Source organism: Colletes latitarsis, unplaced genomic scaffold, assembly GCF_051014445.1.
Source record: "Colletes latitarsis isolate SP2378_abdomen unplaced genomic scaffold, iyColLati1 scaffold0030, whole genome shotgun sequence".
Taxonomy (NCBI): Eukaryota; Metazoa; Arthropoda; class Insecta; order Hymenoptera; family Colletidae; genus Colletes; species Colletes latitarsis.
Window position 1 is genome coordinate 953,151 of NW_027488380.1, and position 71,863 is coordinate 1,025,013.

Here is a 71,863-nt window from a genome sequence, read left to right on the forward strand (position 1 = left end):
CAAACAGTGATAGAAAAACGCGTGTATTACTAGTTTTTCTGCCATCGGTAACGGCTCATTACCTTCGATTCAAGTGTGCCAACGGTGTTGATGACGTCAGTACCGTGCGAGAGTAGCGCGTAGAGAATTAGACAAAGATCGACTGCCGAAATTTGGACAGCGCCGCGGAACGGCTAATTAGAGTACCACGGCGACGTCTTCGGCTGTCAATCCGCACAGTCTCACAACGACTTCTGAAGAAGGCACATCGGCTCCCGATCGTGTCCGAACAGATTTCGAGCGAATCTCGAGAGTGAAATTCTCGAGATAAAGCTAGCAGACAACTACTGAATAAAGGGTGCAACGAGTCGATGTTCAGTCTGGTGCGGGTCCTCTGATTGACCTCGCACAGCTGAGAATTCATTAAAACTCAAACTAGCACTCATTAATTTTAGTCTTTGCTTATCAAACGAGTCGACTCTCGATTCGAATAAAAGCATTCAGGAGTTTCGTTCGGGAAAGTCCCAAACAAGCTCAATTTCTATTTTCTGTCTAGTTTGGAGGGCTCGAGAATACACCAATAAGGTGCTCGACCCCCCTCGTGCAGTATTATTTTGTCGTTTCAAGCGTATAAACGTTTGAAGCACAGAGAAGTGGGCGAATACCGTTCAAACTTCTCTGTGATTGTCGTTCGGCTTAGGAGACACCGAAGGGAGGCACCTACGTGGTGAACCTCCAGGTGGGCTCACTGGAGTCAGGTCAGCGTCCACTTCGGACGCTTGACTTTCGGTCTTCGATTCCTTCCCTCTACAGACCCCGCCGGTGTAACGCTTAGAGGAGCACCTGTGCGGAGAGGTCAGGAAGTCGCGGGTCAGGCCCCCACGTCGTTCAAATACTGTCACGAATCACATCGAGTGGTGCATTCGTGCAGTGAACCACGTGCTGTCGGGCTTCGCAGTACAATTCTCGACCAACAAGTCATCTGTTGGAACGTTAAAGAGAAGCCGCAGATCGACGGTCGTGCCGTTGTACTGCAGTGCGACTCGACGCACAGACTCCGTGGGCATACTCACGGGATCAGTGCATTTGGAGCCTTACAACCTCCACTTGCATCCCCGTCCACTAGACAATCGACTCAGTTCGGCGTCGAAAGGAAATTTAATTCTTTTCACGCCAGATATTAAATACAGTCCACTTGCGAGCTCGTATATTACGAGCGAGCGAAATTCTCCGCTCCTATACATTCGAATATCGAAGCCAGGAGCGTGAGGACACACACGCGGCGAATATACGTGTAACGTGTTTACGTGTCTAACACATTGCCGTGTTTTTCTGTTCACAGAATCTTGGCCTACCTCAACGTGTCGGTTCCGACCAGAATTGGAAAACTATCTAAGAATTTCTTCATTTCTTATTGTTTATTTTATTTATTTTTATAATAAACAGTTTTTTTGAAAAAGAAAATCTTACATTCCCAACTCACTTCCCACAATAAAAATCCGATCCCTCTATCCGGACTTCGTCGTTAAAAGCATCAGCTTTTTAACAAGGTCTTTAAACAAAGGTCCTTCGAGCCGGATTAAAACGAGTTTAATCGGGCCAGGAAAAAAGGGTGCACATTTTTTCACGTGTGAAGTTAACCACGTAAGAGGTTTTTTCGAGTTGATTGCTCCTCGAAAACGCACACTATGGCCGTAGCACAGTTATCCATAGAAATCGACCTCGACGACGAAATCGAAGACTTGGTCGATCTATGTGGTCAACTAAAACGGCTGGGCGTAAACCTTAAAAAACTAGGACGAGCGAAGTACTCAGAGCGAATGCTTGAGGAAAAACTCGAGCACGCTAAAGAAACTTGGCGCGATATACGCACCAAGTATGCTAACGTGCGGAAACAAATTCCTCCAGCGGAAAGACCGTCTCACGACATCTTTAAGCTGAATTATATGAGGGATGCCGAGGACGATTTCCAGGATTTCCAGGATCTTGTCCTTACTGAACTTGGCCGGCTGAGCGCTGAAACCAAACCAGCAACACCGGAAGTTCAAAGTAACATACCGATCGAGCTCCCGAAGCAACGATTACCCAAGTTCGGAGGGGATCCTCAGGAATGGGAACATTTCGAGGACCTGTTCACCTCCGGGGTCGTACGAAATGCAGGACTGTCAGATGTGCAAAAATTGCATTACCTGAATGCCTGCCTAGAGGGACCAGCTCTAGCGTCCATTGCTTTGATCGAGATCGTCGGCCGTAATTTTCCAGTGGCATGGTCGAAGCTGAAGAACACCTTCGGCCTCCCACGCATGGTCACGGGAAAATTGCTGGATAAGCTCCTGTTTCTAAAACCAATTGATACCGGTGATCTGGCTAGCATGCAGCAGATCACCGTGGGTTGTACACAGGTGCTCGCTGCCCTCGATAAGAAGGGCACGCCCGAACAACAACGGGATTGGTTACTCGCGCATTGGGCGAAGCAAAAATTCTCGCCTGCGCTTGAGTTAGAGTGGCAGAAAACGCTCAACCTCTCGACAGAATATCCTACGTTTGAGGACGTACGGAGGTTTATCGAGATGCACTCCCGCGCACTGCTCTCCATAGACGAGAAGCGTCGGGAGGCTGCGCTGGAGCCTGCCACGAAACTGAGCGCACGTAGTCATAGCAGGACTCGGGAAACGAGATCTGCTTCGAGACACGTGCGCAGCCATAACGCCGTTCTGGAAACCGACTCGGCTGCACAGCCACGAGGGTCGAGAACCGATGCCGAAGGGCAGGTTGGCCCTGTGCAAAAGCAGATGTGCGGATTCTGTACCGGACCGCACAGCTTATTGCATTGCAGCTCCTTTTTGGTTTTGCCGGAAAAGACACGTAGCCAATTTGTGCAGGGTCGCCATTGGTGTGTACAATGCCTGGCCTCCACCCACACAGTGCTACGGTGCCAAAGCCCCGAAGTATACGCGAAGTGCAGTGGCAAGCACCATTCCCTGCTGCATTACGCGCAAAACCAGGAAAAAAATAATCCAAGACCGTTTGCGAATAACTCGTACGGTCATCGTGAGGAGAGGCGTACGGACGCCCCACCACGTAGACCAGCACGGTCGAAGCCGAAAACGAAAAGTTCGGCTTCAAATATCAATACAAACACCGCCTCGACGTCGCACTGTACAGGCGCATCGAGTTCGGTGATATGTAACAAATCGGTGTGAAATCGGTGAAACAACATCTGAGACGCATACTCGGAGACTGCACTCACACAAGCGAGGAAATGCAGAAATTGCTCTGCAAGAGCACTCCGCTTGAAGTGTTTGTCCAGAGAATTATGCGTATCACACCGGGCCACTTTTCATCGGAAGTTCAATAAATGCACTTCCGGTAAAAAATCAGTGAAGACTGAAAAGCTCACGCGACTTACGCGTTGGAGAGCGACTCAAAATTCCACGAACAGTTCTGGAGAGGTTGGACATGCAGTTAAAACCAAACGATTTGGTTTTAGTGCAAAAATCCTCTTCTCCCCCTTAACCGATGGGAAGAATAGAGGAAGTTTTCCCGGGCAAGGATACACATGTACGCGTGGTTAAAGTACGTACAATTACGTCTACGTACACACACCTAATTGTACGCTTGTGTAAACTGCCTGTCGATGAGTAAACATCGACGCCGGCCGTCGAAGACGCCGATGGGATAGAAAAACTGTCGAGCTCCGCTGTCTAGACAAAGAGGAAGTGTGAACCACCGTTGAAGATAAAGACGGCGGTGATCCACAACTACCTTTGTCTTTGGTGACAATTACGAGGATAGGGGAATATACTTCCTACCATCCCGTAATAATTTAAGGGAAGGAGAATCCGCGAAACGCGAGTGTTCCTTAGCATAAAAGCAGGACCCGCTGGCGGATTCCCTCAGTTGCTAGTTACATACAGCAATATGTCACAGTCACCAAACAGCGAGAAATCAGTAAACGAGCCAGCTCGCGGTCTGGACCCGGAAATGGAGGCCCAGTTCCAACGCCACCTGCAGCTGGGGGAGGGCCTCCGATCCTCAGCATCAGCAGCACCGACCGCAGCTGCAACACAGGCAGCAACGGCGAGCGAGCCAGCAGCCATGGAGGTTGGCGAGGCCTCGGTGGCCCTTCCGGCAGCCACCACCGACGCCGACCTTCCGGATCGACCTGGGGCAGGATGTCCTTCAAATTCCGGTCCATGTCCCCTGGACATCAAGACGCCGAAAAATGGCGGTCCCAGGAGACCACTACGTTATAAAGTGGAACCAGACCGGACGCCTCGTGGCATGCGACTTCCACGAGGCGGAGGCGGCGGTCACGGCGAGCAACCCCGTGCAGCCGCAGCTCACGAAGGTCCCGCAAGTTGCGACACCAGGCCCGTCACCACAATCGGCAGGAGGGAGGCCACGCCGACGCCCTCGGGCTTCGGAGGAGCGGGGAGTGAGTCGCCCCATCGAGCGACCGGCTCCTCCAGCGCGGCCACGAAACCGATCCCGCAGAGACCAGGCGGCGATCAATGAGGCCGTGCTCACGACCCTGCAGTTCTTGCAGGGTCGAACGGACGTTTTCCGCCGCTAAAAAGTAAGTAACTTAATTTTTATTAAGTGAAACTGACCCACCCTCTCTGTAACTGGACATTAAGATTTTCTCCGCGAATTACCGCTCCTTCCGTTTGTTGCACGGACCGTGCAAGGGGGGCGGTATGTTTAAATATCGCGTTAATTGACGGATTTGAGAACCGTTTAGAGAAATATTCAAGTTGACGTGAATTATAACTGAGAACAATAAATTTCTCGTACGGTATTGTTTTTCGTGTACGCGACATTCCAGAGACTCTCTGATGCATAGTTCGGTACACGGAACGATACAGGTTAGAAAAACCATACGCGAGTGTTGGCTGCTCTCAGTCACGTGATCGACCCAATATATTTATTTGGGATCGATCGTCGAAGATCCATAAACAGAGAGGGTAGAGGAATATTGAAATTAAGAAGAGATAGACATTGAAGAGCAGGGATAGCGCTGCGAGGTGGTGATTACCCCACTCGTGGCCGCGACTGCGGATGTCTGTTCGCTTCTTAGCTTCGAGACTCGATAGCGAGTCCGCGCAGCGAGCAGATCGACAAACGATTCCGCTCCGCGACGAAACCAAATCTCCGAATATAGGTTCTGAAAACACTCGAACCTTTCGTTGAGAATTTTAAATTGTTGCTCAAAATTAACTAAATCGGTGAGGCATTTTATCAGCCCCGATTATTGACTGTACAATCTCGCCGAATAGCACGTGACGCTCGAGTTACGTGGTCGTGTGAGGGAATTGAAAAACTTCGGTTCCCGCTTGGCAAGATTATTAACAAAATTTAAAAGACTGTGGGTTTTCGTCCAACTTTCATGTGACGTTTGTGCTACGCGGTCATGAAAGGGGAATCGCGATAAGAATCGTTTCCCGTGTGTCGAAACTCCAGTCTCAGCAAGGGCTACGGCCCGATCAGTACTGACGACTCCACGGACTGCTGCATTTGACGCGGTCGTGTGAGACTGGCATTATCACGGACTGCTGCATTTGACGCGGTCGTGAGGCTGACTTTCCAACGTCTCGGTGCAACCAGCGGTCGTCGGAAGTCCAGTTTCGGCCAGTGGCTACGGCCAACTCAATACTGATTTCTCCACGGACTGCTGCATTTGACGCGGTCGAGTGAGGCTGATTATCTTCACGTGACGTTTGAGTTTCGCGGTCGTGTAAGAATTTGTCGTACGGACTGCTGCATTTGACGCGGTCGTGCGACAAGTTGAATTGTCCGCACGGTTTTGTATATCACCCCTAGGGTGGTCTCTGACCGATACCCTACGTGGGCTCACCGTTTCTCAGGTCGGGGCTAAGAAATTCCGGACTTCTTAGCTCAACCTGCTCGAGCAACGCTCCTTGACCGCCAGTGAGTACGTACCCTGTGCGTAGAGCAACGCATAATGAGCACCGTGGTGTATGCTCCTTTAAACGTAAGACGCTACGTGCGCCGTTAAGGGCTACACCACACCGCGTCTTGTACGCAGGGAACGGTGAGAAACTGCGGTTTGGACAACATTTGGAGCTTTACGACTTCCACCTGTTGTCCTTTCCTGCGGCATTCAACGATCGCTAATAAGCGGAGAATTGAGAAATTAGATCTCTTCTTCCGCACAGCGATCGAACGGTTCTCGATTTGTGAGAACGTTCATATATACAGTCCACATACATATCTCAGTTCGTCGAGACGTGTTTGTAATCTCCGCTCTCGAGTGCGAACGGCACAGACAGGAGCGTGCGAGATAGAGCGAGACAGGCGACGCGACAAGCGTTAATGGGTATTTAAATCCAGCCTTGTCTTTCCTTGTTACAGAACAACACATCCCGAACTTGGCCAGGAGCAGCCGGCCCAGGTTTTTTTTCTCGAGACGTCGGACCGACTTCTAGGCGGTTTTTTTCCTTTTTTTCTTTTTTTGATTAAAAATAAAAGTTTAATTTCTTGAGCAAATTCTGGTGCATCAATTTATTCAATACTTTTTCCCAGTGTCCTTTCCCTCGTAATCCGGACCACGTCAGACTAAAATAACCCCCCTTAGGGCGGTTAAGGTCTTTAAACAACCATCGATTGAAATAAATCATTGCCAATAAACATTTCGACGATTTCTTTTATGCTCTGCTTATTAGCAGGAACAATCTTTGGACCAGATTCCGCAATAAAATCTGGTACGTTAGGAGCTTTATCAACATCTGACCATGATTCAGTGCCACTATGTGATTCTGTGAACATTTCACTATCAATTAGATCATCGGAATCACTGGAATACTGCAATGGAACAGTTCTTGTTCTTCTTTTTGGAATCACATCACTATCACTGTCCTCGACGTGTATATCAGAATCTTCTGATTGTATAGAATAATCTGATAGAGGATCAGCGACATATACTCAGTAAATTCACTCATATTATAGGAGTAAAAATGCACAGAATAAGAAGGCCTATTATGCTGTTCAACTAAAAGCGTAAAGCCATGAAAGATGTACTGGTTACAGTATACGATGCTCAAGAATGACTCTTGCATCAGCGTAGTCATGAAAACAGCCAACAAATCGCCAAAGAAAAGAATGCTGTATTATCGCAGACCCAGCGCTGAAGCGGCAGACTTTGAAATCCGCTTTTTCACGGGGCCGGCGTTCAAGCGATAGACTTCGAAACCCGCGTTTTCCCGGGCCCGGCGCTCAAGCGATAGACTTCGAATCCCGCGTTTTCGCGGGGCCGGCGTACAATGTGTTAAGAAGTAAGCAAGAATGCAGTAAGAGTGCAGTTAGGTAGTAAGCAAGCAGTAAGCAAGTAAGCATGCAGTACGCCAGTAAGCAAGCGGCAAGCTAGAAAGCATGTAGCAATACAGTAACCAAGCAGTAAGCTTCTAAGCAAGCAGTAAGCTAGTAAGCAAGCAGTAGGCTTGTAAGCAAGCAGTAAGCTGGTAAGATAGTAGGTAGTTAGTAAGGACGTAGTACGCTAGTAAGCAAGTAGTAAGATAGTAAGCAAGCAGTGAGCTAGTAAGCGAGGAAGAAGCTAGTAAGGAAGCAGTATGCTAGTAAGCAAGCAGTAAGTTAGTAACAAAGCAGTATGCTAGTGAGCAAGCAGAAAGCCAGTAAGCAAGCAGTAAGTTAGTATCAAAGCAGTATGCTAGCAAGCAAGCAGCAGGCTAGTAAAAATGCAGTGAGTTAGTAAGGGAGCTGCAAGTTTGTAGCAGAGCAGTTAGCTGGTAAGTAAGCAGTAAGCTAGTAAGAAAGCTGTGTGCTAGAAAGCAAGCAGTAAGGTACAAAACAAGCAGCACGCTGTGAGGCAAGCAGTTAGCTAGAAAGCAAGCAGAAGGCTAGTAAGCAAGCAGTTAGTTAGCAAGGAAGCAGTAAGCTAGTAACAAAGCAGTATGTTAGTAACAAACCAGCAAGCTATTAAGCAAGCAGTAAGGCAAGTAAGCAAGCAGTAATCTCGAAAGCAAGCAACAACATAGTAAGCAAGCAAGGATGCGAATAAGTTAGCCGTAAGCTAGTAAGCAAGCAGCAGGCCAGTAAGAAAGCTGGTAGCTACTAAGAAAGCAGGAAGGTAGGAAGCAAGCAGTGAGCTAGTAAGCGTGCAGGAAGCTAGTAAGAAAGTAGTATGCCAGTAAGCAAGCAGTAAGCTAGTATGCAACCGTTAAGCTAGTAAGGAAGCAGCAGGCTAGGAAACAAGCAGCAGGCTAGTAAGAAAGCTAGTAGCTACTAAGAAAGCAGGAAGGTAGGAAGCAAGCAGTAATCTTGTAAGGAAGCAGTGAGCCAGTAAGCGAGCATGGAGGCAGTAAGGAAGCGGTATGCTGGTAAGAACGTAGTAATCTAGTAACCAAGCAGCAGGCAAGTAAGCATGCAGTGAGTTAGAAAGCATGCAGTGAGCTAGTAAGCGAGGAGGAAGCTAGTAATGAAACAATATGACAGTGAGCATGCTGTAAGCTAGTAAGCATCAGGTAAGCTTGTAAGCAAGCAGTAATCTTGTAAGCACGCAGTAAGATAGAAGGAAAGCAGTTAGCTAGTAAGAGAGCGGTATGCCAGGAAGCAAGCAGTATGCTGGAAAGCAAGCAGCAAGCTAGTAAGCAAGCAATAAGCTAGAAAGCAAGGAGCAGACTAGTAAGGAAGCAGTTAGCTATCGAGCAAGCAGCAATCTAGTAAGCAAGCAGTAATCTTGTAAACAAGCAGTGGGCTAGTAAGTGAGCAGAGAGCTAGATTGGAAGCAGTATGCTAGAAAGCAATCAGCAGGCTAGTAAGAAATCAGTTAGCTATTGAGCAAGCTGCAAACTAGTAAGCAGGCAGTAGTCTTGTAAGCAAACAGTGGGCTAGTAAGCTTGCTGGGGCTAGTAAGGAAGCAGTATGCTAGTAAGCGAGAAGTAAGATAGTAAGAAAGCATTATGCTATTAAGCAAAGAGTAAGCTAGTGAGGAAGCAGTATGCCAGTATACCACCAGTAAGCTCGAAAGCAAGCTGCAAGCTGCAAGCAAGCCGGAAGCGAGTAAGCTATCCGTAAGCAAGTAAGCAAGCAGTAAGCTAGTAAGCAAGCAGTAAGGTAGTAGGCAAGCAGCATGCTAGTAAGAAAGCAGTATGCCAGTAAGCAAGCTGTAAGCTAATAACCAAGCAGTAAGCTAGTAAGCAAGCAGTAAGCTAGTAAGCGAGCATGGACCCAGTAAGAGAGCAGGATGCTAGTAAGCTAGCAGTAAGCTATTAAGGAACCAGTAATCTAGTAAGCATGCAGGAAACTAGTAAGGAAGCAGTATGCAAGAAAGCAAGCAGGTGGTTAGTAAGAATGCAGCGAGCTAGTAAGCAAGCAGTTAGCTAGTAAGCTAGCAGTATGCTAGTAAGCAAGCAGTAGGCGAGAAAGCAAGTAGGAAGCTAGTATGCAAGCAGTATGCCAGTAAGCAGGCAGCAATCTAATAAGCAAGCTGTAAGCTAGTAAGCTTGCAGTAAACATGTAAGCATGCTGCAAGCTGGTAGGCAAGTAGTGAGCTAGTAAGAAAGTAGGATGCCAGTAAGCAAGCTGTATGCTAGAAAGGAAGCAGCAAGCTAGTAAGCAGGCAGTAAGCTAGAAAGCAAGCTGCAGGCTAGTAAGCAAGCAGTAAGCGAGTAAGCTAGCGGTAAGCTAGTAAGCTAGCTGTCAGCTAGTAAGCGAGGAGTAACCTGGTAAGCATGCAGTGAGCTAGTAACCGAGCAGGGAGCTAGTAAGGAAGCATTATGCTAGTAAGCAGCCAGTAAGATATTAAGCAAGCAGGAAGCTAGTAAGGAAGCAGTATGTTAGAAAGCAAGCAGCAAGCCAGTAAGCAAGCAGTGAGCTTGTAAGAAAGCAATTAGCTAGTAGGCAGGTAGTAATCTAGTATACAAGCAGTGAACTAGTAAGCGGAGCAGGAAGCTAGTAGGAAAGCAGTATATTAGTAACAAATCTGTAAGCTAGTATGCAAGCAGTAGGATGGGATGAATGCTGTTAGGTTGTGAGTAAGCAGAAAGCTAGTTAGCGAGCAGGGATCTAGTAAGCATGCAGCTGGCTAGTAAGATAGCAATTAGCTAGTAAGGAAGCAGTATGCTAAAGAGCAAGCAGTAAGCTCGAAAGCAGGCATCAGGCTAGCAAGCAAGCAGCAAGCGCGTAAGCTAGCAGCAACCTGGTAAGCAAGCAGTGCGCGAGTAAGCTAGCAGTAAGCTAGTACGCAAGCAGTAAGCTATTATGCGAGCAGGTAGCTAGTAAGGGAGCACAATGCTAGTACGCAAGCAGCATGATAGTATGCAAGCATTAATCGATTATGCTAGCAGTAGGCTATTTTGCAGCCAGTCGGCTAGTTATCAAGCAGTGAGCTTGTAAGAAAGCTGTAAGCTGGTAAGGAAGGTGTGAGCTAGTAAGCGAGCAGGGAGCTAGTAACGATGCATAATGGTAGTAAGCAAGCGGTAAGCTGGTAAGCAAGCAGTATACTGGCATGAAAGGAGTTAGCTTGTAAGAACGCAGTAAGCTAGTATGCAAGCACTGCGCTAGTAAGCGAGGAAGAAGTTAATAAGCACGTAGTAAGCAAGTAAGCTAGCCGCAGGGTCATAAGAAAGCATTTAGCCATTCAGCCAGCAGCAAACTAGTAAGCAAGCAGTAAGCTGGTAGGCAAGAAGGATGCTGGTAAGCGAGCAGAGAGCTAGTAAGGGAGCAGAATACTTGTAAGGAGGACTTAAGTAAATAAGCAAGCAGTGAGCTAGTAATCAAGCAGTAAGCTAGTAAGCAAGCATTTAACTAGTATGGAAGTAGTAAGCTCGTATGCAAGCAGTATGCTGGTAAGCCGGCAGTTAGCTAATAAGAAAGTATTTAGACATCCCCTCAGGGGCTGCCAGCCTTTCAGCTGCAGTACGGGCTTAACGAACCCGGGGTACCCGAGTCATACACACACCGTAAGCCTCCTGTTGGTCGTCACAACGACCCATTCACAATTCCCTATTGGTTTTGTGAATGGTACGTGACGGCAGGAGGAATGGGGGTCTTGGCCTAACCGCCTGGGCCACGAGTATGGCGACTCTATAAAATCGCCCTCCAATCCTAAGCTATGGTGCGCGGCGATAGGATGCATGGTTGGGGGAGAAGGCCCAATCCCAAGCGACCACCTCCGGGGAACCTGCCGAACCGCCGGAGTATTAGGCTTACCCGGGTAAGGCGGCTCTGCCCGGGTGGACCTTTATTTCCGACCATCTCGTGGGATTATTATGGACACAGAAAATAAAATGGGGATGGGGCGGGTTTTGTCGGTTGGGGAGGACGGAGACGGGGTTGGGGTTAGGGTGGCGGCGCTCGCGCCCCACTCAGCGCCAGGTCCGGCTTCGTGGAGGGTGGAGGAGGACGACGAGACGGCGTCGGTCTCGTCCTTCTCCTCCAGCACGAGCCACATAGGCTCTAAGAGGAAGAGGACGGGGCAGGCCGTCGTCGAGGTGGGCGGGGCGATGAGCCCGTCGGTGAGGCTGAGTTGCCTCAGGGACGAGGTGACCGAGGAGATATTGGAGAGGATCTCCTCGTCCCTGAGGCGGGTGGAGAAAGTCGCCGCTGCCTGCGCCTTTAAGGGGCAGAAAAGCGGTGGCGCGGAGGCCCTGAAGGCCGCGGCGGAGGAAATGAGGGAGGCGGCGCGGGAGCTCAGAGGGCGGAACGCCCGTCTGCAGCTCCTGTTGGAGGAGGAGCGACAGGGGAGGAGGAGGGCAGAGGCGCTGTGGAACAGCGCGGCCCTCCCTCCCATCCTCCCTCCTCCTCCACCGCCGCGTCCCTCGGCGGAGGTGAATAAGCGGAGTGCGGCGGCAGTGGTGCGGGGCACCGCGGGCCCCTCCACCCGCACTCCGCCCGTGAAGAAGTCCCCGTCCTCCTCAGAAGATCGTCTTCTGAGGAGGATTGGGGACATGATTGATGGCAAGCTGGCCGCCTTCCGGGAGGAGCTCCTCGCCGGAAGAGCGGTCAGCAGGAAGGCGGTGCCTCCCCGACCTGTTCCGGTACAGTCGGGGAAGGCAAAGAAGGGCGGAGTGAAGGCTCCGCCCAGCGTTGCGGCACCAGGGCCCCGGGTCGCGACCCCCAAGGGGGGTGGTGTACCCGTGGTCGCGGTGGTCGCGTCCTCCACAGCACCCTCCCAAGGGGGGGTGGCGTGGAGTGAGGTGGTGGGGCGGAAGGCGAAGCGGGCGGCGAGGAAGGCCTCGCAACCGCAGCCTCCACCTCCGCCGCCGGCGGCCAAGGTAAAGGCCGCGAAGGTCGGGAAGGCACGACCAGGTCGTCCCACAAAAACGGCAGCGGTGACGCTGACCGTTGCGCAGGGGGGCGACCTGACCCTCGAGGAGGCGATGCGGCTCGCCAGGGAGAATATCTCCCTGGAAGAGCTGGGCATCGCCTCCGTGAGGGCGAAGAGGGCCGTGACCGGGGGTCTCTTGCTGGAGATCCCCGGTGCAGAAGGCGGCGCGAAGGCGGATCGTCTCGCCCAGAGGCTCCGGGAGCAGCTGGGCGAGCGAGGTGTCCGGGTCGCCCGGCCCACGAAGCGCACAGAGATGCGCGTTTGTGGGCTGGACGACTCGGTCAGCGCACAGGATGTGTCTCGTGCCCTTGCGAGGGCGGGGGACTGTCCTGTGGAGGACCTGCGGATCGGAGAGATCCGCAGGTCGCCCTCCGGCCTCGGGTCGGTGTGGGCCCGGTGCCCCCTCTCCGCCGCCCGTAAGGTGGCGGAATCCGGGAGGGCGTTGGTGGGGTGGGTTTCGGCGCGAGTGGAAATCCTCGCGCCGCGCCCGCTCCAGTGTCAACGCTGCCTCGAATTGGGGCACGTGAGGCAGTGGTGCACCACGCCGGTGGACCGCAGCGGTCAGTGTTACCACTGCGGTGCCAAAGAGCACCGTGCGAGCCAGTGCTCGGCGGCCCCCCACTGCCCGCTGTGTGCGGACATGGGGAGGCCAGCCGATCACAGGGTGGGGAGCAAGAAGTGCTCCCCCCCCCCTCCCGGAAGGAGAGGAAGAGGCGGGCTGCACCGGCTCCGGTGCCGAGGGCGGTGGCATCGTCCTACATGGAGGTGGACGGTGCTACGGGGACGGACGGCCGGGAGGAGGCTGGCGCGGCCATTAATTAATGCCGCCCCGCGTCCTCCTCCAGGCCAACCTCAACCACTGCCGCGCGGCACAGGACTTGATGTCCCAAGTCCTCGCGGAGTGGGGGGTTGGCCTGGCGGTCGCCGCCGAGCCGTACCGCGTCCCTGATCACCCTCATTGGGTGGGCGACGCGTACGGCTTGGTGGCGACGGTATGGGGAGGGGGCGACGGTTCCCCACCGTTCTCCTTGTTGGAGCGCGGTCGGGGATTCGTCGCCGTGGACTGGGGGGGAGTCGCTGTGGTGGGGTGCTACATTTCGCCCCGTAGCGGTCACGCTGCGTTCGAGCTGTACTTGGCCGAGGTCGCGGCATGCGTGCAGCGCTACGCGGCCCGGCCGGTGCTGGTCCTGGGGGATTTTAATGCCAAGTCGGTGGCTTGGGGATCCCCCAGGACCTCCGTTCGCGGCGGGATCATGGGCGATTGGGCGGCGGGGCTCGACCTCCGGGTATTGAACCGGGGGTCGGAGCACACATGCCTGCGGCGATATGGGGGGTCCATCGTGGATGTTGGATTCGCGACCCCCAACGCCGTGCGCATGGTGTCGGGTTGGCACGTGGTCGCGGGGGCAGAGACACTCTCCGATCACCGGTACATCCGGATGGAGGTCTCTGCCGCCGCGAGTGCATCCCGACACGGCCGCCTGCGTGACACCCCACCACGCCGCTGGGCGCTTCGGCGCCTGGACAAGGACGCCCTGATGGCAGCTGCCCTCGCTGCAACTTGGCCGCAGGGAGCGGCCGAGTTGCCGAGCATAGAGGAGGAGGTCGCCCGGCTCGGAGCATTGGTCGCGGGTATTTGCGACGCGGCGATGCCTCGGGTCGGGCGGGCTTCTCCTCGCCGGGCGGTGTACTGGTGGTCGGACGCGATCGCGGAGTTGCGAGTCGCGACTGTCCGCGCCCGACGCCAGTACACCCGCGCGCGCCGTCGTCAACGTACAGGCGACGGCGTGGCGCGAGTGAGGGCAGCTGATGACCTGTATGGAGCATACCGCGTGGCGCGGGTTGCTCTGCAGGTCGCCATCAAACGGGCCAAGACCCGGGCATGGAAGGAGCTCCTCCAGACCCTTGATGACGATCCATGGGGGCGCCCATATAAGGTGGTGCTGAATAAGCTCCGCCCGTGGGCGCCCCCCGTCACCGAGGGTCTTGACCCCCGGCTGCTGGAGGACGTGGTCAATACACTCTTCCCAATTGGGGAGAGGGGACCGCGTCCTCCGGCGGCGGCGGCTGTCCCAGTGGAGTGGACGGCCGAGCTGGGGGTCACGCAGGAGGAGCTGGCAGCGGCCATCAGACGGCTCGCGGTTCGTAACACGGCCCCGGGTCCGGATGGTGTGCCCGGCCGGGTTTGTTCGACCGCTGCCTGAGGGACGGGCGATTCCCCCCCAGTTGGAAGGTGGCGAGGATGGTCCTCCTCCGGAAGGAGGGTCGGCCCGCGGAGTCTCCCTCCGCATACCGGCCCATTTGTCTCCTCGACGAGGTGGGCAAGCTCTTCGAGCGTGTGATTGCTGCCCGCCTCGTCGAGCACCTGTCGCGGGGTGATCCCGGTCTGGCCGACTGCCAGTTCGGTTTCCGGGGGGGCCGATCGACTATCGACGCGATAGGTCGTGTGAGGGCCCTCTCGGAGGCGGCCGTCTCCCGGGGAGGGGTGGCATTGGCAATATCCTTGGATATTGCCAATGCCTTTAACACCCTCCCCTGGGAAGAGATAAGGAGGGGACTCGAATATCATCGAGTCCCCCCTTGTCTCAGGGCGGTCGTCGGGGATTATCTCCGCGGCAGGTGGATCGAGTATCCGGGCCGGGATGGTGATATGCGGAGGGAGGTGTACTGCGGTGTTCCGCAGGGGTCGGTCCTCGGGCCACTCCTGTGGAACATCGCGTACGACTCGGTGTTGCGGGCCGGCCTCCCCGACGGCGTCAGCACGGTGTGTTATGCGGATGACACACTGGTGCTGGCCGTAGGGGCGCACTGGGGGAGGGCCATGCGTCGCGCGGAGGAGGGGTCGCAACGCGTCGTCGACCGGATCAGGGGGATGGGGATGACGGTGGCGGTCCATAAGACCGAGGCGATTGCGTTTCATTCACCTCGGCAGGATCCGCCACCCCCTCTGATCCGGGTGGGTGGGGCTGACATCGAGGTGAAGCCCCAGATCAGGTATCTAGGGCTGATCCTCGATAGCCACTGGCGTTTCGAGGAGCATTTCCGCTGCCTGGTCCCCCGGTTGGAAAGGATGGTTGCGGCTCTGGGCCGGATCCTGCCCAACCTGGGAGGCCCGGCGGGCCGAGTTCGTCGCCTCTATGTGGCAATGGTCCAGTCGTTGGCCTTATACGGGGCCCCCGTCTGGGCGGACGACCTGGCTGCCTCCCGGCGCGGCATGACTATGCTGCGTCGGGTGCAGAAGCGCATGGCGCTCAGGGTCGTCCGCGGGTATCGGACCATGTCACATGGGGCGGCGACGGTTCTAGCGGGGATGCCGCCCATGGACCTGCTCGCGCGGTCGCACGCGGTGATGTACCGGCACCGCGTCGACCGTCGCGCGGGGGTGGGGGCGGTCCCGGGCGGGCAGGAACCTGCTTGGGGCGATTTGAAGCGCCAGGCCCGGCAGTCCGTGTTGCTCGCGTGGCAGGAGCGGCTGGCTCTGCCAACCGCGGGGCACCGGACTGTCGGGGCTGTTCGGCCACTCCTGAAGGAGTGGCTGGGCAGAGGCCATGGCAGCCTCACCTACCGGCTGGCACAGGTATTTTCCGGGCATGGCAGCTTCGGAAGATACCTGTGCCGGATAGGGAAGGAGCCGACGGCGCGTTGCTGCCACTGCGACGCTGAGCAGGACACGGCGGATCATACCCTGGAGGTATGCCCCGCGTGGGAGGGGGAGCGCCGTGTCCTGGTCGGCGTCGTCGGGCGGGATGTCTCGCTGCCGGGCGTGGTGCGCGCCATGCTCGGCAGCGAGGAGAAGTGGAGGGCAGTGGCCTCCTTCTGCGAGAACGTAATGTTGCAGAAGGAGGCCGCGGGGAGGGAGCGCTCGTGCGGTGGCCCGAAGTCGTCGCCCGGTCGCGAGGCGTCGCGGGCGGCCGCCTCGGCTTGGCGGATGACCTAGGCTGGGAGGGGGGTCCTGAGGGGACCCTTCTCCCGCCAGGCGGCGCCGGGTCGGACCGGTTGGGGGTAGGAGTGCCTCCCCCTACCGGTCCGACGCAAGGGGAGGCACCCTCGGCGGTCTGGTGCGGCCATGAACGCCCGGCCGCCGAGGGGTGGAAACGGGGTCGCGGGCGGTTGCGAGTTGGGGCTCGCAGCCGCCACTAAACGCGGCCCCGGGACGGATAGCGGCGGGATGGAGTGGCCCCGTCCCGCCGCTATGAGGCAGTGTGTCTACTGGGGGGACCGATTGTCCCCCCGGGGGATGGGCGCGAAAGCGCGGGCACGGGGAGGATACCGGAAGAATGCTTCGAGCGATTCCCGGTATCCTCCCAAAGCGTGCCGAAGGGTCACCGTGGTGTTTTTAGTGGGTAGGTCCCGCGCCTGTCGTTGTACGGGCGCGGGGAATCCCACACACCCCTCCCACCTCTCCCCAAGGAGGTGGGAGGGAGTCTTTCGAAGATTTTCCCCACGACAAAAAAAAAAAAAAAAAAAAAAAAAAAAAAAAAAAAGTATTTAGACATTGAGCAAGCAGCTACCTAGTAAGCAAGCAGTAAGCTGGTAGACAAGCAGTAAGCTTGTAAGCGAGGGGGAAGCTTGGAAGGAAGCTGTATGTTAGTAAGCATGCAGTAAGCTAGTAAGCAACAAGTACGCTAGTAAGAAATCAGCTGGCTAGTAAGGAAGAAATTAGCTAGTAGGAAGGCAGTATGCCAGTATGCCTGCGGTAAGCTCGAAAGCAAGCAGCAATCTAGCAAGCAAGCAGGATGCAAGTAAGCAAGCTGCAAGCTAGCAAGCAAGCATTAAGCGATTAAGCTAGTAGTAAGCTATTGAGCAGCCAGTAAGCAAGTAAGCAAGCTGTGAGCTGGTAAGCATGGAGAAAGCTAGTAAGGAAGCAGTAGACAAGGAGGCAAGCAGTAAGCTGGAAAGTATGCAGCAAGCTAATAAGCAAGAAGCAAGCTAACGAGCAAGCACTAAACTGAAAAGCAAGCAGAAGGCTAATAAGAAAGCAGTTAGCTATTAGGCAAGCAGTATGGTAGCAAGCAAGCAGAAAGCTAGGAAGCGAGGAGGAGGCTCGTTAGCAAGCAGTAAGCTAGTAAGCAAGCAGTAAGCTGGTATGAAACCAGTGAGCTAGTAAGCAAGCAGTAAGCTAGTAAGAAAGAAGTAATCTAGTAAGCAAGCATTAAGTTTCTAAGCAAACAGTAAGCTTGTAAGCAAGCAGTAAGCTGGTAAGAAAGCAGGACGCTAGTAAGCAAGCAATAAGCTGGTAACAAAGCAGCCGGCTAGGAAGCAAGCAGCTGGCTAGGAAGCAAGCAGCAAGGTTAGTAAGAAAGCTAGTAGCTACTAAGAAAGCAGGAAGGTATTAAGCAAGCAGTGAGCTAGTAAGCGAGCGGGAAGCTAGTAAAAAAGTAGTATGCTAGTAATCAAGCTGTAAGCTAGTAAGCAACCGGTAAGCATGTAAGCAATCAGTGAGCTTGTAACAAAGCTGTAAGTTAGTAACAAAGCGGTAAGCTAGAAAGCAAGCCACGAGCTAGTAAGCAAGCACTAAGCTGGTATGCAAGCAGTAAGCTAGTAAGCAAACAGTGAGCTACTAAGAACGCAGCATGCTAGTATTCAGGCGGAAAGCTACAAAGCAAGCAGCATGCTAGGAAGCAAGCCGTAAGCTAGTAAGTAAGCAGTTAGCAATTAAGCAAGCAGTCAGCTAGAAAGCAAGCAACACGCGCGTAAACAAGCAGTAGGCTAGCAAGCAAGCAGTAAGCTAGTAAGCAAGCTGTGAGCTAGTAAGCGAGCTGGGAGCTAGTAACGAAGCAGTAATCTAGTAAGCAAGGAGTAAGCTAGTAAGCAACCAGCAGGCTATTCAGAACGCAGTTAGCTACTAAGAACGCAGTATGCTTGTAAGCAAGCGGCACGCTACGAAGCAAGCAGTAAGCTTGTAAGCAAGCAGTATGCTAGTAAGCAAGCAGTGAGGTAGTAAGCGAGCATGGAGCTAGTAACAAAGCAGTAATCAAGTAATCAAGCAGTAAGCTTTTAAGCATGCTTTAAGCTAGTAGGCAAGCAGTTGACTAGTAGCGTGTAGTGAGCTAGTAACAAAGCAGTGAACTAGTAAGCGAGGAGGAAGCTTGTGAGAAAGCAGTAAGTTAGTAACAATGCAGTAAGCTAGTAAGCAAGCAGTAAGCTTGTCAGGTAGCATTCGGCTAGTAAGAACGCAGTAGATTAGTAAGAAAGCAGTATGCTACTAAGCAAGCAGTAAGCTAGTAAGCAGGCAGTAAGCTAGTAAGCAACCAGTAAGCTTGTAAGCAAGTTGAAAGCTAGTAAGCAGGCAGTAAGCTTGTAAGCAAGCAGTAAGCTAGTAGCTCGTCTCTGAGGCGGGTGGAGAAGGTGGCCACATCCTGCTCCTTTAAGGGGCAGAAGAGCGGCGGCGCAGAGGCCCTGAGAGAGGCTGCGCAAAAGATGAGGAAGGCGGCGCAGGAGCTGAGCGGACGGAACACCCGTCTGCAGCTCGTGTTGGAGGAGGGAAGTCGGGGGGAGGAGGGCAGAGGCGCGCTGGAATGGCGCGGCCCTCCCTCCAATCCTCCCGCCTCCTCCGCCGCGTGCCCCGGCGGTGGCAAATAAGCGGAGTGTGGCGGCGGTGGTGCGAGGCTCTACAGGCCCTTCCGCCCGCTCTCCGTCCGCGCAGAGTTCCCCGTTTTCCTGTGAGGACGAACTTCTGAGGAGGATTGGGGAAATGATTGACTGGATGCTGGCCGCCTTCCGGGATCAGCTCCTCACCGGTACAGCGGGCAACAAGAACGCGGTGCCCTCCCGACTAATACCGGTGCAATCTGGGAAGGCGAAGGTGGGGGGAGCGAAGGCTCCGCCCACCGTAGTCATTCCGGGGCCACGGGTCGCGGCATCCAAGGGGGCCAGACTACCCGCGGTTCCCGATCGGACGCCATCCATGGCTACCGCCCCAAGGGGGGGTGTCCTGGAGCGGGGTGGTTGGGCGGAAGGCGTGGAGGGCGGCGAGGAAGGCCTCGCAGCCGCAACCTCCGCCATCGCCGCACGCGGCCAAAGTAAAGGTCGCGTAGACGCGACATGGGCGTCCCCCCAAAACGGCAGCGGTGGCGCTGACCGTCGCGCAGAGTGGCGACCTGATCCTCGCGGCGGCGATGCTGCTCGCCAGGGAGAACATCTGCCTGGAAGAGCTTGGCATTGCTTCCGTGAGGGCGAAGAGCGCAGTGACCGGGGGTCTTCTGCTGGAGATTCCCGGACCGGAGGGCGGGGAGATGGCGGACCGACTCGCACAGAGGCTCCGGGAGCAGCTGGGCGAACGGGGTGTCCGGGTCGTCAGGCCCACGAAGCGCACGGAGATGCGCGTTTACGGGCTGGACGACTCGGTCACAGCGCAGGAGGTGTCTCATGCCCTAGCGAGAGCGGGGGACGGCCCCGAAGCAGACGTGCGGGTCGGAGAGATCCGCAGGTCTCCTTCCGGCCTGGGGTCGGTGCGGCCCCGGTGCCCCCTCAACGCTGCCCGCAAAGTGGCGGAATCCGGGAGGGTTTTGGTGGGGTGGTTTTCGGCGCGAGTGGAGATACTCGCGCTGCGCCCACTCCAGTGTCGCAGCTGCCTCGAGTTGGGGCACGTGAGGCAGTGGTGCACCTCGCCGGTGGACCGCAGCGGTCAGTGTTACCGCTGCGAAGCGAAAGACAACCGCGCGAGCCAGTGCTCGGCGGCTCCCCACTGCCCGCTATGTGTGGACATGGGGAGGCCGGCAGATCACAGGCTGGGGAGCAAAAAGTGCCATCCCACCTCCCGGAAGAAGAGGGGGAATCGGCCCTCTCCAGTTCAGGCTCCGCGGTTGGACGGACAGCCGGGAGGAGGCTAGGGCGGCCGCTATGTAATGCCGCCCCGTCTCCTCCTCCAGGCCAACCTCAATCACTGCCGCGCGGCACAGGACATGATGTCCCAAGTCCTCGCGGAGTGGTGGGTTGGCCTGGCGGTCGCCGCCGAGCCGTAACGCGTCCTTGATCACCCTCACTGGGTGGGGGACGCGGACGGCTTGGTGGCGGCGGTATGGGTAGGAGGCGACGGGTCCCCGCCTTCCTCCATCCTGGACTGCGGTCGGGGCTTCGTCGCCGTGGACTGGGGGGGCCACGCCGCGTTCGCGCAGTACCTTGCCGAGGTCGCGGCATGTGTGTAGCGCTTCGCGGCTAGGCCGGTGCTGGTCCTGAGGGACTTTAACGCCAAGTCGGTGGCGTGGGGATCCCCCAGGACCTCCGTTCGCGGTGGGATCCTGGGTGACTGGGCGGCGGGGCTCCACCTTCGGTTACTGAACCGGGGATCGGAGCACACGTGCGTGCGGCGATATGGTGGTCCATCGTGGATGTTGGATTCGGGACCCCCAACGCCGTGCGCATGGTGTCAGGATGGCAGGTGGTTGGGGGTGAGTGCAGAGACACTCTCGGACCACCGATATATTCGGATGGAGGTCTCTGCGCCCGGACGTACATCCCGACTTAACTGCCCGGTTGGCGCCCCACCGCGCCGCCGGGCGCTTCGGCGCCTGGACAAGGACGCTTTGATGGCAGCTGCTCTCGCTGCAACTTGGCCACAGGGGGCGGCCGAGTTGCCGATCATAGAGGAGGAGGTCGCCCGGCTCGGGGGATTAGTCGAAAATATTTGCGACGCGGCGATGCCCCGGGTCGGGCGGGCTTCTCCTTGCCGGGCGGTGTACTGGCGGTCGGCTGCAATCGCAGAATTGCGCGTCGCGAGTATGCCCGCCCGACGCCAGTACACCCGCGCGCGCCGTCGTCTACGAAGAGAGCGAGAGCAGATGACCTGTATGATTCATACAGTGCGGCTCAGGTTGCTCTGCATATCACCATTAAACGGGCCAAAACCCGGGCATGGAAGGAGCTCCTCCAGACCCTCGATGACGATCCTTGGGGGCGCCCGTATAAGGTGGTGCTAAACAAGCTCCGCCCGTGGGCGCCCCCTGACACCGTTGGTCTTGACCCACGGCTGCTGGAGGACATGGCCAATACTCTCATTCCAATTGGGGAGGGAGGATCACGTCCACCGGCGGCGTCGGCTGACCCAATTGAGTGGGCGGCCGAGCGGAGGGTCACGCAGAGGGAGCTGGCCGCGGCCATCAAACGGCTCGGAGCGCGTAACACGGCCCCGCGGCTGGATGGTGTGCCTGGCCGGGATTGAGTTTTGACCCAGGGCGTCCTTGGGGCCGACCTCAGGCGGTTGTTTGGCCGATGCCTGAGGGACGGGCGATTCTCCGCTAGTTGGAAAGTGGCGAGGATGGTCCGCCTCCGGAAGGCGGGTCGGCCCGCAGAGTCTCCCTCCGGTATACCGGCCCATCTGTCTCCTCGACGAGGTGGGCAAGCTCTTCGAGCGCGTGATTGCCGCCCGCCTCGTTGAGCACCTGTCGCGGTGTGCCCCCGGCCTGGCCGACTGCCAGTACGGCTTCCGGGAGGGTCGATCGACGATCGACGCGATAGGTCGCGTAAGGGCCCTCTCGGAGTCGGCCGTCCCCCGGGGTGGGGTTGCTTTGGCAGTATCCTTGGATATTGCCAACGCTTTTATAAGGGGCTCGAAGATCATCGGGTCCGTCCTTATCTCAGGGCAGTCGTCGGGGATTATCTCCGTGGCAGGTGGATCGAGTATCCGGGCCGGGATGGTGTTATGCGGAGGGAGGTGTTCTGCAGGGTTCCGCAGGGGTCGGTCCTCGGGCAAGATAGCAGTTATCTGGTAAGGATGTACTAAACTAGTAAGCAAGCAGTGAGCTAGTAAGCGTGCGCGAAGCTAGTAAGGAAGCAGTATGCTAGTAAGCAAGCAATAAGCCGGTAAGAAAAAGGTAACCTAGTAATCAAGCAGCAGGCTAGCAAAAATGCAATTATCTTGTAAGAAGGCAGTATGCTAGCAAGCAAGCAGTAAGCTAGTAAGCAAGCAGTATACTAGTTAGCAAGGAATAGGCTAGAAAGCAAGAAGCTGACTAGTAAGAAAGCAATCAGCTAGTAAGAAAGCAGTATGCGAGTATACCAGCAACTAGCTCGAAAGCAAGCTGCAAGTTAGCAAGCAAGCAGGAAGCGAGAAAGCTAGCACTAAGCTAGAAAGCAAGCAGGAGGCTAGTAAGCAAGCTGTAAGCTAGGAAGCAAGCATCAAGCTAGTAAGCATGCTGTAAGCCAGTAGGCAAGAAATGAGCTAGTAACTGAGCAGGGGCTAGAATGGAAGAGGTATGCTAGAAAGCAATCTGCATGCTAGTAAGAAAGCAGTTAGCTTCTGAGCAAGCAGCAAACTAGTAAGCAAGCAGTAAGCTACTGTGCAAACTGTCAGGTAGTAAGCGAGGAGGCAGGTAGTAAGCAAGCAGTGAGCAAGTAAGTTAGCAACAGGCTAGTAAGGAAGCAGTAGGCGATTGAGCAGAAAGCAAACTAGTAACCAAGCAGTAACCTTGTAAGTAAGCAGTGGGCTAGTAAGCAAGCAGTAAGCTAGTAAGTAAGCAGTAATCTGGTAAGCAAGCAGTAAGCGGGCATGAAAGCAATTAGCTTGTAAGCAAGCTGTAAGCTAGTATGCAAGCAGTGAGCTAGAAAGAGAGAAGGAAGCATATAAGGAAGCAGTAAGCGAGTAAGCCAGCTGTAAGCTGGTAAGCAAGCAGCAGGCTAGTAAGAAATCGGTTAGCTATTCAGGAAGCAGTAAACTAGTGAGCAACTAAATAACTAGTAAGCAAGCCGTAAGCTGGTAAGAATGCTGTTAGTTAGTAAGCAAGCAGAAAGCTATTGATCAAGCAGTAAGCTAGAAAGCAAGCAGCAAGCTAGTAAGGAAGCAGTAAGCTAGTAAGCAAGCAGTAAGCTAGTAAGCAGGTGGTAAGGTAGTAAGCTTGCAGTAAGCTAGAAAGCAAGCAGTAAGCAAGTATGCAAGCAGTCTACCGGTCCGACGCAAGGGGAGGCACCCTCGGCGGTCTGGTGCGGCCATGAACGCCCGGCCGCCGAGGGGTGGAAACGGGGTCGCGGGCGGTTGCGAGTTGGGGCTCGCAGCCGCCACTAAACGCGGCCCCGGGACGGATAGCGGCGGGATGGAGTGGCCCCGTCCCGCCGCTATGAGGCAGTGTGTCTACTGGGGGGACCGATTGTCCCCCCGGGGGATGGGCGCGAAAGCGCGGGCACGGGGAGGATACCGGAAGAATGCTTCGAGCGATTCCCGGTATCCTCCCAAAGCGTGCCGAAGGGTCACCGTGGTGTTTTTAGTGGGTAGGTCCCGCGCCTGTCGTTGTACGGGCGCGGGGAATCCCACACACCCCTCCCACCTCTCCCCAAGGAGGTGGGAGGGAGTCTTTCGAAGATTTTCCCCACGACAAAAAAAAAAAAAAAAAAAGCAGTAGGCTAGTAAGGAAGCACTATGCTATACAGCAACCAGTAAGCTATGGAGCAAGCATCTGTCTAGTAAGAAGGCAGTATGCCAGTAAGCAAGCAGTAAGATAGTAAGCAAGCTGTATGATACTAAGCGAGCAGTATGCTAGTAAGCCACCAGTGAGCTAGTAAGCATGCAGTAAGCTTGTCAGGTAGCATTCGGCTAGTAAGAACGCAGTAGATTAGTAAGAAAGCAGTATGCTACTAAGCAAGCAGTAAGCTAGTAAGCAGGCAGTAAGCTAGTAGGCAACCAGTAAGCTTGTAAGCTAGTAGTAAGCTATTAAGCAGGCAGTAATTTATGACCGTTCCCCCTTGGACGGTCCGATTCGAGGGGGGGCGCGAAGGAAGGTGGTCGGTGCCGACTCAGTCGGCGGTCGAGGGTTCGCAGCGGTTAGTGACGTAGGCCGGGTGGATGTTTTGAGCGTGTTTATTGCTAACTTAACCTACTTACAAAACTTATTCTTATGGCTACGGAGGACGGCGCGGCGAGTGGTCGGTCGCTCGAAGAGAGCGGCGCAATGAGCGTTCGGGCGCTCAGCGGAGGGGAAGCGCGGCGAGCGGTCGGTCGCTCGAAGAGAGCGGCGCAATGAGCGTTCAGGCGCTCAGCGGAGGGGAAGCGCGACGAGCGGTCGGTCGCTCGAAGAGAGCGGCACAATGAGCGTTCAGGCGCTCAGCGGAGGGGACTGCGGCGAGCGGTCTGTCGCTCGAAGAGAGCGGCGCAATGAGCGTTCTGGCGCTCAGCGGAGGGGAGAGGGCATACAGTACCCTACCTACGCTGCTACGAGGCCGCGATGTCGGTAAGGCCAGGGTAGGAGAGAAGGAAGAGGTTCGACCCAGTATCCAGGGTTATTGGAGGTTCGGTGGGCGGCGGGATGTGGCCGAGGGGGTCGGTGCGGGACGGTAATGCAATACCCTACCTACGCTGCTACGAGGCCGCGATGTCGGTAGGGCCAGGGTAGGAAGTAGGGAAGAGGTTCGACCCAGTATCCAGGGTTATTGGAGGTGCGGTGTCGGTCGAAGGCCACAGTGGGTGCGGAGTCAGGCAATACCCTACCTACGCTGTTACAAGGCCGCGATGTCGGTAGGGCCAGGGTAGGAGAGAAGGAACGGTTCGTCCCAGTATCCAGGGTTATGGGAGGTTCGGCGGAATGGTCGCGAGAGTGCCCCTCGCACTCTCGTGTTCGCAAAAAGTCGGAGCTCGTGTAGACACGTATGGTTCGTACGTATCTCTCGCCACTTAATTCGGCTTCGACGAGCAAGACACGAGTCCGCCGAATTCGGCCGGTGACCCGGTATTAATACTCGCGCGGCGCGTAATTTGCGGTGAGAAGTCGCGGGCGACTAGCGGCCGCGCGGGAAACCACCGGTCGCGGGGACTCGGCTGCGACGGTGCTCGGGTCGCGGTCCCGCCTCGGACATGCGCGTTACAAATTTATAAAGCAATCAGCAGGCTATTAAGAAAGCAGATAGATATTGAGCAAGTAGTATGCTAGAAAGCAAGCAGCAAGCTAGTAAGCAAGCAGTAAGCTAGTAAGCAAGCAGGAAGCTAGTAAGGAATCAGTATGCTAGAAAGCAAGCAGTAAGCTAGAAGGCAAGCAGTGAGCTAGAAAGCATGCAGTAAGCTACTAAGCAAACAGTAAGCTTGTATGCACGCAGCAGGCTAGTCAGAAAGCTGGTAGCTAGTAAGAAAGCAGTATGCTAGTTAGCAAGCTGTTAGCTAGGAAGCATGCAGGAACATAGTAGGAACGCATTAAGCTAGTAAGGATACAGTAATCTAGTAAGAAAGCAGAATGCTAGTATGGTAGCAATAAGCTAGTAAGCAAGCAGTAAGCTGGTAAGAAAGCAGTTAGATAGTAAGCAAGCTATATGATGGTAAGCAACCAGTAAGCCAGCAATCTAGTAGTAACCTGGTAAGAAAGCAGTTAGCTAGTAAGCAAATAGGAAGCTAGTACCCACGCAGTAAGCTAGTAAGCAAGTAGTGAGCTAGTAAGCCAGGAGGAAGCTAGTAAGGAAGCAGTAAGCGAGTAAGCTAGCAGTAAGCTAGAAAGGAAGCACTAAGCTAGAAAGCAAGCAGCAGGCTAGCAAGGCAGAAGTTAGCTATTGGACATGCAGTAAACTAGTCAGTAAGCAGTTAGCTAGTAAGCAAGCAGTAATCTAGTAAGCAAGCAGCGAGTTAGTAAACAAGCAGGAAGCTAGTAAGTAAGCAGCAAGCTGGTAAGAAAGCATATAGCTTGTAAGCAAGCAGTAAGCTGGTATGCAAGCAGTGGGCCAGTAAGTGAGCAGAGAGCTAGAATGTAAGCAGTATGCTAGAAAGCAATCTGCAGGCTAGTAAGCAAGCAGGACGCTAGTAAGCAAGCAATAACCTAGAAAGCATGGAGCAGGCCAGTAAGATATCCGTTAGTAATTGAGCATACAGCAAACTAGTAAGCAAGCTGAGGGCTAGTTAGCTAGCAGTAAACTAGTAAACAAGCAGTATGCTAGTAAGCGAGCATCGAGCTAGTAAGCAAGCAGGAAGCTAGTAAGGAAGCAGCGAGCTAGAAAGCAACCAGCGGGCCACTAAGCGAGCTGTAAGCGAGTGAGCTAGCATTGAGCTAGTAAGCCAGCAGGGCGCTACTAAGGAAGCAGTATGCTACTAGGCAAGCTGTAAGTTAGTATGCTACCAGTATGCTAGTAAGCAAGCAGTAAGCTAGTAAGCAACGAGAAAGCTAGTAAGCAAGCAACAGGCTAGTATGAAAGCAATTAGCTAGTAAGAGAGCAGTGTGCTAGTAAAACAGCATTATGCTAGTAAGCAAGCAGTAAGCTAGTAAGCTACCTGTAATATGGTAAGCAAGCAGTGAGCTAGTAAGCATGGGGGAAGCTAGAAAGGAAGCAGTACGCTAGTTAGCAAGCAGTAAGGTAGTAAGCAAGCACACAGCTAGTGCGCAATCAGTAAGCTAGTAAGCAAGCAGTGAGCTAGTAAGTGAGCAGGAAGTTAGTAAGCAAGCAGTAAGCTGGTAAGGAAGGACTTATCTAGTAAGTGAGTCGTAAGCTAGTAAGTGAGCAGTAAGTTGGTAAGCACGTGGAGCGCTAGTAAGCGAGCAGGAATCTATTAAGGGAGAAGTATGCTAGGGAGAAAGCATTAAGTTTGTAAGCAACAAGTAAGCTAGTAAGCAGGCAGCTGGCTAGAAAGGAAGCAATTAGCTGGTAACGAACCAGTGTGCTAGTAAGCAAGCAGTAAGCTAGAAAACATGAAACAAGCTAGTAAGCAAGCAGCAGGCTAGAGAGAAAGTAGTTAGCTATTAAGCAAGCAGTGTGCTAGTAAACAAGCTGTACACTTGTAAGCAAGCAGTGAGCTAGTAAGCTAGCACTAAGCTTGTAAGCAAGCAGTTATCTGGTAAGAAAGCGGGTAGCTAGTAAGGAAGTAGTAAGCTGGTAATCACGCAGTAGGCTATCAAGCTTGCAGTAAGACAGTAAGCAAGCTGTGAAATAGTAAGCGAGCAGGATGCTATTAAGCAAGCAGTATGCTAGAAAGCTAGCAGCAGGCTAGTAAGCAAGCAGTAAGCTGGAATGCAAGCAGCAGGCTAGTAAGCATGCAGTAAGCTAGTAAGCTACCAGTAAGCTTGGAGGCAAGCAGTAAGATGGAAAGCAAGCAACAAGCTAGTACGCACGCAGTAAGCTAGTAAGCTAGCATTGAGCGAGTAATCTTGGACGAAGCTAGTAAGGAAGCAGTTTGATAGTAAGCAAGCTGCATGATAGTAAGCAACCAGTAAGCCTGCAAGCAAGCAGTATGCTGGTAAGAAAGCAATTATCTAGTATTGGAAGTAGCAAGCATGTAAGCAAGCAGTAAGTTAGTATGCAACCATTGAGCTTGTTAGATTAGGGAGGGTTCAAATATTTTAATTGAACGCCTCGTCTAACGGAGGTCCGGATCACGATGGAAAGGACGTTGGAAAAGTAGTAATTTGACGTTGATTTTATTTTATTATATACGTTTATTTTGCACGTTTTTTCAGGACAAACACAAACACAGACTCTTAATATTAAACGCCTGGACGTCTGGCCGGCGTCTGGCCAGAAAAAAGCCCCGCCGATGGGCCGTCTCCTTTGGCGGTTCGCGTCCCTCTACCCTGAAACAAAAGAGACGAGACTATACGTAAATACCGAGTAACTTGAGTCACGTTGTCCGTCTTGTTCTAAGGTTCACGCGCTCTTGGTTGTGCTTGTCGCACTCACGAGCGGGGAACTCGGCCGCCGCGTTACGCAGCTAAGCTAGTGGACTGTATGTGTGAACGTTCCCTTTAAACCAGGAAACGCAGATTTGGAAGACGAGAATCGATCTCGATTTTTCCCGACTGCTAATTTCGACTGTCGCAGGAGAGGTTAACAGAAGGAGATTGTAAGGCTCCAACTATTTGCCTGCTCCTCGGCCGCTCACCGTCCTCGTAATGCGTACGGGCACTGTGTGGTGCAGCACCTTTACAGCGCATGCAGCGACTTGTAATTATAGTGCGTACACCACGGCGCTATACTGAGTGGTTCTACGCACAGTGTCCGTACACACTGGCGATGATTGAACTGCGCTCTAGCTGGTCGCCGGATGCCGAAACTCAAAGATTGTCCCGAACACCGACTGGAGGACGGCAAGACCACCCAGGGTATGCACGCCACGAAGGCCCCTAAGGGTGGGTTTGCACTGTTCGACAGTCGAGAGAGGTTCGAGATTCAAATTCGAAACTTCGGACACGACCACTGATTGCAGCGATACGTGTCTGATTTCAGACTGGCGTGGACTATAGCCACCGCTGAATAGAAATTTCGGATTGTAACTCACGAAATTTTACAATCCCTTTGATCTGGTCGAAACCCGACCTGATCTATATCGTATTATAGCGAGATGCGAAAGGAATCACGGGAAGGGATTCATTCACAATCCGTCCTCGTACTCGATTCCTTTCCTCGTTTGCGATTTTTTAATTTAAATTGGAAACGGGTTACGGAAGGAGTCACGGTAAAGGATTGCTTTTACAATCCATTCTCGTATGGAGTCCTTCCTATTCCACGTTTAGAATTTATTCGAAAAGTTCGAGTAACTCGTAACTATTCGAGAACAATGGAATGTCCGAGGAGCGGGGTCGTATGCCCATGTGCTCCCTGCCGGTTCCAGATTAAGAGTGACGGACGAGCACGGACAGTCAAAATGTTCGCTCGAAGGGTGAAACCTTCGTAGAGCGGCGCTGTAAACGTTTTTTGAGTCCATCTTTGTCTAATACAAAATTGTCGTACCTTCTCTAGACACGCGCGACGAAACTTTCGTTACGAAATTGAGCGTTACGTGGTCGATCGCGTGAGGTCTCGAAAAAAACCCAAGAGCGGCTGTTTTTCTATCCCGTACTGTTTTCGCCAAGCGGACACGACGACCGAGGTACCTCTGGTCTTACGTACGCTGAAAAAACAATACCGGGTGACGAATTATGTTTTACTCGAAAATCCGTCGAATTAACGCGATATTTAAACAGAGATAGTAAGCGATCTGGGAGCTTGTATGGGTGCAGTATGAACGTAAGCAAGCAGCACACTGCTAAGGAAGCACTAAGCTACAAAGCAAGCAGCAGGCTACTAAGCAAGCAGTAAGCGAGTAAGCTAGCAGTAAGCTAGAAAGCGAGCAGTGAGCTCGAAAGCAAGCAGCAAGCTAGCAAGCAAGCAGGAAACCTGTAAGCTAGAAGTAAGCTAGTAAGCAAGCAGTAATCTAGTAAGCAAGCAGTGAGACACTAATGAAGAAGGAAGCAAGTAAGGAAGCACTAAGCTATAAAGCAAACAGGAGGCTAGCAAGCAAGCAGTAATCCAGTAAGCTAGCAGTAACCTAGTATGCAAGCAGTAATCTAGTAAGCAAGCAGCGAGCAAGTAAGCAAGCAGGAAACTAGTAAAGAAGCAGCGAGCTAGAAAGCAACCAGCGGGCCACTAAGCGAGCAGTTAGCGAGTGAGCTAGCAGTGAGCTAGTAAGCGAGCAGGGCGCTAGTAAGGAAGCAGTATGCTACTAAGCAAGCAGTAAGTTAGTATGCTACCAGTATGCTAGTACGCAAGCAGTAAGCTGGTAAGGAACCAGTTATCTAGTAAGCGAGTAGTAAGCTAGTAAGTAAGCAGTAAGCTGGTAATCACGTAGAGAGCTAATAAGCGAGCTGGAATCTATTAAGGAAGAAGTATGCTAGGGAGAAAGCATTAAGACTGTAAGCAGCAAGTAAGCTAGTAAGCAGGCAGCAGGCTAGTAAGGAACCAGTGTGCAAGTAAGCCAGCAGTAAGCTAGAAAACGAGCAACAAGCTAGTAAGCAAGCAGTAAGCTTTAAAGCAAGGAGCAGGCTAGTAAGAAAGCAGTTAACTAGTAAGGGAGTAGGATGGTCATAAGGAAGCAGTATGCTAGTAAGCAAGCCGTCACCTAGAAAGCAAGCAGCAGGCCTGTAAGGAATCAGTAAGTTAGTAAGGAAGCAGTAAGCTGCTAACGAAGCAGTATGTTAGTAACGAACCAGTAAGCTATTAAGCAAGCAGTAAGCTAGTAAGGATGTTGTAGGCAAGTAAGGAAGCAGTAAGTGAGTAACCCAGCACTAAGCTTGAAAGCAAGCTGCAAGATAGTAAGCAAGCATGATGCGAGTAAGCCAGTAGTATGCTAGTATCAAAGCAGTATGCTAGTAAGCAAGCAGCAGGCTATTAAAAATACAGTCAGTTAGTAAGGAAGCTGTAAGTTTGTCGCAGAGCAGTTAGCTGGTAAGCAAACAGTAAGCTAGTAAGGACGCAGTACACTAGTAAGAAAGCAATAAGCTAGAAAGCATGCAGGAGGCTAGTAATAAAGCAGTTACCTATTAAGCAAGCAGTACGCTGGTCCCCTCAGGGGCTGCCAGCCTTTCAGCTGCAGTACGGGCTTAACGAACCCGGGGTACCCGAGTCATACACACACCGTAAGCCTCCTGTTGGTCGTCACAACGACCCATTCACAATTCCCTATTGGTTTTGTGAATGGTACGTGACGGCAGGAGGAACGGGGGTCTTGGCTTAACCGCCTGGGCCACGAGTATGGCGACTCTATAAAATCGCCCTCCAATCCTAAGCTATGGTGCGCGGCGATGGGATGCATGGTTGGGGGAGAAGGCCCAATCCCAAGCGACCACCTCCGGGGAACCTGCCGAACCCCCGGAGTATTAGGCTTACCCGGGTAAGGCGGCTCTGCCCGGGTGGACCTTTATTTCCGACCATCTCGTGGGATTATTATGGACACAGAAAATAAAATGGGGATGGGGCGGGTTTTGTCGGTTGGGGAGGACGGAGACGGGGTTGGGGTTAGGGTGGCGGCGCTCGCGCCACACTCAGCGCCAGGTCCGGCTTCGTGGAGGGTGGAGGAGGACGACGAGACGGCGTCGGTCTCGTCCTTCTCCTCCAGCACGAGCCACATAGGCTCTAAGAGGAAGAGGACGGGGCAGGCCGTCGTCGAGGTGGGCGGGGCGATGAGCCCGTCGGTGAGGCTGAGTTGCCTCAGGGACGAGGTGACCGAGGAGATATCGGAGAGGATCTCCTCGTCCCTGAGGCGGGTGGAGAAAGTCGCCGCTGCCTGCGCCTTTAAGGGGCAGAAAAGCGGTGCCGCGGAGGCCCTGAAGGCCGCGGCGGAGGAAATGAGGGAGGCGGCGCGGGAGCTCAGAGGGCGGAACGCCCGTCTGCAGCTCCTGTTGGAGGAGGAGCGACAGGGGAGGAGGAGGGCAGAGGCGCTGTGGAACAGCGCGGCCCTCCCTCCCATCCTCCCTCCTCCTCCACCGCCGCGTCCCTCGGCGGAGGTAAATAAGCGGAGTGCGGCGGCAGTGGTGCGGGGCACCGCGGGCTCCTCCACCGGCACTCCGCCCGTGAAGAAGTCCCCGTCCTCCTCAGAAGACGATCTTCTGAGGAGGATTGGGGACATGATTGATGGCAAGCTGGCCGCCTTCCGGGAGGAGCTCCTCGCCGGAAGAGCGGTCAGCAGGAAGGCGGTGCCTCCCCGACCTGTTCCGGTACAGTCGGGGAAGGCAAAGAAGGGCGGAGTGAAGGCTCCGCCCAGCGTTGCGGCACCAGGGCCCCGGGTCGCGACCCCCAAGGGGGGTGGTGTACCCGTGGTCGCGGTGGTCGCGTCCTCCACAGCACTCTCCCAAGGGGGGGTGGCGTGGAGTGAGGTGGTGGGGCGGAAGGCGAAGCGGGCGGCGAGGAAGGCCTCGCAACCGCAGCCTCCGCCTCCGCCGCCGGCGGCCAAGGTAAAGGCCGCGAAGGTCGGGAAGGCACGACCAGGTCGTCCCCCAAAAACGGCAGCGGTGACGCTGACCGTTGCGCAGGGGGGCGACCTGACCCTCGCGGAGGCGATGCGGCTCGCCAGGGAGAATATCTCCCTGGAAGAGCTGGGCATCGCCTCCGTGAGGGCGAAGAGGGCCGTGACCGGGGGTCTCTTGCTGGAGATCCCCGGTGCAGAAGGCGGCGCGAAGGCGGATCGTCTCGCCCAGAGGCTCCGGGAGCAGCTGGGCGAGCGAGGTGTCCGGGTCGCCCGGCCCACGAAGCGCACGGAGATGCGCGTTTGTGGGCTGGACGACTCGGTCAGCGCACAGGATGTGTCCCGTGCCCTTGCGAGGGCGGGGGACTGTCCTGTGGAGGACCTGCGGATCGGAGAGATGCGCAGGTCGCCCTCCGGCCTCGGGTCGGTGTGGGCCCGGTGCCCCCTCTCCGCCGCCCGTAAGGTGGCGGAATCCGGGAGGGTGTTGGTGGGGTGGGTTTCGGCGCGAGTGGAAATCCTCGCGCCGCGCCCGCTCCAGTGTCACCGCTGCCTCGAATTGGGGCACGTGAGGCAGTGGTGCACCTCGCCGGTGGACCGCAGCGGTCAGTGTTACCGCTGCGGTGCCAAAGAGCACCGTGCGAGCCAGTGCTCGGCGGCCCCCCACTGCCCGCTGTGTGCGGACATGGGGAGGCCAGCCGATCACAGGGTGGGGAGCAAGAAGTGCTCCCCCCCCCCCTCCCGGAAGGAGAGGAAGAGGCGGGCTGCACCGGCTCCGGTGCCGAGGGCGGTGGCATCGTCCTCCATGGAGGTGGACGGTGCTACGGGGACGGACGGCCGGGAGGAGGCTGGCGCGGCCATTAATTAATGCCGCCCCGCGTCCTCCTCCAGGCCAACCTCAACCACCGCCGCGCGGCACAGGACTTGATGTCCCAAGTCCTCGCGGAGTGGGGGGTTAGCCTGGCGGTCGCCGCCGAGCCGTACCGCGTCCCTGATCACCCTCATTGGGTGGGCGACGCGGACGGCTTGGTGGCGACGGTATGGGGAGGGGGCGACGGGTCCCCACCGTTCTCCTTGTTGGAGCGCGGTCGGGGATTCGTCGCCGTGGACTGGGGGGGAGTCGCTGTGGTGGGGTGCTACATTTCGCCCCGTAGCGGTCACGATGCGTTCGAGCTGTACCTGGCCGAGGTGGCGGCATGCGTGCAGCGCTACGCGGCCCGGCCGGTGCTGGTCCTGGGGGATTTTAATGCCAAGTCGGTGGCTTGGGGATCCCCCAGGACCTCCGTTCGCGGCGGGATCATGGGCGATTGGGCGGCGGGGCTCGACCTCCGGGTATTGAACCGGGGGTCGGAGCACACATGCGTGCGGCGATATGGGGGGTCCATCGTGGATGTTGGATTCGCGACCCCCAACGCCGTGCGCATGGTGTCGGGTTGGCACGTGGTCGCGGGGGCAGAGACACTCTCCGATCACCGGTACATCCGGATGGAGGTCTCTGCCGCCGCGGGTGCATCCCGACACGGCCGCCTGCGTGGCACCCCACCACGCCGCTGGGCGCTTCGGCGCCTGGACAAGGACGCCCTGATGGCAGCTGCCCTCGCTGCAACTTGGCCGCAGGGAGCGGCCGAGTTGCCGAGCATAGAGGAGGAGGTCGCCCGGCTCGGAGCATTGGTCGCGGGTATTTGCGACGCGGCGATGCCTCGGGTCGGGCGGGCTTCTCCTCGCCGGGCGGTGTACTGGTGGTCGGACGCGATCGCGGAGTTGCGAGTCGCGACTGTCCGCGCCCGACGCCAGTACACCCGCGCGCGCCGTCGTCAACGTACAGGCGACGGCGTGGCGCGAGCGAGGGCAGCTGATGACCTGTATGGAGCATACCGCGTGGCGCGGGTTGCTCTGCAGGTCGCCATCAAACGGGCCAAGACCCAGGCATGGAAGGAGCTCCTCCAGACCCTTGATGATGATCCATGGGGGCGCCCATATAAGGTGGTGCTGAATAAGCTCCGCCCGTGGGCGCCCCCCGTCACCGAGGGTCTTGACCCCCGGCTGCTGGAGGACGTGGTCAATACACTCTTCCCAATTGGGGAGAGGGGACCGCGTCCTCCGGTGGCGGCGGCTGTCCCAGTGGAGTGGACGGCCGAGCTGGGGGTCACGCAGGAGGAGCTGGCAGCGGCCATCAGACGGCTCGGGGTTCGTAACACGGCCCCGGGTCCGGATGGTGTGCCCGGCCGGGTTTGGGTCTTGACCCAGGGCGTCCTTGGGGCCGACCTCAGGCGGTTGTTCGACCGCTGCCTGAGGGACGGGCGATTCCCCCCCAGTTGGAAGGTGGCGAGGATGGTCCTCCTCCGGAAGGAGGGTCGGCCCGCGGAGTCTCCCTCCGCATACCGGCCCATTTGTCTCCTCGACGAGGTGGGCAAGCTCTTCGAGCGTGTCATTGCTGCCCGCCTCGTCGAGCACCTGTCGCGGGGTGATCCCGGTCTGGCAGACTGCCAGTTCGGTTTCCGGGGGGGCCGATCGACTATCGACGCGATAGGTCGTGTGAGGGCCCTCTCGGAGGCGGCCGTCTCCCGGGGAGGGGTCGCAACGCGTCGTCGACCGGATCAGGGGGATGGGGATGACGGTGGCGGTCCATAAGACCGAGGTGATTGCGTTTCATTCACCTCGGCAGGATCCGCCACCCCCTCTGATCCGGGTGGGTGGGGCTGACATCGAGGTGAAGCCCCAGATCAGGTATCTGGGGCTGACCCTCGATAGCCACTGGTGTTTCGAGGAGCATTTCCGCTGCCTGGTCCCCCGGTTGGAAAGGATGGTTGCGGCTCTGGGCCGGATCCTGCCCAACCTGGGGGGCCCGGCGGGCCGAGTTCGTCGCCTCTATGTGGCAATGGTCCAGTCGGTGGTCCTATACGGGGCCCCCGTCTGGGCGGGCGACCTGGCTGCCTCCCGGCGCATTTTGACTATGCTGCGTCGGGTGCAGAGGCGCATGGCGCTCAGGGTCGTCCGCGGGTATCGGACCGTGTCACATGAGGCGGCGACGGTTCTGGCGGGGATGCCGCCCATGGACCTGCTCGCGCGGTCGCACGCGGTGATGTACCGGCACCGCGTCGACCGTCGCGCGGGGGTGGGGGCGGTCCCGGGCGGGCAGGAACCTGCTTGGGGCGATTTGAGGCGCCAGGCCCGGCAGTCCGTGTTGCTCGCGTGGCAGGAGCGGCTGGCTCTGCCAACCGCGGGGCACCGGACTGTCGGGGCTGTTCGGCCACTCCTGAAGGAGTGGCTGGACAGAGGCCATGGCAGCCTCACCTACCGGCTGGCACAGGTATTTTCCGGGCATGGCAGCTTCGGAAGATACCTGTGCCGGATAGGGAAGGAGCCGACGGCGCGTTGCTGCCACTGCGACGCTGAGCAGGACACGGCGGATCATACCCTGGAGGTATGCCCCGCGTGGGAGGGGGAGCGCCGTGTCCTGGTCGGCGTCGTCGGGCGGGATGTCTCGCTGCCGGGCGTGGTGCGCGCCATGCTCGGCAGCGAGGAGAAGTGGAGGGCCGTGGCCTCCTTCTGCGAGAACGTAATGTTGCAGAAGGAGGCCGCGGGGAGGGAGCGCGATCTTCAGCGGCGCGCTGAAGCTCGCGCTCGCGCGGTGGCCCGAGGTCGTCGCCCGGTCGCGAGGCGTCGCGGGCGGCCGCCTCGGCGTGGCGGATGACCTAGGCTGGGAGGGGGGTCCCGAGGGGACCCTCCTCCCGCCAGGCGGCGCCGGGTCGGACCGGTTGGGGGTAGGAGTGCCTCCCCCTACCGGTCCGACGCAAGGGGAGGCACCCTCGGCGGTCTGGTGCGGCCATGAACGCCCGGCCGCCGAGGGGTGGAAACGGGGTCGCGGGAAGTTGCGAGTTGGGGCGCGCAGCCGCCACTAAACGCGGCCCCGGGACGGATAGCGGCGGGATGGAGTGGCCCCGTCCCGCCGCTATGAGGCAGTGTGTCTACTGGGGGGACTGATTGTCCCCCCGGGGGATGGGCGCGAAAGCGCGGGCACGGGGAGGATACCGGAAGAATGCTTCGAGCGATTCCCGGTATCCTCCCAAAGCGTGCCGAAGGGTCACCGTGGGGTTTTTAGTGGGTAGGTCCCGCGCCTGTCGTTGTACGGGCGCGGGGAATCCCACACACCCCTCCCACCTCTCCCCAAGGAGGTGGGAGGGAGTCTTTCGAAGATTTTCCCCACGACAAAAAAAAAAAAAAAAAAAAAAAGAAAAAAAGGCCGCCACAGGTCGTTATCAAGCAACTTCCCAGTGCACCTGGTGGGCACCGGGCCAGGGCACAAGGTAATGCAACCTGGACAGGGAAAGGGAAAGGGAAAGGGAAAGGGGGGCAGAAAAAAGGGGGGGGACCAAACACGGAGTGAACAGATATGGCTCAGGGTCGGACACCGGGGGGGATACCGACTCAGTGGTTTTCCGGACTCCGGGTACCGACAGGGTGGTTTCCAGGGCAGGAAACGCGATGGGAGGGGGGACGGCGAGGAACAGGAGCCCCGAATCACCAATTTTGGCCACTTTGGAGGGACTCGAGCAGGATTGGATTTTCGCCCGGGCACCTAAAATCAGGAGAACGCCGCCGGGATCAAGAGGGGACCTGAGGAGGTACAAGTCGTCTCCCTTGATTCGGAGGAAGAGGGAGAGGATGGCGCGAGAGGGTTGAAGGGAAAAGGATTGGAGAGGGAGACCGAAAAGGAAGAAAGGGCCGAACGGGTAAAAGGAGTCACGGACGGCCACAAAAAACCGGCTCCCGTGGACGGAGGTGACGAGGCGAGGGAAATAAACACGGGAGGGGACGCCAAAAGGGGGGGAAACGAAGATGGCGGAGCGAGCGAAGAAGGGGGCAACGGAGTCCAGGCACCGGAGGACTACGGGACCAGGGGAACGAAAATAGACCGGGATAATATCCTAGAGGAGATGCGCTTCTCGAGGGGAAAATCAGCTCGCTTGAAGAGGAGCTGAAGGAGATTGCGGACTTTCTGGGGGCTGACAAAAGCGTAGGTTTTTTCTCCGCCTCCTGCAGGAAAAGAATTAGGAAATGCGAGGGAATTATTAAAGACATCCGAGGGAACGGAAGGGCGAGGAGAAATCTGGGCTTTATGGCGGCTAGATACATCAAGGGAGATACGGGAGGAGGGGAAAAGGGCGCGCCGTCTACGGCAGAGGCCGGCACCCAAACCGAGGGGGGGGGGGGCAACATATAGATGTTCGGCTACGCAGACTGCAGAAGGTCAAGGGTGGGAAGGACTAAAGGGTGCAGGACTGACGGGCACAAGCCGAGGTTGCCCCCCGCCGGTTCAGACCGCTAAAAGAAAGGGAGGCACTCCGCCAGCCGATACCAGAAATCCCGCTGGGGGTAGGAAGGTCAGGAGGAGATGTCTCACAGCCGGGGAGCTGACGGATAGAGGGGCCAGCTACAGCGAAGGGAAGGCTGGCCGTGGGGACGCATAGGGGGAGGGGGAAACGGGAGACGGAAGTGTCTTCCCCCCCCCCCTGCCAGCAGTAACAGGGGAGGAAGCGGGCGCGGAAAACGTACGGGAGGGCCCGATCGAAGGGTGGGAGGTGCAGAGGAGATCAAAAAGGAAAGAGAGAAAGAACAGGGAAAAAGCAGATGCTAGGGGAAAGGTAAGCGCGGGGGGCGAGGGTGAGGGAAAAGGAAAGGAGGATACTGCCCCTGGTACGGCCCCGAAAATCCCCAAGGGCCCACGAAACGAGGCTATCACGGTTAAGGCCGCCGGGAAGACCTACGCGGAGGTCTTCCGGTCCATAGCGGGAAAAATGGGGGGAAAATTAAAGGAGGTCCAGAGGATAAGGAGAACGCGCACGGGGGACCTCATCCTGGAACTGAGCGGAAAAGGAAGTGCGGCTTCGACCTCAGAGGCCATCAGAGGAGAAATGGGGGAAGGCTTCACGGTAAGGGCACTCACCCCCAGGGTTGAAATCGAAATAAGGGATCTCGACCCGATAGTGGAAGGGAGGGAGATTCTGGCGGCGGTGGCTGCCCACTGTGGCGCAGAGGGGGCTGGAGACGCCAGGGTGAAGGTCATAAGGAACACCTTCGGTGGAGGCAGACTGGCGGTAGTCGAGGCCCCCCTCAAATGGACTGAGGGAGGTGACTTTGCGAGAGGGCCGAAGGTTAGGATAGGTTTCACCCTATGTCGCCTCAAGGTAGTACCTAAGGTGCAGCGGTGCTTCGGCTGCCTGGACTTCGGCCACGTAAGGGCCGCCTGCCCTCTGGGCAGAGGGGGGGCCAATCTGTGCCACAGGTGTGGGCAGGAAGAGCACGTCGCGCGGAGTTGCATCTCGCCCCCGTGCTGCATATTATGTAAACGCAGGGGGGGGGTGGCGAGCGGAAGCCTGGGACACCCTGCCGGGTCGGGGGTATGCCCGGTGTTTCGGGAATACTTGCGTGGGGGTAGGGGTGGCTCGGCATCTTCACGATCCTACAAGTAAACCTAAACAGGTGCAGGCTAGCACAGGACCTGCTTTTTCGGACGGCCGACTCGGTGCGGGCGGACGTTGTACTGGTCTCGGAGCCGTACAGGGTCCTCCCTGGCTGGGTCGGGGACGTCTCAGGGTCAGCGGCTGTGTGGGTGACGGGGATAAACGGGCTTCGTCACGTGACTGACAGCGAAACCGTAGGGTATGGCTTCGCCGCCGTCAGAATCGAAGGAATAATGGTGTGCAGTTGTTACTTCACGCCGAGGCTGGGACCGAGGGAGCTGGACGCCGCCCTCCACGAGCTGGAACTGGAAAGGGCCAGCTGGGGTAGGGCTGCCGTTGGGGGAGACTTCAACGCCAGCTCGCCCACGTGGGGGTCCAGGTCTTTCGACCCCAGAGGTAAAGGGGTTGCCCTTCAGGGGGTCTTCGACAGGATGGTGTTGATCCCGGTCATGACTGCTGGAGGGCACACCTTTGAAAGAAACGGGCGTACGTCCAAGATAGATATATTGGCGTGCGACCCGGCGACCTTGCGGGGTGTGACGAGGAGTGAGGTACTTGACACCTACTCCGCGTCGGATCATAGGTATCTGCTGCACACCGTGGGGGGGAGGGCCATTGACCGAGCCCCCCGCGACAACATAGGGGGTTGGAGGGTGAATACCCTCGATGAGGACAGGCTACTCGAGGTTTTCGACCGTCTCACGGCAGATCTACGGGCGCCGTTCTGGAATGAAGGGGAAATGGAGGTCTTCCTGGACGCCTGCGAGGGGGCGTGCTCTGCCAGCATGGACCCCCGCAGGCAGACCCCCGTGGCACGGCGATCTAAGGTGTGGTGGACCCCGGAGATCGCGGAACTACGACGCCAGGCTAACCGAAGGCACAGGGCATATCAACGAGCCTTGAGGCGGGACAGACCTTGGACCGGGGCCCTCCGTGACAGCTACGGGGAGGCCAGGAAGGCGCTTAGAAGGGAAATCATTAAAAGTAGGGTTGCTGCCTGGAAGGTTTTGTGCGGGCAGGTCGAGGGGGACGTGTGGGGGAAACCCTACAAGGCGGTAATGAAAACCGTCAAGCCCCGTCCCGACCCGCCGTTGCTTACCTCAGGAAAAGCAAGGGAGGTAGTGGAGGCCCTGTTCCCCAGGGCCAGGGGGGAACCCTCACTCCGAAGCTTCGATCTGGGGTGGGAGGAGGCACTCGAGGGCCTTGTGCTGGTTGAACCCGGTGAGGTCGTGGAGGCTATCTCGAGGCTCAGGGTTGACCGGGCCCCGGGGAGGGACAACGTCCCGGGGAGGGTGGTGGCGGCCATCATTCGAAAGAGGACCGAGAGGGTGGTGTGCCTTTTCAGCAGCTGTCTGTTGAGAGGGTACATCCCCCCCAGACTGAGGGAACAGAGGCTGGTCCTGATCAGAAAACAGGGGAGGGACCCCGGGTCCTCAGCTGCGTATCGGCCCCTCTGTCTCCTCAGCGTATGGGCTAAAACATTTGAATCGGTCCTCAGGAACAGATTGATGGCCGCCATCGGACCTAATGGGCTCTCGGACGACCAATACGGCTTCCGGAAAGGGCGAAACACGGTTCAGGCCCTTGAAGTGGTGTCGGGAGTGGCCAGAGAGGCGAGTGCCAAGCGCAGGTTCTGCGTCCTGGTTGCCCTCGACATAAAAAATGCCTTCAATACCCTGAGATGGAGACACATCCTGGAGGCGGGAGTTGCGCACGGGATACCGTTGTACCTCACCAGGATCTTGGTTGGTTATTTCCAGAACCGGAGGGTGTGGTACCACACCGATGAAGGGCCCGACTATGTCGAGGCCGAAATGGGGGTACCACAGGGGTCGGTCTGGGGGCCCACCCTGTGGAACCTGGCGTATGACGGTGTTCTCAGGTGCACGCTGGCCCCGGGATGCAGGATTGTGGGTTACGCCGATGACATCGCCCTGGTGGCTACGGCAGGGTCGGTGGGGGCCCTCGAGGGGCGTGTAAACCACTCCATAAGGGTCATTATGGAGTGGCTAGTGGCACACGACCTGGAGGTGGCGCCCTCCAAAACGGAGGTTTTCTCCCTAAATAATAAAAGATTAGGGGATTTCAAAATTCAAGTCGCGGGGGTGGAGGTGAGACCCAGCACCCAGATTAAGTACCTGGGGGTCACCTTCGACAGAAGCCACTGTTTCCGCGTGCACGTGGAACTGGTGGTTGCAAGGGCGGTGCGAGTTATGGCGGCGCTGGCTCGTATCATGCCCAACGTCGGGGGGCCCGGGCAGGCGAAAAGCATGTTTTATTATCGGGTGCTGGAGTCGATCATCTTGTATGCCTCCCCCATATGGGCGGTGGCTACCGAGATAGAAGCCAACAGGACAAAATTAAGAAGGGCACAAAGGGTGGGACTGGCAAGGGTGGTCAAGGCCTACCGCACCGTGTCCCTGGACGCCCTTAACGTGCTCGCGGGGGTCCCACCTATCGTGATGAAGATTAAGGAAAGGGCGGCCCTGTATGCCCTGGAAAGTACGGTGCAGGCAGGGGCCGGGCCACAGGAGGGGCAGAACGCAAATGGGCCACACCGGGACGCGGAAAGAGAGAGGGTTCTTGAGGACACACTACGCTCCTGGCAGCAGCACTGGCAGGAGAAATGTAGTGATAAAATCACGTTTGGTTGGATCCCCAGCATACGGGAATGGGTCGGAAGGGGGCACGGTGCCCTCACGTACCACCTCACCCAGGCACTTACCGGTCACGGGTGCTTTAACGAGTTTAGGCATCGGATCGGTAAGGCGGCCTGTGGTGCGTGTTGGTACGGCTGTGGGGAGATAGACACGGCAGAGCACACGCTCTGTGCCTGTAAGAAATGGGACAATAAGAGAAGGGAGTTGGCGGTGACCCTCAGGGTGGGGAGGGTCACGGTCAGAGAAATGGGGAGGAAGATGCTAGAGGGCATCGAAGAGTGGGAGGCTATCGCAAAATACGTTACGGACATAATACGCGAGAAGGAGGAGTATGAAAGGGAAATTGATAGGGCTCGGCGAGGGGGTTTCCCTCCCCCCCTCCCCCCTTGCCGCCCTCGCAGTAGAAATACCACGTGGAAGAAGGTGGCGGGTGCTATCGGGTGCATCGGGACTGGCCGGGTTGGCACCCACGAGCTTTCCGACGCTGGCACTCGCATTGCGTCCCCCACAAGACTGGGCAAGGAGATCCTCTGCTACTTTCAGTTTTGGTCATTCCCAGTCACCTAATACACATATCACGGATACACCTATTTAGATATTAAACCTATTATATATTACTGCGTATTTATTTATTAACTTCATTGTGATTTATTTACTTCTTTGGGATTATTATTTACTTTTAGTTACTACGCACTTATTATTATGCATTCATCATCATCTCATCACATTTATCTAACTGTTTCTGATTATCCATTCATCCTTAACGTTCTTACATACGCCCTCTGTACAAACTTATTTTACTCAGGTATTCATCTATTTATGTATCCAGGGATTTATTACTTACTTACTTACCTACTTACTTTAAGACTTACTTACGTTATTCATTTAGTTTAAATTCAACTTCAATTTTATTTATTTTATTTATTGCGCACGTACAAAACCAGTCTAATCCGGGCACATGGTAACGTGCGCTCTCATTTACCTAACTTATCTACTTACTGATGCATTATTGTTCTGTTTGGTCAGGTTTGTTTGATTGGTTTTTACTTACCAACCGATATCTCAGACGTTTACACCTACACCTAATTAATGCAGCAAGACACATCGAGCAGACTTTAAAACAAAACAAAACGGCTAAACTAGTCTCTACCTGACTTTATTTCATTCTGCTACCTCGGTTTGCGCGTGATAGTTTTATCGCTCCAGCCTATTCATCACAAATTACAAATTACAAATAATTTTAGTACTCTATCTCAAATTTTAGTCTAACTTTACTCTATCTCAGTCGTACGGCGCGGCTTCGTTATAGGTTATAGGTTATTTATTTATTTATTTATTTACTTATTTATTTACTTTATTTATTTATTTATTTATTTATTTATTTACCTATTTAGTAATTTAGCCATTTATTTGACGCCACTTCATTTGCACCATCTTATCCTAGACTCGTAGCATAGTTGTACCATATCTATTTTAGTTATCACCATAATGTATTACCTCACTCTAACTTTTATCATCTTATTTTTCTATGTTATTTTATTTTATTTTATTCTAAAGTTTCTTATTTTTTACACAGTTTTTTATTTTTCTTTACGCACCTTTCATATTTTATATTTTATTTTTATTTTATCTGGACGATACTGACGCTATTAACACTCAAAAGAACTGGCTCTATCCCTGTTTTTACATGGTGTGAACCTCGTACTTGAGGGTAATGTTAGTCTTTATGTTTTGCCCTTATTCTTATTCTTACGTTTCATTTCTTTTACTCTTTACTACGACTTTACGCGTGGTCGTAGACACGGTATTTGATCGGAGTGCGACGCTTAGGTACGTTATCACTATTCCCAGCTCTCACGTACTAACATTCACTGTTTCCGTCTATATTATATTACATACATACATACACACCTTCACGCCATCCGAGGTTGCAGCGAAACAGAAACTAGATAAATGACGTGGTAAGGGAGCAGTAGCAGTAGCAGGGGGGGGGGGGGTTGTTAAGATTTAATCCGATTTTACTGCCAGCATGGCACTGACGGAAGGTAGAGGGGGACACCCTCGCGAGGGTGATACCGCAGGAAGGTAAGGATACCGACGGCCGGGGAGTTACCCCCGACCGGACGAGAGGAGTACCGATGGGCGATGAGTAACCGCCGGCTGCTAGGAGACACCTGATGGTAAAGGGTGATCGCCGGGTGATAAAGCACCGACCAGTGAGAGATTATCGACGGCAGGTAAGTGTGCCGAGGGCAGCACGCGGGAAAGGAAACCAGCACACGGCGACGCAGGTAGGTAAAGTTCCCAGCGGTCGGTATAGATGGCTGGCACAACTACACCGATTATCGGTCAGGTACCATGAGTAAACGACTGACAGTAACTATGGATAGGGTATTAGCGTCACCAGGAATCCATGGTAACTGCGCCTGGGTTTCCTATATTAGCCACATATGATTCAATGCGCGTCAATTTAATTAATTAATAAATAAATTAATTAATTAATTAACTAATCCTATATTATCGCGATCAAATTTTCGACCATATCCTCTCATCTTAGTTTTACTTTATTTTCTTCTTTTCATAGCTCACTACATTAACTTTTATGCGCACATAGCAACATTATATAAATTTTCTATATACCACATACCATAGTACATATACCATTTTTATTTTATTCTACGGTATGCTATATTATTTTAGATTCATTAGTTAGCTCCTATTTTGTTTTATTCTATTTCATCTTATGTTATTTTATTTTATTTTACTTTTTTTATTTTATTGTATTTTTTATTTTATCCTATTATATCTACTTTATTTTAATGTTATTGTGTTTCATGCATTTTACTGGACTCTATTTTACGCGGTTAAACCCGACGCTAACCGAAACCAGGGCTCAACACAAATCGTAATCCAAATTTACTTCGATACTAACTGAAATATCAGACCCAAATCTAAACCCCTAGCACCCATAGGGCCTCGATCAGTAGTCGGGTAATAAACTCGATACAACTCAATTTATCATAATTTAATGTAGCTTAATTTAAACCAAATTTCAACTTAGATTAGATTTCAAACTTAACTTCATAAACTGACTTACTTTAATCTAGACCAAGGCAATTCATTTCAACTAAAGTAATTTAATGCAACTTAATTTGAGTAATTCGTCCTTCATTTTATAGGTAGACAAGTTATGTTAGTATCATTTTCATATATATATATATATACACACATATATATATATATAGTTATTTATTTATTTATTTATTTATTTATTTATTTTATTTATTTTTATTTTTACTTTTATTTCTATTTTTATATATTTCTAGTTTTGCTTTTATCCTTATATTCTACATTTATTTATTTACCCATCTATCTATTTATTCTATTTATTTACTTACATTTCATACATTACTTTGTTTTATCTGGTATTAATAACATGACGTAACTTAACTGTCACAAAATAATAAAATCACTAGAAACCACTAAATGATAAGTGTAAGACATAATACACACATACAGCTCAATACACGCAGTGCACATGCATTGTCATAGGCATAGTCATACTCATATTCACATTCATTCATATACATATTCATAGTCACAGGTATAGGCGTACCCATACCTATAGTATAGGTAAGAGAGCAAGAGAACAAGAAGGGTAGTGACGGCTAATAACGGCTGATAATAGTAGTGACGGCTAATAACGGCTGATAATAGTAGTGACGGCGTACATCCTTGCAATCTCTCAGTACACATACACTTCTTACATCACTGCTTACATTACTTCTAACACTATTTTCACATTGCATTCTTACATTTACACTTACGCTTACATTTACACTCACACTTACACTTACATCCGCAGTTATAGCGTAGGTGTGCGTTCGCCTACGTACGTAGTTATTTTATTTTATTTTATTTATTTATTATTTATTTATTTTTTCATCTCATTTATTTATTTACATTTACATTTATGTACATGCAACTAGTGATTTACTAGTTCATTCAGATTTATCAATATGGGCTTTTACTCACTTTTACCCACTTTTAGTCACTGTTATTACTTCTAGCTATTTATCCTACAACAGGTACAGGAAGCAGAATTATTTATTTTACTCTATTTCTTTTACTTTTATTTATTTCTTTTTCAATTTATTTTACTCTTATCTCAGTCTTATTTTATTTTATTTTATTTTATCTTAGCTTACTTTACTTCTACTATACTTTAACTTAGTTATCTTTCGACCTCATTCCGTTTACCTTTATCTTTATACTAGTTTAAATTAAACATAACCTACCCTATCTTGCCTTACGTCAATTCTAATCCTAGACGGTGTTTTACCTAGTTTTTCTTCTTATAATGTATTCTTTATTCCTTGTTTTTCTAATTTATCATCCCACCCGACCTGATCACAAGGTTCTTATTATCTACATCATGCACATCATTTGTACCACACCATTGCGATATACGTATATTATATTACAATCACATAATTTTACCACTAGCATGACGATAATCATTTATTACTTCAACTCCTTTTACTTTACATTACTCTATTTTATTTTTATTTTTTCTTATCTTATTTTTATTTTTTATTTTTTTTTTATTTGATCTTATCCTATTCTTATTTTTACTTTATGATAGGTTATTATATTTTATTTTATTTTATTTTATTATTTTTATCTTAGAGTATTTGCTACTTACTATTTATTTTAATTCTTTATTTTATTCCTTTCATCTTTATCCTTACTCTATTTTTATTTTAGTTATTGTATTTTACTGTACTGTTGTCTTATTGTATCTTATTTGGTTCGCATTTTATTTTTATTTTTATTTTTACTTTATTTTGTATGATACAGCATATATACACATAACACACTGCTGTTTTATATCATATTAGTATTATATTAACAGGACATTAATATCATTATCATTATTACATTACATTATATTATACCATTATTATTACTGTGTCCGCCTACGGCCTGATGTTTTATTTCCTTTTTATTTTTATTGTTATCTTATTTTCATTCTGTATTTTTATCTTATCTTATGCTATTACTGTATCACTTTTACTAAACAGTACTCACACTTGGTGTACGACATCGCACCCAAATCCATAATTTGCGGAGTATACGACGAGGAAACTGGAAGGTAAGTGGTACTGAGTTTTTTGGTCCCAAGCCTGGGACCGATGGCTCGGACCAACGACTCGGGAGGGGGGTCCACTGGGACCTTGGGGTAAAACCAACCCCCAGAAGGGGCGGACAGCCGGAGGGGGCGATGCGGGGGGCGCTGGAAAGTTTAGCTCGGTCTTGACGAAGCCTAACGGCTGAATTGGCTTGCGAGCCTAGGGGTGCTACCCCTAACGCGGCGGACCCTTCGGGGTCAACAGAGGCGCGGGAATGCATGCTACTGCACCTTTGGGTATGGTGGTGGTTGACGAGGGGAGGGGGGGGACATATATACATGTCTCTCTCCTCCCTGAAAATGACGAGGTCCCTCGGACCGATGGGGTTAAGGCGGTTTTCCGCCTTTAGGAGGTAACTCCGGAGGGGTCACTTATGACGGCGACCTCTCCGGATTGGGGGGGTTTTCGCTGCCGCCGCGTAACATCGGGCGGCCTCTGCCCCGGGAGCGAAGTAATGTGTTAAACCATGCCACACCGGGTGCAGTGCGGCGGAGGGGGTTTAGTCGGCAAAAATCCGACACTACCACGGGTCTCAAAGCCCGGGGCGTCTTTGGAAGATTTCCCCTCCACCTTAACAAAAAAAAAAAGGTCTGGTATTTGCAATCATCTGCCTCATACATTCGCATTCATCGCATACTTGTTGGACTGATCCTGGGCTTTTTCTGATTTGGATCACGTAGCAATGTGGTACCACACTGTAACCGTCAGCTAAACCTGGATTTGATCAATACTTTAGAGAATAACAGTGGCTAGGTTTGTGTAAGATCTGATATTTACAATCATCTGCCTCATACTTTCGCATTTTTCGCATACTTGTTGGCCAGATCCTGTGCTTTTTCTGGTTAGGATCACGTATTAATGTGGTGTCACACTGGAATAGTCAATTCAAACGGGATTCGATCAATATTTTAGAGGATAACACCGGTTAGGTCTGGGTTAGGTCTGGGATTAGCCCTCATCTGGCTCGTACTTTCGCATTTTCGCATACTCGTTGGCCTGATCCTGCGTTTTTTTCTGGTAAGTATCACGTATTGATGTGGTGCCACACCGAAATAGTCATCTAAACCTGCTTCCGCTGAATATTTTAGAGGATAACACCGGATAGGTCTGGGGTATGTCTGGTATTTGCAATCATCTGCCTCATACTTTCGCATTTTTCGCATACTTGTTGGCCAGATCCTGGGTTTTTTTTGTAGTTAGGACCACGTATTAATGCGGTGCCACACTGAAAAATTCAATTCAACCTGGATTCGATCAATATTTTAGAGGATAACTCCGGTTAGGTTTGTGTAAGGTCTGATATTTTCAATCATCTGCCTCATACTTTCGCATTTATCGCATACTTGTTGGCCAGATCCTGGGCTTATTCTGATTTAGATCACGTAGTAATGTGGTACCACATTGAAACAGTCAATAAATCCTGGATTTGATCAATATTTTAGAGGATAACACAGGTTAGGTCTGGGAGTAGCCCTCATCTGGCTCGTACGTTCGCATTTTCGCATACTTGCCGGCCTGATACCGCGTTTTTTTCTGGTTAGGATCACATATTGACGTGGTACCACACTGTAATAGTCAATTAAACCTGGTTCCGATTAATGTTTTAGACGATAACACCGGTTAGGTCTGGGTTATGTCTGGTATTTGCAATCATCTGCCTCAACTTTCGCATTTACCGCATGCTTGTTGGCCAGATCCCGGGCTTTTTCTGATTTGGATCACGTAGTAATGTGGTAACACACTGAAACAGTCAATTAATCCTGGCGTTGATTAATATTTTAGAGGATAACACCGGTTAGGTCTGGGATTAGCCCTCATCTGGCTCGTACTTTCGCATTTTCGCATACTTGCTGACCTGATCCTGCGTTCATTTCTGGTTAGGATCACGTATTGACGTGGAACCACACTGAAATAGTCAATCAAACCTGGTTCCGAGTAATATTTTAGACGATAACACCGGTTAGATCTGGGTTATGTCTGGTATTTGCAATCATCTGCCTCATACTTTCGTATTTTTCGCATACTTGTTGGCCAGATCCTGGGCTATTTCTGGTTAGGATCACGTGTTAATGTTGTACCACACTGGAATAGTCAATTCAATCTGGATTCGATCAATATTTTAGAGGATCATGCCGGTTAGGTCTGGGTTATGTCTGGTATTTGCAAACATCTGCCTCATACTTTCGCATTTTTCGCATACTTGTTGGCCAGATCCAGGGTTTTTTTTGCGGTTAGGAACACGTATTAATGTGGTGCCACACTGAAAAAGTTAATTCAACCTGGATTCGATCAATATTTTAGAGGATAACGCCGGTTATGTCTGGGTTAGGTCTGGTATTTGCAAGCATCTGCGTCATACTTTCGCATTCATCGCATACTTGTTGGCCTGATCCTGGGCTTTTTCTGATTTGGATCACGTAGCAATGTGGTACCACACTGTAACCGTCAGCTAAACCTGGATTTGATCAATACTTTTGAGAATAACTGTGGGTAGGTTTGTCTAAGGTCTGATATTTGCAATCATCTGCCTCATACTTTCGCATTTTTCGCATACTTGTTGGCCAGATCATGGGCTTTTTCTGGTTAGCATCACATATTAATGTTGTGCCACACTGGAATAGTCAATTCAATCGGGATTCGATCAATATTTTAGAGGATCATGCCGGTTTTGTCTGGGTTAGGTCTGGTATTTGCAAACATCTGCCTCATACTTTAACATTCATCGCATACTTGTTGGCCTGATCCTGGGCTTTTTCTGATTTGGATCACGTAGCAATGTGGTACCACACTGTAACCGTCAGCTAAACCTGGATTTGATCAATACTATTGAGAATAACTGTGGCTAGGTTTGTCTAAGGTCTGATATTTGCTATCATCTGCCTCATACTTTCGCATTTTCCGCATACTTCTTGGCAAGATGCTAGGTTTTTTCTGGTTAGGATCACGTATTGATGTGGTGCCACACCGAAATAGTCATTTAAACCTGCTTCCGATGAATATTTTAGCGGATAACACCGGTTAGGTCTGGGTTAGGCCTGGTATTTGCAATCATCTGCCTCATACATTCGCATTTTTCGCATACTTGTTGGCCAGATCCTGGGCATTTTCTGATTTGGATCACGTAGTAATGTGGTACAACACTGAAACCGTCAATTAAACCTGGTCCCGATTAATATTTTAGAGGATTACGCCGGTTATGTCTGGATTAGGTCTGGTATTTGCAAACATCTTCCTCATACTTTCGCATTTATCGCATACTTGTGAGCCTGAGCCTGGGCTATTTCTGATTTGCATCACGTAGCAATGTGGTACCACACTGTAACCGTCAACTAAACCTGGATTTGGTCAATCCTTTAGAGAATAACACAGGTTAGGTCTGGGAGTAGCACTCATCTGGCTCGTACGTTCGCATTTTCGCATACTTGCCGACCTGATCCTGCGTTTTTTTCTGGTTAGGATCACGTATTGACGTGGTACCACACTGTAATAGTCAATTAAACCTGGTTCCGATTAATGTTTTAGACGATAACACCGGTTAGGTCTGGGTTATGTCTGGTATATGCAATCATCTGCCTCATACTTTCGCATTTTTCGCATACTTGTTGGCCTGATCCTTGGCTTTTTCTGGTTAGGATCACGTGTTAATGTTGTGCCACACAGGAATAGTCAATTCAATCTGGATTCGATCAATATTTTAGAGGATCATGCCGGTTATGTCTGGGTTAGGTCTGGTATTTGCAAACATCTGCCTCATACATTCGCATTTATCGCATGCTTGTTGGCCAGATCCCGGTCATTTTCTGACTTGGATCACGTAGTAATGTGGTAACACACTGAAACAGTCAATTAATCCTGGAGTTGATTAATATTTTAGAGGATAACACCGGTTAGGTCTGGGATTAGCCCTCATCTGGCTCGTACTTTCGCATTTTCGCATACTTGCTGGCCTGATCCTGCGCTCATTTCTGGTTAGGATCACGTATTGACGTGGAACATCACTGAAATAGTCAATCAAACCTGGTTCCGATTAATATTTTAGAGGATAACACCGGTTAGGTCTGGGATATGTCTGGTATTTGCAAACATCTGCCTCATACTTTCGCATTTTTCGCATAGTTGTTGGCCAGATCCAGGGTTTTTTTTGCGGTTAGGAAAACGTATTAATGTGGTGCCACACTGAAAAAGTGAATTCAACCTGGATTCGATCAATATTTCAGAGGATAACGCCGGTTATGTCTGGGTTAGGTCTGGTATTTGCAAACATCTGCGTCATACTTTCGCATTCATCGCATACTTGCTGGCCTGACCCTGGGCTTTTTCTGATTTGGATCACGTAGGAATGTGGTACCACACTGTAACCGTCAGCTAAACCTGGATATGATCAATGCTTTAGAGAATAACTGTGGCTAGGTTTGTCTAAGGTCTGATATATGCAATCATCTGCCCCATACTTTCGTATTTTTCGCATACTTGTTGGCCAGATCCTGGGCTTTTTCTGGTTAGGATCACGTGTTAATGTTTTGCCACACTGGAATAGTCAATTCAATCTGGATTCGATCAATATTTTAGAGGATCATGCCGGTTAGGTCTGGGTTATGTCTGGTATTTGCAAACATCTGCCTCATACTTTCGCATTTTCGCATACTTATTGGCCAGATCCAGGGTTTTTTTTGCGGTTAGGGTCACGTGTTAATGTTGTGCCACACTGGAATAGTCAATTCAATCTGGATTCGATCAATATTTTAGAGGATCATGCCGGTTATGTCTGGGTTAGGACTGGTATTTGCAAACATCTGCCTCATACTTTCGCGTTTATCGCATGCTTGTTGACCAGATCCCAGGCTTTTTCTGATTTGGATCACGTAGTAATGTGGTAACACACTGAAACAGTCAATTAATCCTGGAGTTGATTAATATTTTAGAGGATAACACCGGTTAGGTCTGGGATTAGCCCTCATCTGGCTCGTACTTTCGCATTTTCGCATACTTGCCGGCATGATCCTGCGTTTTTTTCTGGTTAGGATCACGTATTGACGTGGTACCACACTGCAATAGTCAATTAAACCTGGTTCCGATTAATGTTTTAGACGATAACACCGGTTAGGTCTGGGTTATGTCTGGTATTTGCAATCATCTGCCTCATACTTTCGCATTTTTCGCATACTTGTTGGTCAGATCATGGGTTTTTTTTGTGGTTAGGGCCACGTATTAATGCGGTGCCACACTGAAAAAGTCAATTCAACCTGGATTCCATCAATATTTTAGAGGATCATGCCGGTTATGTCTGGGTTAGGTCTGGTATTTGCAAACAACTGCCTCATACTTTCACATTTATCGCATACTTGTTGGCCTGATCCAGGGTTTTTTCTGATTTGGATCACGTAGTAATGTGATAACACACTGAAACAGTCAATTAATCCTGGAGTTGATTAATATTTTAGAGGATAACACCGGTTAGGTCTGGGATTAGCCCTCATCTGGCTAGTACTTTCGCATTTTCGCATACTTGCTGGCCTGATCCTGCGTTCATTTCTGGTTAGGATCACGTATTGACGTGGAACCACACTGAAATAGTCAATCAAACCTGGTTCCGATTAATATTTTAGACGATAACACCGGTTAGGTCTGGGTTATGTCTGGTATTTGCAATCATCTGCCTCATACTTTCGTATTTTTCGCATACTGGTTGGCCTGATCCTGGGCTTTTACTGATTTGCATCACGTAGCAATGCGGTACCACACTGTAACCGTCAACTAGACCTGGATTTGGTCGGTACTTTAGAGAATAGCAGTGGCTAGGTTTGTCTAAGGCCTGATACTTGCAATCATCTGCCTCATACTTTCGTATTTTTCGCATACTTGTTGGCCAGATCCTGGTCTTTTCCTGGTTAGGATCACGTATTAATGTTTTCCCACACTGGAATATACAATTCAACCTGGATTCGATCAATATTTTAGAGGATCATGCCGGTTATGTCTGGGTTAGGTCTGGTATTTGCAAACATCTGCCTCATACTTTCACATTTATCGCATACTTGTTGGCCTGATCCTGGGCCTTTTCTGGTTTGGATCACGTAGTAATGAGGAACCTCAATGAAACAGTCATCTAAACCTGGATTCGATCAATATTTTAGAGGATAACACCGGTTAGGTTTATGCTAGGTCTGGTATTTGCCATCATCTAGCTCATACTTTCGCATTTTTCACATACTTGTTGGCCTGATCCTGGGCTTTTTCTGATTTGGATCACGTAGCAATGTGGTACCACACTGTAACCGTCAGCTAAACCTGGATTTGATCAATACTTTTGAGAATAACTGTGGGTAGGTTTGTCTAAGGTCTGATATTTGCAATCATCTGCCTCATACTTTCGCATTTTTCGCATACTTGTTGGCCAGATCATGGGCTTTTTCTGGTTAGCATCACATATTAATGTTGTGCCACACTGGAATAGTCAATTCAATCGGGATTCGATCAATATTTTAGAGGATCATGCCGGTTTTGTCTGGGTTAGGTCTGGTATTTGCAAACATCTGCCTCATACTTTCACATTCATCGCATACTTGTTGGCCTGATCCTGGGCTTTTTCTGATTTGGATCACGTAGCAATGTGGTACCACACTGTAACCGTCAGCTAAACCTGGATTTCATCAATACTATTGAGAATAACTGTGGCTAGGTTTGTCTAAGGTCTGATACTTGCTATCATCTGCCTCATACTTTCGCATTTTCCGCATACTTCTTGGCAAGATGCTAGGTTTTTTCTGGTTAGGATCACGTATTGATGTGGTGCCACACCGAAATAGTCATTTAAACCTGCTTCCGATGAATATTTTAGCGGATAACACCGGTTAGGTCTGGGTTAGGCCTGGTATTTGCAATCATCTGCCTCATACATTCGCATTTTTCGCATACTTGTTGGCCAGATCCTGGGCATTTTCTGATTTGGATCACGTAGTAATGTGGTACAACACTGAAACCGTCAATTAAACCTGGTCCCGATTAATATTTTAGAGGATTACGCCGGTTATGTCTGGGTTAGGTCTGGTATTTGCAAACATCTTCCTCATACTTTCGCATTTATCGCATACTTGTTAGCCTGAGCCTGGGCTATTTCTGATTTGCATCACGTAGCAATGTGGTACCACACTGTAACCGTCAACTAAACCTGGATTTGGTCAATCCTTTAGAGAATAACACAGGTTAGGTCTGGGAGTAGCACTCATCTGGCTCGTACGTTCGCATTTTCGCATACTTGCCGACCTGATCCTGCGTTTTTTTCTGGTTAGGATCACGTATTGACGTGGTACCACACTGTAATAGTCAATTAAACCTGGTTCCGATTAATGTTTTAGACGATAACACCGGTTAGGTCTGGGTTATGTCTGGTATATGCAATCATCTGCCTCATACTTTCGCATTTTTCGCATACTTGTTGGCCTGATCCTTGGCTTTTTCTGGTTAGGATCACGTGTTAATGTTGTGCCACACAGGAATAGTCAATTCAATCTGGATTCGATCAATATTTTAGAGGATCATGCCGGTTATGTCTGGGTTAGGTCTGGTATTTGCAAACATCTGCCTCATACATTCGCATTTATCGCATGCTTGTTGGCCAGATCCCGGTCATTTTCTGACTTGGATCACGTAGTAATGTGGTAACACACTGAAACAGTCAATTAATCCTGGAGTTGATTAATATTTTAGAGGATAACACCGGTTAGGTCTGGGATTAGCCCTCATCTGGCTCGTACTTTCGCATTTTCGCATACTTGCTGGCCTGATCCTGCGCTCATTTCTGGTTAGGATCACGTATTGACGTGGAACATCACTGAAATAGTCAATCAAACCTGGTTCCGATTAATATTTTAGAGGATAACACCGGTTAGGTCTGGGATATGTCTGGTATTTGCAAACATCTGCCTCATACTTTCGCATTTTTCGCATAGTTGTTGGACAGATCCAGGGTTTTTTTTGCGGTTAGGAACACGTATTAATGTGGTGCCACACTGAAAAAGTGAATTCAACCTGGATTCGATCAATATTTCAGAGGATAACGCCGGTTATGTCTGGGTTAGGTCTGGTATTTGCAAACATCTGCGTCATACTTTCGCATTCATCGCATACTTGCTGGCCTGACCCTGGGCTTTTTCTGATTTGGATCACGTAGGAATGTGGTACCACACTGTAACCGTCAGCTAAACCTGGATATGATCAATGCTTTAGAGAATAACTGTGGCTAGGTTTGTCTAAGGTCTGATATATGCAATCATCTGCCCCATACTTTCGTATTTTTCGCATACTTGTTGGCCAGATCCTGGGCTTTTTCTGGTTAGGATCACGTGTTAATGTTTTGCCACACTGGAATAGTCAATTCAATCTGGATTCGATCAATATTTTAGAGGATCATGCCGGTTAGGTCTGGGTTATGTCTGGTATTTGCAAACATCTGCCTCATACTTTCGCATTTTCGCATACTTATTGGCCAGATCCAGGGTTTTTTTTGCGGTTAGGGTCACGTGTTAATGTTGTGCCACACTGGAATAGTCAATTCAATCTGGATTCGATCAATATTTTAGAGGATCATGCCGGTTATGTCTGGGTTAGGACTGGTATTTGCAAACATCTGCCTCATACTTTCACATTTATCGCATACTTGTTGGCCTGATCCTGGGCCTTTTCTGGTTTGGATCACGTAGTAATGAGGAACCTCAATAAAACAGTCATCTAAACCTGGATTCGATCAATATTTTAGAGGATAACACCGGTTAGGTTTATGCTAGGTCTGGTATTTGCCATCATCTAGCTCATACTTTCGCATTTTTCACATACTTGTTGGCCAGATCCTGGGCTTTTTCTGATTTGGATCACGTAGCAATGTGGTACCACACTGTAGCCGTCAACTAAACCTGGATTTGGTCAATACTTTAGAGAATAACACTGGCTAGGTTTGTGTAAGGTCTGATACTTGCAATCATCTGCCTCATACTTTTTTTTTTTTTTTTTTTTTTTTTTTTTTTTTGTCGTGGGGAAAATCTTCGAAAGACTCCCTCCCACCTCCTTGGGGAGAGGTGGGAGGGGTGTGTGGGATTCCCCGCGCCCGTACAACGACAGGCGCGGGACCTACCCACTAAAAACCCCACGGTGACCCTTCGGCACGCTTTGGGAGGATACCGGGAATCGCTCGAAGCATTCTTCCGGTATCCTCCCCGTGCCCGCGCTTTCGCGCCCATCCCCCGGGGGGACAATCGGTCCCCCCAGTAGACACACTGCCTCATAGCGGCGGGACGGGGCCACTCCATCCCGCCGCTATCCGTCCCGGGGCCGCGTTTAGTGGCGGCTGCGAGCCCCAACTCGCAACCGCCCGCGACCCCGTTTCCACCCCTCGGCGGCCGGGCGTTCATGGCCGCACCAGACCGCCGAGGGTGCCTCCCCTTGCGTCGGACCGGTAGGGGGAGGCACTCCTACCCCCAACCGGTCCGACCCGGCGCCGCCTGGCGGGAGGAGGGTCCCCTCAGGACCCCCCTCCCAGCCTAGGTCATCCGCCACGCCGAGGCGGCCGCCCGCGACGCCTCGCGACCGGGCGACGACCTCGGGCCACCGCACGAGCGCGAGCTTCAGCGCGCCGAAGCTCGCGCTCCCTCCCCGCGGCCTCCTTCTGCAACATTACGTTCTCGCAGAAGGAGGCCACGGCCCTCCACTTCTCTTCGCTGCCGAGCATGGCGCGCACCACGCCCGGCAGCGAGACATCCCGCCCGACGACGCCGACCAGGACACGGCGCTCCCCCTCCCACGCGGGGCATACCTCCAGGGTATGATCCGCCGTGTCCTGCTCAGCGTCGCAGTGGCAGCAACGCGCCGTCGGCTCCTTCCCTATCCGGCACAGGTATCTTCCGAAGCTGCCATGCCCGGAAAATACCTGTGCCAGCCCGTAGGTGAGGCTGCCATGGCCTCTGTCCAGCCACTCCTTCAGGAGTGGCCGAACAGCCCCGACAGTCCGGTGCCCCGCGGTTGGCAGAGCCAGCCGCTCCTGCCACGCGAGCAACACGGACTGCCGGGCCTGGCGCTTCAAATCGCCCCAAGCAGGTTCCTGCCGGCCCGGGACCGCCCCCACCCCCGCGCGACGGTCGACGCGGTGCCGGTACATCACCGCGTGCGACCGCGCGAGCAGGTCCATGGGCGGCCCTCAGGGGCTGCCAGCCTTTCAGCTGCAGTACGGGCTTAACGAACCCGGGGTACCCGAGTCATACACACACCGTAAGCCTCCTGTTGGTCGTCACAACGACCCATTCACAATTCCCTATTGGTTTTGTGAATGGTACGTGACGGCAGGAGGAACGGGGGTCTTGGCTTAACCGCCTGGGCCACGAGTATGGCGACTCTATAAAATCGCCCTCCAATCCTAAGCTATGGTGCGCGGCGATGGGATGCATGGTTGGGGGAGAAGGCCCAATCCCAAGCGACCACCTCCGGGGAACCTGCCGAACCCCCGGAGTATTAGGCTTACCCAGGTAAGGCGGCTCTGCCCGGGTGGACCTTTATTTCCGACCATCTCGTGGGATTTTTATGGACACAGAAAATAAAATGGGGATGGGGCGGGTTTTGTCGGTTGGGGAGGACGGAGACGGGGTTGGGGTTAGGGTGGCGGCGCTCGCGCCCCACTCAGCGCCAGGTTCGGCTTCGTGGAGGGTGGAGGAGGACGACGAGACGGCGTCGGTCTCGTCCTTCTCCTCCAGCACGAGCCACATAGGCTCTAAGAGGAAGAGGACGGGGCAGGCCGTCGTCGAGGTGGGCGGGGCGATGAGCCCGTCGGTGAGGCTGAGTTGCCTCAGGGACGAGGTGACCGAGGAGATATCGGAGAGGATCTCCTCGTCCCTGAGGCGGGTGGAGAAAGTCGCCGCTGCCTGCGCCTTTAAGGGGCAGAAAAGCGGTGGCGCGGAGGCCCTGAAGGCCGCGGCGGAGGAAATGAGGGAGGCGGCGCGGGAGCTCAGAGGGCGGAACGCCCGTCTGCAGCTCCTGTTGGAGGAGGAGCGACAGGGGAGGAGGAGGGCAGAGGCGCTGTGGAACAGCGCGGCCCTCCCTCCCATCCTCCCTCCTCCTCCACCGCCGCGTCCCTCGGCGGAGGTAAATAAGCGGAGTGCGGCGGCAGTGGTGCGGGGCACCGCGGGCCCCTCCACCCGCACTCCGCCCGTGAAGAAGTCCCCGTCCTCCTCAGAAGACGATCTTCTGAGGAGGATTGGGGACATGATTGATGGCAAGCTGGCCGCCTTCCGGGAGGAGCTCCTCGCCGGAAGAGCGGTCAGTAGGAAGGCGGTGCCTCCCCGACCTGTTCCGGTACAGTCGGGGAAGGCAAAGAAGGGCGGAGTGAAGGCTCCGCCCAGCGTTGCGGCACCAGGGCCCCGGGTCGCGACCCCCAAGGGGGGTGGTGTACCCGTGGTCGCGGTGGTCGCGTCCTCCACAGCACCCTCCCAAGGGGAGGTGGCGTGGAGTGAGGTGGTGGGGCGGAAGGCGAAGCGGGCGGCGAGGAAGGCCTCGCAACCGCAGCCTCCGCCTCCGCCGCCGGCGGCCAAGGTAAAGGCCGCGAAGGTCGGGAAGGTACGACCAGGTCGTCCCCCAAAAACGGCAGCGGTGACGCTGACCGTTGCGCAGGGGGGCGACCTGACCCTCGCGGAGGCGATGCGGCTCGCCAGGGAGAATATCTCCCTGGAAGAGCTGGGCATCGCCTCCGTGAGGGCGAAGAGGGCCGTGACCGGGGGTCTCTTGCTGGAGATCCCCGGTGCAGAAGGCGGCGCGAAGGCGGATCGTCTCGCCCAGAGGCTCCGGGAGCAGCTGGGCGAGCGAGGTGTCCGTGTCGCCCGGCCCACGAAGCGCACGGAGATGCGCGTTTGTGGGCTGGACGACTCGGTCAGCGCACAGGATGTGTCCCGTGCCCTTGCGAGGGCGGGGGACTGTCCTGTGGAGGACCTGCGGATCGGAGAGATCCGCAGGTCGCCCTCCGGCCTCGGGTCGGTGTGGGCCCGGTGCCCCCTCTCCGCCGCCCGTAAGGTGGCGGAATCCGGGAGGGTGTTGGTGGGGTGGGTTTCGGCGCGAGTGGAAATCCTCGCGCCGCGCCCGCTCCAGTGTCACCGCTGCCTCGAATTGGGGCACGTGAGGCAGTGGTGCACCTCGCCGGTGGACCGCAGCGGTCAGTGTTACCGCTGCGGTGCCAAAGAGCACCGTGCGAGCCAGTGCTCGGCGGCCCCCCACTGCCCGCTGTGTGCGGACATGGGGAGGCCAGCCGATCACAGGGTGGGGAGCAAGAAGTGCTCCCCCCCCTCCCGGAAGGAGAGGAAGAGGCGGGCTGCACCGGCTCCGGTGCCGAGGGCGGTGGCATCGTCCTCCATGGAGGTGGACGGTGCTACGGGGACGGACGGCCGGGAGGAGGCTGGCGCGGCCATTAATTAATGCCGCCCCGCCTCCTCCTCCAGGCCAACCTCAACCACTGCCGCGCGGCACAGGACTTGATGTCCCAAGTCCTCGCGGAGTGGGGGGTTGGCCTGGCGGTCGCCGCCGAGCCGTACCGCGTCCCTGATCACCCTCATTGGGTGGGCGACGCGGACGGCTTGGTGGCGACGGTATGGGGAGGGGGCGACGGGTCCCCACCGTTCTCCTTGTTGGAGCGCGGTCGGGGATTCGTCGCCGTGGACTGGGGGGGAGTCGCTGTGGTGGGGTGCTACATTTCGCCCCGTAGCGGTCACGCTGCGTTCGAGCTGTACTTGGCCGAGGTCGCGGCATGCGTGCAGCGCTACGCGGCCCGGCCGGTGCTGGTCCTGGGGGATTTTAATGCCAAGTCGGTGGCTTGGGGATCCCCCAGGACCTCCGTTCGCGGCGGGATCCTGGGCGATTGGGCGGCGGGGCTCGACCTCCGGGTATTGAACCGGGGGTCGGAGAACACATGCGTGCGGCGATATGGGGGGTCCATCGTGGATGTTGGATTCGCGACCCCCAACGCCGTGCGCATGGTGTCGGGTTGGTACGTGGTCGCGGGGGCAGAGACACTCTCCGATCACCGGTACATCCGGATGGAGGTCTCTGCCGCCGCGAGTGCATCCCGACACGGCCGCCTGCGTGGCACCCCACCACGCCGCTGGGCGCTTCGGCGCCTGGACAAGGACGCCCTGATGGCAGCTGCCCTCGCTGCAACTTGGCCGCAGGGAGCGGCCGAGTTGCCGAGCATAGAGGGGGAGGTCGCCCGGCTCGGAGCATTGGTCGCGGGTATTTGCGACGCGGCGATGCCTCGGGTCGGGCGGGCTTCTCCTCGCCGGGCGGTGTACTGGTGGTCGGACGCGATCGCGGAGTTGCGAGTCGCGACTGTCCGCGCCCGACGCCAGTACACCCGCGCGCGCCGTCGTCAACGTACAGGCGACGGCGTGGCGCGAGCGAGGGCAGCTGATGACCTGTATGGAGCATACCGCGTGGCGCGGGTTGCTCTGCAGGTCGCCATCAAACGGGCCAAGACCCAGGCATGGAAGGAGCTCCTCCAGACCCTTGATGACGATCCATGGGGGCGCCCATATAAGGTGGTGCTGAATAAGCTCCGCCCGTGGGCGCCCCCCGTCACCGAGGGTCTTGACCCCCGGCTGCTGGAGGACGTGGTCAATACACTCTTCCCAATTGGGGAGAGGGGACCGCGTCCTCCGGCGGCGGCGGCTGTCCCAGTGGAGTGGACGGCCGAGCTGGGGGTCACGCAGGAGGAGCTGGCAGCGGCCATCAGACGGCTCGGGGTTCGTAACACGGCCCCGGGTCCGGATGGTGTGCCCGGCCGGGTTTGGGTCTTGACCCAGGGCGTCCTTGGGGCCGACCTCAGGCGGTTGTTCGACCGCTGCCTGAGGGACGGGCGATTCCCCCCCAGTTGGAAGGTGGCGAGGATGGTCCTCCTCCGGAAGGAGGGTCGGCCCGCGGAGTCTCCCTCCGCATACCGGCCCATTTGTCTCCTCGACGAGGTGGGCAAGCTCTTCGAGCGTGTGATTGCTGCCCGCCTCGTCGAGCACCTGTCGCGGGGTGATCCCGGTCTGGCCGACTGCCAGTTCGGTTTCCGGGGGGGCCGATCGACTATCGACGCGATAGGTCGTGTGAGGGCCCTCTCGGAGGCGGCCGTCTCCCGGGGAGGGGTGGCATTGGCAATATCCTTGGATATTGCCAATGCCTTTAACACCCTCCCCTGGGAAGAGATAAGGAGGGGGCTCGAATATCATCGAGTCCCCCCTTGTCTCAGGGCGATCGTCGGGGATTATCTCCGCGGCAGGTGGATCGAGTATCCGGGCCGGGATGGTGATATGCGGAGGGAGGTGTACTGCGGTGTTCCGCAGGGGTCGGTCCTCGGGCCACTCCTGTGGAACATCGCGTACGACTCGGTGTTGCGGGCCGGCCTCCCCGACGGCGTCAGCACGGTGTGTTATGCGGATGACACACTGGTGCTGGCCGTCGGGGCGCACTGGGGGAGGGCCATGCGTCGCGCGGAGCAGGGGTCGCAACGCGTCGTCGACCGGATCAGGGGGATGGGGATGACGGTGGCGGTCCATAAGACCGAGGTGATTGCGTTTCATTCACCTCGGCAGGATCCGCCGCCCCCTCTGATTCGGGTGGGTGGGGCTGACATCGAGGTGAAGCCCCAGATCAGGTATCTGGGGCTGATCCTCGATAGCCACTGGCGTTTCGAGAAGCATTTCCGCTGCCTGGTCCCCCGGTTGGAAAGGATGGTTGCGGCTCTGGGCCGGATCCTGCCCAACCTGGGGGGCCCGGCGGGCCGAGTTCGTCGCCTCTATGTGGCAATGGTCCAGTCGGTGGCCCTATACGGGGCCCCCGTCTGGGCGGACGACCTGGCTGCCTCCCGGCGCAGCATGACTATGCTGCGTCGGGTGCAGAGGCGCATGGCGCTCAGGGTCGTCCGCGGGTATCGGACCGTGTCACATGAGGCGGCGACGGTTCTAGCGGGGATGCCGCCCATGGATCTGCTCGCGCGGTCGCACGCGGTGATGTACCGGCACCGCGTCGACCGTCGCGCGGGGGTGGGGGCGGTCCCGGGCGGGCAGGAACCTGCTTGGGGCGATTTGAAGCGCCAGGCCCGGCAGTCCGTGTTGCTCGCGTGGCAGGAGCGGCTGGCTCTGCCAACCGCGGGGCACCGGACTGTCGGGGCTGTTCGGCCACTCCTGAAGGAGTGGCTGGACAGAGGCCATGGCAGCCTCACCTACCGGCTGGCACAGGTATTTTCCGGGCATGGCAGCTTCGGAAGATACCTGTGCCGGATAGGGAAGGAGCCGACGGCGCGTTGCTGCCACTGCGACGCTGAGCAGGACACGGCGGATCATACCCTGGAGGTATGCCCCGCGTGGGAGGGGGAGCGCCGTGTCCTGGTCGGCGTCGTCGGGCGGGATGTCTCGCTGCCGGGCGTGGTGCGCGCCATGCTCGGCAGCGAGGAGAAGTGGAGGGCCGTGGCCTCCTTCTGCGAGAACGTAATGTTGCAGAAGGAGGCCGCGGGGAGGGAGCGCGAGCTTCAGCGGCGCGCTGAAGCTCGCGCTCGTGCGGTGGCCCGAGGTCGTCGCCCGGTCGCGAGGCGTCGCGGGCGGCCACCTCGGCGTGGCGGATGACCTAGGCTGGGAGGGGGGTCCTGAGGGGACCCTCCTCCCGCCAGGCGGCGCCGGGTCGGACCGGTTGGGGGTAGGAGTGCCTCCCCCTACCGGTCCGACGCAAGGGGAGGCACCCTCGGCGGTCTGGTGCGGCCATGAACGCCCGGCCGCCGAGGGGTGGAAACGGGGTCGCGGGCGGTTGCGAGTTGGGGCTCGCAGCCGCCACTAAACGCGGCCCCGGGACGGATAGCGGCGGGATGGAGTGGCCCCGTCCCGCCGCTATGAGGCAGTGTGTCTACTGGGGGGACCGATTGTCCCCCCGGGGGATGGGCGCGAAAGCGCGGGCACGGGGAGGATACCGGAAGAATGCTTCGAGCGATTCCCGGCATCCTCCCAAAGCGTGCCGAAGGGTCACCGTGGGGTTTTTAGTGGGTAGGTCCCGCGCCTGTCGTTGTACGGGCGCGGGGAATCCCACACACCCCTCCCACCTCTCCCCAAGGAGGTGGGAGGGAGTCTTTCGAAGATTTTCCCCACGACAAAAAAAAAAAAAAAAAAAAAAAAAAAAAAGGTCCATGGGCGGCATCCCCGCTAGAACCGTCGCCGCCTCATGTGACATGGTCCGATACCCGCGGACGACCCTGAGCGCCATGCGCCTCTGCACCCGACGCAGCATGGTCATGCTGCGCCGGGAGGCAGCCAGGTCGTCCGCCCAGACGGGGGCCCCGTATAGGGCCACCGACTGGACCATTGCCACATAGAGGCGACGAACTCGGCCCGACGGGCCCCCCAGGTTGGGCAGGTTCCGGCCCAGAGCCGCAACCATCCTTTCCAACCGGGGGGACATCTGCCTCATACTTTCGCATTTATCGCATGCTTGTTGGCCAGATCCCGGGCTTTTTCTGATTTGGATCACGCAGTAATGTGGTAACACACTGAAACAGTCAATTAATCCTGGAGTTGATTAATATTTTAGAGCATAACACCGGTTAGGTCTGGGATTAGCCCTCATCTGGCTCGTACTTTCGCATTTTCGCATACTTGCTGGCCTGATCCTGCGTTCATTTCTGGTTAGGATCACGTATTGACGTGGTACCACACTGTAATAGTCAATTAAACCTGGTTCCGATTCATGTTTTAGACGATAACACCGGTTAGGACTGGGTTATGTCTGGTATTTGCAATCATCTGCCTCATACTTTCGCATTTTTCTCATACTGGTTGGCCAGATCCAGGGTTTTTTTTGCGGTTAGGAACACGTATTAATGTGGTGCCACACTGAAAAAGTGAATTCAACCTGGATTCTATCAATATTTTAGGGGTTAACGCCGGTTATGTCTGGGTTAGGTCTGGTACTTGCAAACATCTGCGTCATACTTTCGCATTCATCGCATACTTGTTGGCCTGATCCTGGGCTTTTTCTGATTTGGATCACGTAGCAATGTGGTACCACACTGTAATCGTCAGCTAAATCTGGATTTGATCAATACTTTTGAGAATAACTGTGGCTAGGTTTGTCTAAGCTCTGATATTTGCAATCATCTGCCTCATACTTTCGCATTTTTCGCATACTTGTTGGTCAGATCCTGGGCTTTTTCTGGTTAGGATCACGTGTTAATGTTGTGCCACACTGGAATAGTCAATTCAATCTGGATTCGATCAATATTTTAGAGGATCATGCCGGTTATGTCTAGATTAGGACTGGTATTTGCAAACATCTGCCTCATACTTTCGCATTTATCGCATACTTGTTGGCCAGATCCTGGGCTTTTTCTGGTTAGGATCACGTATTAATGTTGTGCCACACTGGAATAGTCAATTCAATCTGGATTCGATCAATATTTTAGAGGATCATGCCGGTTATGTCTAGATTAGGACTGGTATTTGCAAACATCTGCCTCATACTTTCGCATTTATCGCATACTTGTTGGCCAAATCCTGGGCTTTTTCTAGTTCGGATCACGTAGCAATGTGGTACCACACTGTAGCCGTCAACTAAACCTGGATTTGGTCAATACTTTAGAGAATAACACTGGCTAGGTTTGTGTAAGGTCTGATACTTGCAATCATCTGCCTCATACTTTCGCATTTTCCGCATGCTTCTTGGCAAGATGCTAGGTTTTTTTCTGGTTAGGATCACGCATTGATGTGGTGCCACACCGAAATAGTCATTTAAAACTGCATGCGATGAATATTTTAGAGGATTACGCAGGTTATGTCTGGGTTAGGTCTGGTATTTGCAAACATCTGCCTCATACTTTCGCATTTATCGCAAACTTGTTGGCCTGAGCCTGGGCTTTTTCTGATTTAAATCACGTAGCAATGTGGTACCACACTGTAACCGTCAACTAAACCTGGATTTGGTCAATCCTTTAGAGAATAACAGTGGGTAGGTTTGTCTAAGGTCTGATATTTGCAATCATCTGCCTCATACTTTCGCATTTTTCGCATACTTGTTGGCCAGATCCTGGGTTTTTTTGTGGCTAGGGCCACGTATTAATGCGGTGCCACACTGAAAATGTCAACTAAACTTCGTTCCGATTAACGTTTTAGACGATAACACCGGTTAGGTCTAGGTTATGTCTGGTATTTGCAAACATCTGCGTCATACTTTCGCATTCATCGCATACTTGTTGGCCTGATCCTGGGCTTTTTCTGATTTGGATCACGTAGCAATGTGGTACCACACTGTAACCGTCAGCTAAACCTGGATTTGATCAATACTTTAGAGAATAACTGTGGCTAGGTTTGTCTAAGGTCTGATATTTGCAATCATCTGCCTCATACTTTTTTTTTTTTTTTTTTTTGTCGTGGGGAAAATCTTCGAAAGACTCCCTCCCACCTCCTTGGGGTGAGGTGGGAGGGGTGTGTGGGATTCCCCGCGCCCGTACAACGACAGGCGCGGGACCTACCCACTAAAAACCCCACGGTGACCCTTCGGCACGCTTTGGGAGGATACCGGGAATCGCTCGAAGCATTCTTCCGGTATATCATCTGCCTCATACTTTCGTATTTTTCGCATACTTGTTGGCCAGATCATGGGCTTTTTCTGGTTAGCACCACGTATTAATGTTGTGCCACACTGGAATAGTCAATTCAATCTGGATTCGATCAATATTTTAGAGGATCATGCCGGTTTTGTCTGGGTTAGGTCTGGTATTTTCAAACATCTGCCTCATCCTTTCGCATTTATCGCATACTTGTTGGCCAGGTCATGAGTTTTTTTGTGGTTAGGACCACGTATTAATGTGGTGCCACACTGGAAAAGTGAATTCAACCTGGATTCGATCAATATTTTAGAGGATAACACCGGTTATGTCTGGGTTAGGTCTGGTATTTGCAAACATCTGCCACATACTTTCGCATTTATCGCATACTTGTTGGCCTGAGCCTGGGCTTATTCTGATTTGGATCTCGTAGTAATGTGGTAACACACTGAAACAGTCAATTAATCCTGGAGTTGATTAATAGTTTAGAGGATAACACCGGTTAGGTCTGGGATTAGCCCTCATCTGGCTCGTACTTTGGCATTTTCGCATACTTGCTGGCCTGATCCTGCGTTCATTTCTGGTTAGGATCACGTATTGACGTGGAACCACACTGAAATAGTCAATCAAACCTGGTTCCGATTAATATTTTAGACGATAACACCGGTTAGGTCTGGGTTATGTCTGGTATTTGCAAACATCTGCCTCATACTTTCGCATTTTTCGCATACTTGTTGGCCAAATCCTGGGCTTTTTCTGGTTCGCATCACGTAGTAATGTGGTACCACACTGATGCAGTCATTTAAACCTGGTTTCGATCAATATTTTGGAGGTTAACACCGGTTAGGTCTTGGTTATGTCTGGTATTTGCATACATCTGCCTCATACTTTCGCATTTTTCGCATACTTGTTGGCCAGATCCTGGGCTTATTCTGATTTGGATCACGTAGCAATGTGGTACCACACTGTAACCGTCAGCAAAACCTGGATTTGATCAATATTTTAGCGGATAACAAAGATTAGGTCTGGGATTAGACCTCATCTGGCTCGTACTTTCGCAGTTTCGCATACTCTTTGGCCTGATCCTGCGTTTTTTTCTGGTTAGGATCACGTATTGACGTGGTACCACACTGTAATAGACAATTAAACCTGGTTCCGATTAATGTTTTAGACGATAACACCGGTTAGGACTGGGTTATGTCTGGTATTTGCAATCATCTGCCTCATACTTTCGCATTTTTCGCATACTTGTTGGTCAGATCATGGGATTTTTTTTGTGGTTAGGACCACGTATTAATGCGGTGCCACACTGAAAAAGTCAATTGAACCTGGATTCGATCAATAGTTTAGAGGATAACACCGGTTAGGTCTGGGTTATGTCTGGTATTTGCAAGCATCTGCCTCATACTTTCGCATTTTTCGCATAATTGTTGGCCAGATCCTGGGTTTTTTTCGGTTAGGACCACGTATTAATGTGGTGCCACACTGAAAAAGTGAACTCAACCTGGATTCGAGTAATATTTTAGAGGATAACACCGGTTAGGTCTGGGTTGTGTCTGGTATTTGCAAACATCTGCCTCATACTTTCGCATTTTTCGCATAATTGTTGGTCAGATCCTGGGTTTTTTTTCGGTTAGGACCACGTATTAATGTGGTGCTACACTGAAAGAGTGAACTCAACCTGGATTCGAGTAATATTTTAGAGGATAACACCGGTTAGGTCTGGGTTATGTCTGGTATTTGCAAACATCTGCTTCATACTTTCGCATTTTTCGCATACTTGTTGGCCAGATCCAGGGTTTTTTTTGCGGTTAGGAACACGTATTAATGTGATACCACACTGAAAAAGTGAATTCAACCTGGATTCGGTCAATATTTTAGAGGATAACGCCGGTTTTGTCTGGGTTAGGTCTGGTATTTGCAAACATCTGCCTCATACTTTCGCATTCATCGCATACTTGTTGGCCTGATCCTGGGCTCTTTTTGATTTGGATCACGTAGCAATGTGGTACCACACTGTAACCGTCATCTAAACCTGGATTTGATCAATACTTTAGAGAATAACTGTGGCTAGGTTTGTCTAAGGTCTGATATTTGCAATCATCTGCCTCATACTTTCGTATTTTTCGCATACTTGTTGGCCAGATCCTGGGCCTTTTTCTGGTTAGGATGACGTATTAATGGTGTGCCACACTGGAATAGTCAATTCAATCTGGATTCGATCAATATTTTAGAGGATCATGCCGGTTATGTCTGGGTTAGGTCTGGTATTTGCAACCATCTGCCTCATACTTTCGGATCTTTCGCATACTTGTTGGCCAGATCCTGGGCTTTTTCTGGTTACGACCACGTATTAATGTGGTGCCACACTGAAAAAGTGAATTCAACCTGGATTCGATCAATATTTTAGAGGATAACACCGGTTATATCAGGGTTAGGCCTGGTATTTGCAAACATCTGCCTCATACATCCGTATTTTTCGCATACTTGTTGGCCAGAGCCTGGGCTCTTTCTGGTTAGGATCACGTATTAATGTTGTGCCACACTGGAATAGTCAATTTAATCTGGATTCGATCAATATTTTAGAGGACCATGCCGGTTATGTCTGGGATAGGTCTGGTACTTGCAAACATCTGCCTCATACTTTCGCATTTATCGCATGCTTGTTGGCCAGATCCCGGGCTTATTCTGATTTGGATCACGTAGTAATGTGGTAACACACTGAAACAGTCAATTAATCCTGGAGTTGATTTATATTTTAGAGGATAACACCGGTTAGGTCTGGGATTAGCCCTCATCTGGCTCGTACTTTCGCATTTTCGCATACTTGCTGGCCTGATCCTGCGTTCATTTCTGGTTAGGATCACGTATTGACGTGGTACCACACTGAAATAGCCAATTAAACCAGGTTCCGATTAACATTTTAGACGATAAGACCGGTTAGGTTTGTGTTAGGTCTGGGATTTGGCCTCATCTGGCTCGGACTTCCGCATTTTTCGCATACATGTTGGCCAGATCCTGGGCTTTTTCTGGTTAGGATCACGTATTAATGTTGTGCCACACTAGAATAGTCAATTCAACCTGGATTCGACCAATATTTTAGAGGATAACACCGGTTAGGTCTGGGTTATGTCTGGGATTTGGCCTCATCTGGCTCGTACTTCCGCATTTTTCGCATACTTGTTGGCTAGGTCCTGGGCTTTTTCTGGTTAGGATCACGTATTAATGTGGTGCCACACTAGAATAGTCAAGTCAACCTGGATTCGATCAATATTTCAGAGGCTAACACCGGTTTGGTTTGTGTTAGGTCTGGTATTTGCAAACATCTGCCTCATACTTTCGCATTTTTCGCATACTCTTTGGCCTGATCCTGCGTTTTTTTCTGGTTAGGATCACGTATTAATGTGATACCACACTGAAAAAGTGAATTCAACCTGGATTCGGTCAATATTTTAGAGGATAACGCCGGTTTTGTCTGGGTTAGGTCTGGTATTTGCAAACATCTGCCTCATACTTTCGCATTCATCGCATACTTGTTGGCCTGATCCTGGGCTCTTTTTGATTTGGATCACGTAGCAATGTGGTACCACACTGTAACCGTCATCTAAACCTGGATTTGATCAATACTTTAGAGAATAACTGTGGCTAGGTTTGTCTAAGGTCTGATATTTGCAATCATCTGCCTCATACTTTCGTATTTTTCGCATACTTGTTGGCCAGATCCTGGGCCTTTTTCTGGTTAGGATGACGTATTAATGGTGTGCCACACTGGAATAGTCAATTCAATCTGGATTCGATCAATATTTTAGAGGATCATGCCGGTTATGTCTGGGTTAGGTCTGGTATTTGCAACCATCTGCCTCATACTTTCGGATCTTTCGCATACTTGTTGGCCAGATCCTGGGCTTTTTCTGGTTACGACCACGTATTAATGTGGTGCCACACTGAAAAAGTGAATTCAACCTGGATTCGATCAATATTTTAGAGGATAACACCGGTTATATCAGGGTTAGGCCTGGTATTTGCAAACATCTGCCTCATACTTTCGCATTTGTCGCATACTTGTTGGCCTGATCCTGGGCTTTTTCTGATTTCGATCACGTACCAATGTGGTACCACACTGAAACCGTCAACTAAACCTGGATTTGATCAATATTTTAGAGGATAACAAAGGTTAGGTCTGGGATTAGACCTCATCTGGCTCGTACTTTCGCAGTTTCGCATACTCTTTGGCCTGATCCTGCGTTTTTTTCTGGTTAGGATCACGTATTGACGTGGTACCACACTGTAATAGACAAGTAAACCTGGTTCCGATTAATGTTTTAGACGATCACACCGGTTAGGACTGGGTTATGTCTGGTATTTGCAATCATCTGCCTCATACTTTCGCATTTTTCGCATACTTGTTGGTCAGATCATGGGATTTTTTTTGTGGTTAGGGCCACGTATTAATGCGGTGCCGCACTGAAAAAGTCAATTCAACCTGGATTCGATCAATATTTTAGAGGATAACGCCGGTTTTGTCTGGGTTAGGTCTGGTATTTGCAAACATCTGCCTCATACTTTCGCATTTTTCGCATACTTGAATGGCCAGATACTGTGTTTTTTCTGGATAGGATCACGCAGTAAAGTGGTACCAAACTGGAACTGTCAATTGATCCTGGTTTCGGTCAAAGTTTTAGAGGATAACACCGGTTAGGTCTGGGTTACGTCTGGTATTTGCAATCAACTGCCCCATACTTCCGCATTTTTCGCATACTTGTAGGCCAGATCCTGGGTTTTTTTTTGGTTAGGATCACGTATTAATATGGTACCTGAATGAAACAGTCAATTCAACCCGGATTCGATCAATATTATAGAGGATAACACCGGTTAGGTCTGGGTTACGTCTGGTATTTGCAATCATCTTCCTCATACATTCGCATTTTTCGCATACTTGTTGGCTAGATCCTGGGATTTTTCTGGTTAGGATCACGTATTAATGTGGTGCCACACTATAATAGTCAAGTCAACCTGGATTCGATCAATATTTCAGAGGCTAACACCGGTTAGGTGTGTGTTAGGTCTGGTATTTGCAAACATCTGCCTCATACTTTCGCATTTATCGCATACTTGTTGGCCTGATCCTGGGCTTATTCTGATTTGGATCACGTAGTAATGTGGTACCACATTGAAACAGTCAATAAATCCGGGATTTGATCAATATTTTGGAGGATATCACAGGTTAGGTCTGGGAGTAGCCCTCATCTGGCTCGTACGTTCGCATTTTCGCATACTTGCCGGCCTGATCCTGCGTTTTTTTCTGGTTAGGACCACGTATTGACGTGGTATCACACTGTAATAGTCAATTAAACCTGGTTCCGATTAATGTTTTAGACGATAACACCGGTTAGGTCTGGGTTAGGTCTGTTACTTGCCAACATCTGCCCCATACTTCCGCATTTTTCGCATACTTGTTGGCCAGATCCTAGGCATTTTCTGATTTGGATCACGTAGTAATGTGGTACAACACTGAAACCGTCAATTAAACCTGGATTTGGTCAATTTTTTAGAGGCTAACACCGGTTAGGTGTGTGTTAGGTCTGGTATTTGCAAACATCTGCCTCATACTTTCGTATTTTTCGTATACTGGTTGGCCAGATCCTGGGTTCTTTTTGTAGTTAGGATCACGTATTAATGTGGTACCACATACAAAATAGACAATTAAACCAGGTTGCGATTAATATTTTAGAGGATAACGCCGGTTATGTCTGGGTTAGGTCTGGTATTTGCAAACATCTGCCTTGTACTTTCGCATTTATCGCATATTTGTTGGCCTGATCCTGGGCTTTTTCTGATTTGGATCACGTAGCTATGTGGTACCACACTGTAACCGTCAACTAAACCTGGATTTGATCAATACTTTAGAGAATAACAGTGGCTAGGTTTGTGTAAGGTCTGATATTTGCAATCATTTGCCTCATACCTTCGCATTTTTCGCATACTTGAATGGCGAGATTCTGGGCTTTTTCTGGATGGGATCACGTAGTAATGTGGTACCAAACTGGAACTGTCAATTGAACCTGGTTTCGATCAATATTTTAGAGGATAACACCGGTTAGGTCTGGGTTAGGTCTGGTATTTGCCATCATCTGGCTCATACTTCCGCATTTTTCGCATACTTGTTGGCCAGATCCTGGGTTTTTTTTTCTGGTTAGGATCACGTATTAATGTGGTACCTGAATGAAACAGTCAATTCAACCTGGATTCGATCAATATTTTATAGGATAACACCGGCTAGGTCTGGGTTACGTCTGGTATTTGCAATCATCTTCCTCATACTTTCGCTTTTTTCGCATACTTGTTGGCCAGATCCTGGGCTTTTTCTGATTTCGATCGCGTACCAATGTGGTACCACACTGTAGCCGTCAACTAAACCTGGATTTGATCAATACTTTAGAGAATAACAGTGGCTAGGATTGTGTAAGGTCTGATATTTGCAATCATCTGCCCCATACTTTCGCATTTTTCGCATATTTGTTGGCCACATCCTGGTCTTTTTCAGGTTAGGATCACGTATTAATGTGGTACCGCACTGAAATAGTCAATTAAACCTGGTTCCGATGAATATTTTAGAGGATTACGCCGGTTGTGTCTGGGTTAGGTCTGGTATTTGCCATCATCTAGCTCATACTTCCGCATTTTTCGCATACTTGTTGGCCAGATCATGGGTTGTTTACTGGTTAGGATCACGTATTGATATGGTACCACACTGAAACAGTCAATTAAACCTGGTTTCGATGAATATTTTAGAGGATTACGCCGGTTATGTCTGGGTTAGGTCTGGTATTTGACATCATCTGGCTCATACTTTCGCATTTTTCGCATACTTGTTGGCCAGATCCTGGGCTTCTTCTGATTTGGAACACGTAGTAATGTGGTACCACACTGAAACCGTCAATTAAACCTAGTTTCGATCAATATTATATAGGATAGCATCGGCTAGGTCTGGGTTACGTCTGGTATTTGAAATCATCTGCCCCATACTTTCGCATTTTTCGCAGACTTGCTGGCCAGATCCTGG